At 39.5% G+C, this 63,531-nt stretch overlaps 5 protein-coding genes and 2 long non-coding RNA genes across 7 annotated transcripts; all 7 read left to right on the forward strand.

Annotated features, from left to right (window-relative positions):
* The first annotated feature begins 11,491 nt into the window (after positions 1–11,491).
* Positions 11,492–13,184, forward strand: LOC146707755 (uncharacterized). Its single transcript, XR_014921089.1, has 4 exons — positions 11,492–11,759; positions 11,871–11,944; positions 12,073–12,120; positions 12,257–13,184. It is a non-coding gene; the product is annotated as an uncharacterized LOC146707755 (long non-coding RNA).
* Positions 13,185–19,944: 6,760 nt separating this feature from the next.
* On the forward strand, positions 19,945–20,832 carry LOC146707756 (uncharacterized). Its single transcript, XR_014921090.1, has 4 exons — positions 19,945–20,129; positions 20,241–20,314; positions 20,468–20,515; positions 20,651–20,832. It is a non-coding gene; the product is annotated as an uncharacterized LOC146707756 (long non-coding RNA).
* A 13,521-nt stretch (positions 20,833–34,353) lies between these two features.
* Positions 34,354–36,258, forward strand: LOC146707757 (uncharacterized). The gene is made up of 7 exons (XM_085460884.1): positions 34,354–34,462; positions 34,681–34,953; positions 35,048–35,104; positions 35,290–35,463; positions 35,548–35,583; positions 35,692–35,730; positions 35,859–36,258. The coding sequence occupies exons 1-7, from the start codon at positions 34,409–34,411 to the stop codon at positions 36,153–36,155; spliced, it is 930 nt and encodes a 309-aa protein (XP_085317010.1). The 5' UTR covers positions 34,354–34,408; the 3' UTR covers positions 36,156–36,258.
* A 750-nt stretch (positions 36,259–37,008) lies between these two features.
* scpp7 (secretory calcium-binding phosphoprotein 7) lies at positions 37,009–39,320 on the forward strand. The gene is made up of 9 exons (XM_085460885.1): positions 37,009–37,077; positions 37,202–37,266; positions 37,556–37,600; positions 37,817–37,864; positions 37,955–37,996; positions 38,237–38,296; positions 38,380–38,520; positions 38,824–38,899; positions 39,033–39,320. The coding sequence occupies exons 2-8, from the start codon at positions 37,213–37,215 to the stop codon at positions 38,854–38,856; spliced, it is 423 nt and encodes a 140-aa protein (XP_085317011.1). The 5' UTR covers positions 37,009–37,077; positions 37,202–37,212; the 3' UTR covers positions 38,857–38,899; positions 39,033–39,320.
* A 579-nt stretch (positions 39,321–39,899) lies between these two features.
* Positions 39,900–41,997, forward strand: scpp5 (secretory calcium-binding phosphoprotein 5). Its single transcript, XM_085460886.1, has 11 exons — positions 39,900–39,967; positions 40,085–40,145; positions 40,233–40,286; positions 40,422–40,487; positions 40,619–40,669; positions 40,789–40,857; positions 40,982–41,011; positions 41,121–41,168; positions 41,265–41,315; positions 41,439–41,522; positions 41,637–41,997. Exons 2-11 carry the CDS (start codon positions 40,092–40,094, stop codon positions 41,652–41,654), a joined length of 525 nt encoding a protein of 174 aa, XP_085317012.1. The 5' UTR covers positions 39,900–39,967; positions 40,085–40,091; the 3' UTR covers positions 41,655–41,997.
* Positions 41,998–49,218: 7,221 nt separating this feature from the next.
* Positions 49,219–50,559, forward strand: enam (enamelin). Its single transcript, XM_085460887.1, has 5 exons — positions 49,219–49,272; positions 49,379–49,402; positions 49,576–49,638; positions 49,754–49,795; positions 50,170–50,559. The coding sequence occupies exons 1-5, from the start codon at positions 49,219–49,221 to the stop codon at positions 50,557–50,559; spliced, it is 573 nt and encodes a 190-aa protein (XP_085317013.1).
* A 2,038-nt stretch (positions 50,560–52,597) lies between these two features.
* Positions 52,598–56,118, forward strand: cnga1a (cyclic nucleotide gated channel subunit alpha 1a). The gene is made up of 8 exons (XM_085460888.1): positions 52,598–52,677; positions 52,770–52,832; positions 52,922–52,975; positions 53,073–53,228; positions 53,320–53,424; positions 53,747–53,853; positions 54,368–54,978; positions 55,080–56,118. Exons 1-8 carry the CDS (start codon positions 52,598–52,600, stop codon positions 56,079–56,081), a joined length of 2,178 nt encoding a protein of 725 aa, XP_085317014.1. The 3' UTR covers positions 56,082–56,118.
* The last annotated feature ends 7,413 nt before the right edge of the window (positions 56,119–63,531 follow it).

The following is a 63,531-nucleotide window of genomic DNA, read 5'->3' on the forward strand; positions in this document are numbered from 1 at the left end:
ACTTCATACCAACTGTGAAGCATGGAGGTGGCAGTATCATAGTTTGGGGGTGCTTATCTGAGGCACCACCTGGCCAGCTCACCATCATAGAATCCATCATGAAGTCTGCTGTGTGTGAGGAGTGGGGCAAACTTTCTTCTGATCGATGTCAGAGACTGGTAAAAGGCCACAAAAGGTGTCTCACTGAAGTTATATCAGCCAAAGGTGGCAACACTAGTTATTAGGGGGGGTAGAATGTCCTAACTTTTTCCTCCATTAAAATACACAATTTTTGTTCCTTTTTTTGTTTTTTGTTTCCAGTAATACATGAAAACATAATTGGACAGTGATATGTGAACATTTCTTAATTAAGAGCTGATAATTTAATGCGGTGCCCTTATTTTCTCACATGACTGTTGTAAAAGTACCAGACACACACGAGGATTGTGCTCACTATTATTGCGTTTTCTTGACAGTTGTGAACTCAAGGAAAACAGTCTGTTCCAGTCGAGCTCTCTCTCTCCCGGCTCGAATCTGGCTTCACTATATAGAGAAATAGAAAGAGGCTGTGTCCCAATTCAGTGTCTGCACGCTTGAAGTACACGCACTACGCGTACTATAAGTACGAGAAGTGCGGAAGTGAGAGGCTTGTGAAATGGGACTGTCTAGCCTTTGTCGCACTTTTCAGGTTGCCTAGCAACCATGATACTAACCGCGAGAAACATTACATACAGCATTGTTTGACATAAATGAAGGAGAAAAGATGTTTTGTTGGTCATTCAGTTTTTGTGCTGACATCACTTAGTCAGAGATTAGTTGAGTATCTGAGGCTGAGACCACGGAACTGTAAAACATGATTGTTGGGCTTCATTTGACTGAACAGTCATTTCAAGATTAGTTAATAAATAACAATTAGCTAATGTTGGTCATGAGACTAAAATCATCTCACTGCGGTAATGTAAATATAATATGGCCAATATTATATGTATTGTCAGATTATTATGAGATATATATATATTACAGAATATATTACAGCAGTGAGCTTGAACTGTGGGTCAAAGATTTAAGTTGCATTTATTTAAATATCCTATCACCTTAAATCTTCACTCAAAGACAAGTATCTTTGACAGTGTATATATAGATGTATCATATATAAGAGACAAATATTGTTCGTTTAATATATTGGCATTACTAAATTTGGCTCACCGCTTACATACATGTGGGGCAGGGATAGCCCAGTAGGTAGAGTGGTGGCCCCATGATCGGAAGGTCGGGGGTTCGATTCCCCTGAACAGCTACCCTGAGGTACCCCTGAGCAAGGTACCGTCCCTACACACTGCTCCCCGGGCGCCCAATGGCTGCCCACTGTGTCACTGAGTGAATGGGTTAAAATGCAGAGAGGATTTTCCCCACGGGGATCTATAAAGTACACTTTCTTTCTTCCTAAAAGCAAAATGTACGAGCTGTGAAAACTGTTTCTGATAGAATGAAGAGTAGACTGAGATATTAAATATTCCTTTATTGGGTGGGTGAGAAAATCAGACCATGTTATAACTGCTTTAAGTCATACAGAATAGATATCAGAGCCTTAAACAGGCTGACTTCTGCTAAATGGGTCAAACTGGGCAGAAAGTATACAAACACATAACATCCTTATAGAATATGATGTAACACTATAGATCAACTTACCTCAGAATATATAAAGCATATAAACAATTACAGCAATACGACACAACAAACACAGCAGTACTACTAATCCAAAATACTCAAAGCTTCATAGAACTGAAACAAACATTCATTTTTAGCTCCATTCTGCTGCTGATACATACTTTAGGTTTCTGAACATTAAACTTGTTGCTGGCTTTCATAGTGTGTAACCTGAAGGCCCTGAGTACTTTCTCCCACACTGAAAACACTGGAATGATAAAATTATTTGAACATTACCTAATAAGACTGATTCAGGACACACAATTAGTTATTTTAAACTTTCCTAGCAGTCCTTCACAAACAGGGAACAGTCTGTCTATTCTCTCCATCTGTCGTCAGCTGCTGGCTTTTCCTCCTCCTCTTCCTCACACACTGCTGAGTTTGTCTGAGATGATTTGTCTGAGATGATGTGCAGCAGTGTGTCCCTCAGTCTGTCCTCACTCTGGACACTTGCAGTTGTCACACATGGAAATCAAATGTGTGATAAGCTGCAGGATTCAACTGGTCTCTGAATGCTATTGACACCCTTTTCTCAACGAGAAGTCTGGGCTCGGGAGAGCCTGAGTGCCCTAGAGGGACTTTCCCTGCCGGATACACGATGGACGGGTGGCAGAACTGGAGGGTCATGTGCCTGGCAGGACTGTCGATCGAGGACGCTGAAGATATCTATCTATTCGGAACCGTGATAACAGGGTTCTTGCTGATTGGAGTTGGCTTAGCCCTGGCTTATCGGAGAAATAAAAGAGCGGAACCGGCTGTTCAAACCCCCCCAAGGCTGCCCGCTGGAATCGAAGCGATGGGACGAGGCGCGACCTCTCACAACGAACGTAATATGGTCAACACCATGGAGACGCTTGCATCGGCTGTGAAGGCTCAAAGCAACAACATTGAGCGTGTGGGGGGATACATCAAAGAGAGGCCTGCTCAAAATGGGACCCTTGAGCGACAGTTGGAAGACATCGCGGAACGGATCACTGCAGCTGTGAGGTCTCAGAATCAAAAGAATGACAACACCATGGAACAGAAGTTTGATACCATCATGGGGAGGCTCGCGGCTCTCCAACGGGAGATCGAGAGGCCAGTGTCGGAGTGTTAGGGCAGCCTGAAAATTCTCCTGGGCTGCTCGCATGGAAATTTACAAAATCAACATCGAGATTGAGGACCCCCATAACGGCACCAGCTGCAGGCCCAAGGCTGGAGCCGAACAATCACTCCCTGATAACGACTGTGTTACGGCTATTCTTCCCGTCCCATGCAAGGACACCTGGATTGCCTGGAGGACTGTTTACTTAACCTGATAGGCCGAAGGACACTGTCTCAGCTAAACTATGGACACGCACACACATACACTTACACTGATAAGCACTCACTCATCCCCCCTCCCTTTCCAACGCCTTCGATGCTTGTTGCCCCCTGGGAACACGAGGCGGGTCGCGGCCCGTGCTGTCAAATAGATGACGGCGCCGTCGTAGGATGGCTGCTGTGTTGCCTGGGGTTACTCCTCATCCCCTACCCATCCCTGTGGCTTGTCATGTCTTCCATAATGTTGTGCTATGGACATTTATGTGCTTTTTGTGCAGAGGAGGTTTTTTTGTTTCCTGTTCTCGTGCTGTCCTACCATGGAAGCACAGCATGAGTGGAGGTCTCTTTTTTTCCTCTTGTACCTTCCCGTTGTTGTGTACATTTCAGTGTTTTTCTGTAACGCTACCGATCTCCGACTTGTAACCCCGTGTGATGTCTGTGTTATGTGTGTAAGGTCAGGGGGGGTTTCCATCTCGCTGCGGGGCAACCTGCATGTGACAAATAAAAGCTGTTTCATTCATTCATTATGGAGAAAAAAAAAACAGAGGAGAAAACAAACAAAAAAGAGCAACATAATAAATACAGCACCATCACAATAAACTAGCCAGCAGTAGATACTAAATATTAAACGCTATTGTGCAGCACGCAAGATAGACAACGTACAATGTGCTTTGAGGCAGCAGCCAAGAAAGGTGTAGTCCGCGTCTGTGAACACCCATGTGTACACCTGTGTGGATCAGCATGCTTGTATTCCAAAGGTTTCTCCATGTAACGATCTGCTAGGAAGTGTGGGGAGCCTGCTTCATGCCCCGTCCCCCAGGGCATGAAGCAGGCATGGAGGAGATCCAGGCCCCAGACATCTAGAGGCCCCAGAGTATGAGGACCCGAGGAGGCCCACCAAAGGGGGGGAACCGTGCCACCCTCCTGGGAAGAGCTGAGTAGAGCCCCAAACAAGGGGTCACCCAGCAGCTACGGAGCAGAGGCCAGAGGGGATTGCAGTGGCGTGCCCGCGGGCTCTGCCGGCAGCCAGCTGTGCCAGAGAGGACCGAGCTTCAGGCCCAGAGGCCTGAGGGCATCCCACCCCCCGGAAGGGGCCCAGCCGGGCCACAGGCGCCAGGCCCGGTCAATCGGTCACCAGGAGTGAGCCGGTACATACATGAGCGCCCAGCCCCAGTCGACAAGAACCACCAACACACCAATGTCTGAGGGCATCAGCCACCGGCAGGGAGTGTGGTGAGGAGAGATAGGCCTCTGTACTTTAGAGGGTCTGAGATGTACCCAGAGAGGTTGAATCTAAGACCCAACCTGACATATAGACACAGACAAACAGGCGCACGCGGACACAAACATGCATTCCTACCCCCATATACACAACCAAATACTCGGCACTCACCCAACGTGTATACAGACACAAATAGACACTGCACAGACAGTCACACTCCCCAAACATACTCTATATCCCAGGTCCAGGTACCCCTGCCGCCAGAGGGGCAAGCCGCATCTAGACCCAGGAGATGTAACCCTTCTCTCTGGGGTGGGGGCAAGTGGACCACCTCCTTATCTGCAGTAGCAGGGAGGCCCCGCATCCCAGACCCCAATCTGACGGCCAGCACCTCCTCCCAGCCCCCCAGCCCTGACGGCTAACAGAACCGGGGTGAGTGAAGACCCCAAACCTCCCTCCGCCTGCTCATATGTAGTGTTGCTGTGTGCTGTTCTAAAGTGCATTTAAAACACAGGAGAGCATGGTTCCTGCTTCCTATCAGAGAGCAGCACGGCTCCTCCCGAAAGCCCTCAGTGTCTTCATGATTTTAAAATTGAGGGTAGGGCACCAGCGCCAGAGGTGGGTTGGAATACACCGACCATCCTCTGGATGCTGTAAAACGTGCCCACCCCCAAGGCCCTATATGTATGTGTTATGTGAGAGTGTGAGTAATGTGGATGTCTAGGTTGCAGAATAAAATTGAGGCACAGGCGGCCAGAAGGGGACAGAGGGGAGTGCCTCCCCTGCACCCTGGTGACATACCTGCACCCCAAGCCCTGCGTGTGTGGGTGGGTGTGGTAGAGCGGGAATAGGGAGGCAGCTGAGGATGGGGAGGGAAGAAAGGGAGGGGCAAGCGGCCCCTCCCTGGGGCCAGCTTCCCCGCTGACCCCAGTAGGCACCCCCACACTCTGGAACCCACCAGGGCAAGGGGGCCCAGGCCCATCCAGACCGGGGCCCACAGCAGCAGCACCGCCCAGCCCCACAGAGTCCGGGGCAGCCCACCCGACTCCACCCCAGAGAAAACTGCACCCACCCCATCATCCAATCATCTCCCAAACTACACAAGACAATAGACACCCAGGTTGAGTTCATTCTCTACCTCTCCTATATCTCTCCCCCACCTGCAGAGTGAGCTCCTGTAGAGAGGAGACCACCTACAAAGATAAAACAGCCTCTCCACCAGTTAGAGCATGCCTATTCAACTACAAAGTTAGTTAGGCCAGATTTTCAAACCGAGGAATTTATCTGGGCCAGATATTTTTTTTGAAGCCAGTAAGCAGCAGATCATGATCAATTTCAAATCCACACAACTGTACTGAAAAACAAGTATTTTTTTTATTCCTTTTCCCCTATAAATCTGGTGGTGACCTCTCACAAATGCACACCAAAAGGTCCATTTAAAAAAAGGGAGCTATAACTAAACTATTTTTTGCACATTTGAAATAATAATAACAAAAAACATTTTGATAATTCCCTTTCAAATTAAAAAAAATATTTCACTGACCACTCACTTTTCCTGCCATGGATGGAGCCCCATCCGTCACAAGTATACAGACACGCTTCATATCCAGACCATTTTCCTCAAAAAGAGCTTAAATCTTCTCAAACATAATTTCGCCAGCTGTGAGTCCCTCTAACGGTAGTAAACCGAGCAATTTCCCATCCAAAAAACGGACATATACGCATAACTGTGCATTATCAGTTCTGTCTGTGATCTCCTGCTATAGACATTACATCAGTTTTCTTCAGGTCATCTAACAGCATTTCAAACTCGTCTGACGCCAGAACTTCAATTCTACAAATATTTGAACTGTCCTACAGGGGTACGTTTTTAATAGCAGATGTCACACTCACTTTTCACCGCATCCACCACGGCCAGCATGCAGTATTTCATTGTTTCAGAATCTGTGAAAGGCCTTTTCTTCTTCGCCAAGAAGCAAACACGAAGGGAAGATGCTGCAGCTCTCTCTTGGGCTGTACAGGACCCTCACCATGGTAGTACAACTCCGGTTGTAAGATTATTAAACTCGGTAAAATGAATAAGTATTTGTCAGTCCAGGCAGGGTTAAACCGACAGTTTTCATTGTCAATTTTGCGCTTTTGGAGTGAGAAAGACATGCTGTTGTCACATCATATATTACGATGATTGTTTAATATGTTTACATCACGGTGCATTGTGGGTTAAATATTGCTAGGCTACTAGGAGTGTTGCATTCACAGTCTACACTACGCTGTAGGAATTTTTAATTTTTTAAAAATTAATTAATGAATTCATTTTTTGCGTTTTCTCTGTGTTTCTGCCAGGACCACAGGCAGGGCCACTCGCAGGTTGCTTCTGGGCCGCATTTGGCCCGCGGGCCGCCATTTGAACAGGCTTGAGTTAGAGAGTCCCCTAGTTGGGCCGATGCACCAGAGGAGCCCCCCTGCACCCACCCGCCCACAGCTCCGGCGACACAACAACCAGGACCCAAGCTCCCAAGGCCCAGCCAGCACCCCAGACCGGGGGCGGAGCATCCCCAGACCCCCAAGCCTCCACGCTCGTCCCGGACCCACCCAGGGGCAGTCAGGCAACCAGGCCAGTAACCAACGTCCGGCAGCACAGACCCTCCCCCATCTCCGCTGTACGCAGCCACAAGGAAAACACCATCTAAGAGCCACCAGAGCCCCTAACCAGGTCATGGCCACATCCCCCGGGTTAGGCCCTCCAGGGAAAACGTCCCTATGGACTCCCCAGACGCCCTAAGGCCGTCCCTACCGCCATATCAACCACAATAGCGAAGGCAGGACCATATTGGTTAGAATTAAGATTATTTTTATTTTTCGCCTTCTACTGTCTTTAAAAGTGGGATTAAAACATCTTTCTTTCAGCTTAACGAGTGAACCGTCAGCTCGTTCAAACACACGTTAAAGTCCGTTTGGCTCGACACCACCGAACAGAGGCAGCAATATAACATAGCTAACATTAACAGTGCAGTGAATCCTGCTTGTGCCGTGATATTCAGGACTGCAAACCGAGCAGCATCACTGACTTTCAGCTTGTTGTGTTTGTGGATATATGACTGACTTTAATTATGCATAAAATCATCACATTCTCTGTAAGATTAAGGTCAACTATATATATATTGTTTGAAGTAGAGGCTTTAAAACCAAGTTAACGCTGAAAGTACAAACATCACTAATGTCACATAACTTTGCCGACATGTGGCCAACAGTAATGTTTTAATGTTCTTCATTATTAAACATTCGCACATAAATAAGTGACATCATATTCAGTACTTACTTTTGACAGTTCACTCTTCGGCCGCTCCCTTCTGTCCCTTCGAATTGGGACAGCCGTCGTTGCGTGGCGGTGACGTAATCGTACTCAAAATGCGTACTTCAAGCATGCGGTCTCTTAATTGGGACACAGCCAGAGACTCCATCATCAGTCAATCACCACCACCTGTGGCTCACCTGCCTCCCGGTACTGACCCCTTGAGCTCATTCCACCACTCCTCCCCTGTAGCTGCACCAGGGACCACACCTCAGCCACAACTGCATTTCTTGTGTAACAATTGTAAAAGATCATTTTTTTATTTGCTTGGATGAATCTGTCATTTCAGTACATCTTTATTGTCTTCATTGTCTTTTTTTTTTTCAACACTTATTGGTTCCACAATAAGTGGAACCATGCTGAAGGTATTTCTGCTTGGATGCTTCCTATGCCTCACTCTAGTTCAACCTGTAAGTATTATTATAAGTGATTATATACACAGATACTACTTGAATATGCAAATACAAGTAATACAATACTTAGGAATTTTCTACAGATTGTCAATGTGTATGAAAAGTATGGTGGCTCTCACCACGACTGATATGAGGTGAGTACTTTCTTTATCCTCCACATTTAAATCACACATGAACATCACTTTCTGTAAAATGTTTGGATTTTTTTTTCTCTCTACACTCAACTACCAACAACAATATTCCCTTGAAGCAACTTCTCTCTGTCTTCCTACAAGCGCCTGCTAAAACCACTACAACAGCTGCACCCACTACAACTCCCTGAAATCTGAAAGGAAACCAAAAAAAAGCAAAAATCGAGCCAGCATTGCATTTATTGTGCTGTCGCCAAAAATGCAATGCTGGCTTAATTTTTGGTTACCTTTTAGATTTCAAGGAGTTGTAGTGGATGCAGCTGTTGTAGCTGTTGATTCTGCGAAGAAGATTGGGCCATCCCCCAGCGATGTTAAAGACTCATTGCCTGCTATCACAAATGCTTGATTGAATTTCTTGGAGTCAAAAGTGGCACAACCAGTTATTAGGTTTAGGGTGTAATTACCTTTTCACACAGGACCACGTAGATTTGGATACATTTCTTCATTCTACTGTTTCCATGTCACGAAATACACCTTTTGAGATCTTTTTTTTGTTTTAGCTCAGAATGTAGTAGCATAATTTTCAAACAATAAGTCAACTATACCATTACTTAAGGATAGCACATGACTTTAACAAAATAATAACATAAGAAATCAACAATATAAAATAACACAAAATGCTGGGTCACAGTTGTAATATACAACACCTGATTATTTTCTAGTTTCTTTACATTTTCTAAAAAGCCAGAAGATAGATATATAGATAGTAGGGGTGCAACGATACACAAAATTCACGGTTCGGTTCGATACTTTGGTGTCACGGTTCGATATTTTTTCGATACAAAAAAAATGTTCATGCCTTTTTAATTTGTCATTTATTAAAATTATAAATATCAGGACTCACAAAATTTCAAAATCCCTGGTAGCCCTTCGGGCACGGACTCTTCAGTTTTTTGTAGCCCAAAATAAGTTTAAGTAGCCTGAATAAAAAAGAGAGCAATTTTTTGATTGATGTTTTGTTTCCCGTTTTGTTTCCTTTACAATATTATACATTAAGGTATAATATTGTAACGGAAACAAAACATTAATCAAAAAATTGTTGAAAAACAAATTTTAACATTGTATAAAAATTACAATCATCAACTCAAATACTTGGTTCTAATTGAACAGAAATTTCTATGAACTTGTAAGAACTGTGTAGGACATGAATCAGTCTGTGTCAGATCCTGAATTTTAAATTTCCACTGAAGTCACGGGTAAGAGACAAGTGGAACCAAGATCTAGGCCATTTGCTTTTTGAAGTTTGCAAAGACTGCTAAATTGTGCCAGTGGTAGTTCACTCTTTGCAACATAGTACGCTGTTCTAAACAGATTTTTCAGGTTTATTTTTAGTATGTTATTTGCAATTGGTGTTTGTTCTGGGAAAGATATTGCAGACTGAGCAATAATGCATTTCTTGCATTTCTCATGGGTTCTAATGGGGGCCTTTCTTAAAATGACTGGTCCCAGTAACAAAGGCGCTTGTCGACTCAGAAATCGAGAGAAAACCAACAACACACCCGGCAGAACATTATGTTATTTACACGAGTGCGCATAAGTGGTCCGCATGTGCGCATTTGCTGTCAAAATAAAAGACGCGCACCAGATAAGAAGTTGCAACACGCGTTTGCGTCCATATAAAAAGCACTGTTTTTGTCTGCTAGAGTGGGATTTTCACGGCACATTCTGCACCACATCTCTGTGCGTTCATCATTTGTTTGAAGCCAGCTCACCTCCTGCAACCACTTTTCCGAGAATACGCGCTTCTTTTGTGGTTCGGACTCCTTCTGACATTTCTTTGGAGGTGGAGGAAAACCAAAGCAATTGCTTAAAGGAGCTTCTTCGACATCTTTAAGAGTTCTAAACAAATGTCTGTCCTCCTCCAGAAAATGTTATGTACACGCATTACAACTTCTTATCTTGTGCGCGTTTTTTATTTTTGATAGCTGCACTTTCTTTTTGCCTTATAGTCTGATTTGTCATAACTTTTCCGTTTTGTGGTAAGCTTTTCTTTGGCTGTCACTTCTTCACCCTGACCTGTCTTATGTGGCTCAGCAGAACTAAAATATATATCCTGCTGCTTTTACACACGCACTCACATAAGCTCAGCGATTCTCTGCGTGATCAACCTCTCACATGTTTAAGCTGCGGGAGATTTCACTTGTCATGTTTGCACAGTAAGCTAACGATTAATAAGACGATGTCAGAGGAATTGGTGCGCAAATTATCATCACTCACAGATCAGTGCTGTCGCTCTCTATACACAGTTCGCACGATTGCAAAGTGAAAGCAAAAAACAAGCGCAAATTCAAACGCGATTTCAATATGTCACATATTGGCAGTGGCTCACCGATGCCAATGACATAATTACCCAGCTACATTTCCGAAAGAATGCAAAAGCATTGACACATATTTTTCCTTTCTACGATAGCCCGACAGGCAGGGCAGAGATAGATTTTGGTAGCCCGACTCGAAAAATCGATATTGCGAGCCCTGTATCTGATTGAGGAATCACTCATCTTTGGAAAAGAGAGTTTATTACAGAGAAATGGCTCTTTCCAAAATAAAAGCTATACTATACGCTTCTTCTGGGCTATATTCTCAGCAGCATATTAAACATATCAGGTTCCCATAAGGAGAATCATGTGCTAACGGCTGTCTAAATGACTCGGATAACGTTTGTAGCATGCATGCTTGTTGTTTTTGTCTGCTTCCACTTGTCTTTGCACTAGGATGATGTCGGCGTAAATGTGCAGTCATATTCGTTGTGTTCCCACTAGTGCTGTCAGCGTTAATCTCGTTGAAATGACGTTAACGAGCTACCGCCGATCGCCCCGTGCATGGGCTAGACAGCCAACACGTTAACGAGCTAACTGCACTAACACACTAGTTCCCACCCATGTAATTGAGCATTGCGTGGCACATCCAACATACTGTTTTACTTTAGTCCATGACGCGCTTACCTTCAGGGTCATACGTCACATGACAACCAAAATAGTTCCAAACGCCAGATCTGAATGAGGGTGGGGGAGGTTCAGTTTCCCATGTTGCAAGGAGAGCTTAACTTCTGTCTGGCTAGCTTGCCCTGCGCTCAGTGAGTCTGCGTTCGACTACTCCGCCTAGGCTGCACTGTCGAGCGCAGATCCACTGAGTGCTCAACACAGACAGCATCGTCAGAAGGAAAATTTATTGTTCGATACATACATACACCGAACCGAAAGCACTGTATCGAACGGTTCAATATTGATACGAGTATCCCTAATAGATAGATAGGACCTGGTGACCATTACCCCTACATTTTAAAGGGTAGACAATTATACTTAAAGGAACATATACAAACAACAGTTAGTTTTGTATGTGACTCATACCTGGTCAATCTCACATCACTGTGTTGCAGCAAAAGGATTAATCAGGTGTGTCCCTGATTGTTGCCCAATTGTGTTTACCCTTGTTAAGATGAGAATGTTTTCTAAGAGTTAAAGTTTCCCAACAGTTACGCAAATGAGATTAAATCATCTCTTGCAACTGTGTATAAAAAGCTCTGCTGTCAGTACAGCATTACCACAATCATCCACATCTCTGAGACAGTCTGCTGAAGTTGTGAAGACCTGACGGTAACATTTCTCATCAATCTCTTATTGCTTCTCTGTTTTCAGTATAATGTTGGTTGAATGGTGATTTTGCAGATGGTTTTGACCACATCTCATCTGAAATATTGTTAACAGGTGAAATCACTGAAACCATGATCAAGGTTGTGTTTCTGCTTGGATGCCTGCTGAGCCTTGCACTGGCAAATCCTGTAAGTGTAATATGACTGTAGAATGATATATCTTGCACTGTGTGTGTGTAACTGTGTAACCAGAGACTGTGTCAGTGCTCCTATCTTGTCATATCCAAACAATACATTTGCATGTTTTTTTTAAACAGAATGACTCAGCACACGAGCGCGATGCACGTTCTTCATCTAGGGAGGGGGTGAGTCTCATGTTTGTCTTTCTAGGTTTGAACATTAGACACACTTGACTCTCTGATATTTACACATCTCTAAGAAGTTATTCACCAGAGAATGCATTATCACATGTAATAATATATATTACTGATTCTCTTGCAGATTACTGGGCCTTCCCTAAATCGTCTTACCCTGCTACTACCTTTTCTACAGAATCCAGCACTTCTGCAGAATTCAACGCTCCTTGCTTTGCTTCTTGCTGCTATACGATAAGCTGCTCCTTAACCAACAGCTATTACTGCCACAAACCAACAATGAATAAAAACCTATGTTGAATTGCACTGGGGTTCTTTTGTCATTTATTTACAGGATTATTGAAAATCAGTGCTTATTTTTGAGTGACTCTGTCTTAAACTAAGATTAAAAATGTTGTTGTGCCAACAGTGCAGTGTAGCTAGCTGAACGCTACTTCTTCACTATGTACAACTCTGGATACTGTAGCTCTTCTGAAAAAGAAAGGCTTCAACCAGTACCTGATTCCCTGGTATACCTCTCAAATTGGCACCTTAAAGCACATAATGTTGCTTGTTTTGCTTTAGTTTTTCTCTTTTCTAAACTGAATCTTGACTTTTTCTTTAGTCTTTCTGCTCACTGTTGTGTTTGGTAGCTGCAAAATAAAGTTCATCAGTGAAAATCAGGCAGACACAAAATTTGTTTTGGGTTTTTCACAAACACCTTTTTATTGTACAGTTTGGCCCATAATGTCACTGTCCTGGGTCGGATCAACCCAGCATTTTGAGTTCCTTATGCTTTGGTTTATTTTTGAATTATGAATCTGTGTTTCAGTTATTCTGGTATGTTTTTGCATTATGACTAAGGTTCGGGTTGTATTTTGTTATTATTGCCGGTTTAATTCAGCGTCTAGTCTGTCTTACTTTGTCGAGTCCGTGTCCTTGTAAAGTGTGTCTTGTTTCCTGTTTTACTTTGAAGGTTCATGTTCCTGTCTTTGTCAGTGTTTCTAGCTTTATTCCCCCTGTCTTGTTAGGTCTTATCCCTCCCAGCTGTTCCCCTTGTGTCTTTAATTCCTTGATGACTCCTTCAGTGTGTTTAAGCCCAGTGTGTCTTTGTGTCAGTGTGCCATCGTTAACGTCTGTTCATCCTCATACCACCCTGTGTGTTCTGTTTGCCTGCCTGCTAGTTTGTTTGCATTCCAGTCTAGTTAGTTCTTTGTTCAGTCTGCATTCCCACAATAAAGCTGAGGGTTTTGAGTACACCTGTGCCTCTGTGAGTCCTGCTTTTTGGTCCACCTTTCCTGCCTGCCTTCACACAGCCATGACACACAAGTTTTTGGACAAAGCTTTTGTCATTTTTCCTACTGAAAGTAGCTGTACATAATGTTACATCTGTGAGATGATTATGGGCAATTTTTTTCTTCAATGTTTAAAATTTTACACGTGAAGAAATTCACAAAGTCATCTTGTGCCGGGTTTCCTGTACAGTACAGAATGCGTTCAGCTTGAAAAATTTACAAAAATCTTCGATCGCTAGCAGTGTGACTCTGAAGTGCTGTACTGCATGTTTGTAAGTTTTCTCCCCAACAAACACAACAATGTTGACGAAATGTTTTGCACCGTCAAAGGCACCTGCGGTAGCACCCAAAAGACAGAGGAGGCTGCTAACAATCGCACAAAAAGTTGGACTTCTGGACATGCTAACGGAAAGTAGAAATTACCATATTTTCCAGATTATAAGGCGCATTAAGCGAAACAAAACAGTCCGAAAAGTCAAACTTTACACAACTCATTCTTCTTGCTTCCTCTACTTCTTTACCATTGATGCATTAATGTTGAATTCTCTTGCAGCTGCTCTGTTCCCATGTTCTAGACCTGAAAACAGTGTTTTAGCCTTGATTTCATTCTGGAATACTAGACTTGTTTTTCTACAAAGATTTGAACTTTGAGTGTTTAAACAAGAGAGAAAAGCGTAAAGATGTTCATGCTTGTCTGAGAAAAGTGTATAGTGTGTAGTGAAGGGTTTTACAGCCTTAAAACATCTATAACAATTGTAAAAAAAAAAAAAAAAAGAGAGAATACAGTTGGCTACTTCAGCGATTTCAGCTATCGTAGGTTATTTTTTAGAACGTAACTCCCACGATAAATGAGGGGCCACTGTATCAGCTTTAAGGTGCACTGTTAGATTTGTATTGTTCATTATCATTTTTGCTTAGAAATATTTACTCATATGCTTAGAAGTATATAATCATTTGTTGAAAGAATGTGTCATCCTAGGAGGTCTGTAACAACTCTGTGTAGCATGAAGAGGGGGGGGGGTGTTCACTCCTCTACGGAGTGTTCTGGCATAGATCACACACCTCCTAGGAGAGGTCGTATCTTCTCTTGCTGATATATGGTATAGCAAACACACGTATATCTGTTTGAGTGTAAGAGCCTTTTGTTTAGATGGACCACTAGACTCCTGGCACACACACACAACGCACGGTACTCTTTGTGTGTATGAAACGTCATATGTTAATGAACCTATGCATATTCATGTAACCACAATAAAAGGAGTGCTATGGGGAACCTGGCTGAGAGTCTGACGGAGGTCAAGTGGGTGGAACGACACTTGGCTCCAGGTCGGTCTTCTTCGTGTTATTGGGTAATGATCAGACAAAAGTGTGTGATTTGGGAGAAACTGCATGAACAAGGAGATGTCGTTTATATTGACTAGAATAATCTTTTCTTGTTTTTTTTTTTTGTTTTTTTTTTACTTTTTTTAAAACAGAGTCACTCAGAAATAAGTATGTACATAAATAAAAAACTCCCAGTGCAATTTAACATAGGTTTTTATTCATTGTTTGTTCGTTTTCAATTCCTCCTTTGTGGCAGTAATAGCTGTTGGTTAAGGAGCAGCTTATCGTATAGCAGCAAGAAGCAAAGCAAGGAGCGTTGAATTCTGCAGAAGTGCTGGATTCTGTAGAAAAGGTAGTAGCAGGGTAAGACGATTTAGGGAAGGCCCAGTAGTCTGCAAGAGAATCAGTAATATATATTATTACATGTGATAATGCATTCTCTGGTGAATAACTTCTTAGAGATATGTAAATATCAGAGAGTCAAGTGTGTCTAATGTTCAAACCTAGAAAGACAAACATGAGACTCACCCCCTCCCTAGATGAAGAACGTGCATCGCGCTCGTGTGCTGAGTCATTCTGTTTAAAAAAAACATGCAAATGTATTGTTTGGATATGACAAGATAGGAGCACTGACACAGTCTCTGGTTACACAGTTACACACACACAGTGCAAGATATATCATTCTACAGTCATATTACACTTACAGGATTTGCCAGAGCAAGGGAGTGCAGAATTATTAGGCAAGTTGTATTTTTGAGGAATAATTTTATTATTGAACAACAACCATGTTCTCAATGAACCCAAAAAACTCATTAATATCAAAGCTGAATGTTTTTGGAAGTAGTTTTTAGTTTGTTTTTAGTTTTAGCTATTTTAGGGGGATATCTGTGTGTGCAAGTGACTATTACTGTGCATAATTATTAGGCAACTTAACAAAAAACAAATATATACCCATTTCAATTATTTATTTTTACCAGTGAAACCAATATAACATCTCCACATTCACAAATATACATTTCTGACATACAAAAACAAAACAAAAACAAATCAGCGACCAATATAGCCACCTTTCTTTGCAAGGACACTCAAAAGCCTGCCATCCATGGATTCTGTCAGTGTTTTGATCTGTTCACCATCAACATTGCGTGCAGCAGCAACCACAGCCTCCCAGACACTGTTCAGAGAGGTGTACTGTTTTCCCTCCTTGTAAATCTCACATTTGATGATGGACCACAGGTTCTCAATGGGGTTCAGATCAGGTGAACAAGGTGGCCATGTCATTAGTTTTTCTTCTTTTATATCCTTTCTTGCCAGCCACGCTGTGGAGTACTTGGACGCGTGTGATGGAGCATTGTCCTGCATGAAAATCATGTTTTTCTTGAAGGATGCAGACTTCTTCCTGTACCACTGCTTGAAGAAGGTGTCTTCCAGAAACTGGCAGTAGGACTGGGAGTTGAGCTTGACTCCATCCTCAACCCAAAAAGGCCCCACAAGCTCATCTTTGATGATACCAGCCCAAACCAGGACTCCACCTCCACCTTGCTGGCGTCTGAGTTGGACTGGAGCTCTCTGCCCTTTACCAATCCAGCCACGGGCCCATCCATCTGGCCCATCAAGACTCACTCTCATTTCATCAGTCCATAAAACCTTAGAAAAATCAGTCTTGAGATATTTCTTGGCCCAGTCTTGACGTTTCAGCTTGTGTGTCTTGTTCAGTGGTGGTCGTCTTTCAGCCTTTCTTACCTTGGCCATGTCTCTGAGTATTGCACACCTTGTGCTTTTGGGCACTCCAGTGATGTTGCAGCTCTGAAATATGGCCAAACTGATGGCAAGTGGCATCTTGGCAGCTGCACGCTTGACTTTTCTCAGTTCATGGGCAGTTATTTTGCGCCTTGGTTTTTCCACACGCTTCTTGCGACCCTGTAAACTATTTTGAATGAAACGCTTGATTGTTCGATGATCACGCTTCAGAGGCTTTGCAATTTTGAGGCTGCTGCATCCCTCTGCAAGATATCTCACTATTTTTGACTTTTCTAAGCCTGTCAAGTCCTTCTTTTGACCCATTTTGCCAAAGGAAAGGACGTTGCCTAATAATTATGCACACCAGATATAGAGTGTTGATGTCATTAGACCACACCCCTTCTCATTACAGAGATGCACATCACCTAATATGCTTAATTGGTAGTAGGCTTTCGAGCCTATACAGCTTGGAGTACGACAACATGCATGAAGAGGATAATGTGGACAAAATACTCATTTGCCTAATAATTCTGCACTCCCTGTATTGTTTGGATATGACAAGATAGGAGCACTGACACAGTCTCTGGTTACACAGTTACACACACACAGTGCAAGATATATTCATATATTACAGATAACATCACTAGCACAGTCTTTAGTCATATTACACTTACAGGATTTGCCAGTGCAAGGCTCAGCAGGCATCCAAGCAGAAACACAACCTTGATCATGTTTTCAGTGATTTCACCTGTTAACAATATTTCAGATGAGATGTGGTCAAAACCATCTGCAAAATCACCATTCAACCAACATTATACTGAAAACAGAGAAGCAATAAGAGATTGATGAGAAATGTTACCGTCAGGCCTTCACAACTTCAGCAGACTGTCTCAGAGATGTGGATGATTGTGGTAATGTTGTACTGACAGCAGAGCTTTTTATACACAGTTGCAAGAGATGATTTAATCTCATTTGCGTAACTGTTGGGAAACTCTAACTCTTAGAAAACATTCTCATCTTAACAAGGGTAAACACAATTGGGCAACAATCAGGGACACACCTGATTAATCTTTTTGCTGCAACACAGTGATGTGAGATTGACCAGGTATGAGTCACATACAAAACTAACTGTTGTTTGTGTATGTTACTTTAAGTATAAATATTTACCCTTTAAAATGTAGGGGTAATGATCACCAGGTCCTATCTATCTATATATCTATCTTCTGGCTTTTTAGAAAATGTAAAGAAACTAGAAAATAATCAGGTGTTGTATATTACAACTGTGACCCAGCATTTTGTGTTATTTTATATTGTTGATTTCTTATGTTATTATTTTGTTAAAGTCATGTGCTATCCTTAAGTAATGGTATAGTTGACTTATTGTTTGAAAATTATGCTACTACATTCTGAGCTAAAACAAAAAAAAAGATCTCAAAAGGTGTATTTCGTGACATGGAAACAGTAGAATGAAGAAATGTATCCAAATCTACGTGGTCCTGTGTGAAAAGGTAATTACACCCTAAACCTAATAACTGGTTGTGCCACTTTTGACTCCAAGAAATTCAATCAAGCATTTGTGATAGCAGGCAATGAGTCTAACATCGCTGGGGGATGGGGGTTGGTGGTGATGTGTAGAGAGAAAAAAAAATCCAAACATTTTACAGAAAGTGATGTTCATGTGTGATTTAAATGTGGAGGATAAAGAAAGTACTCACCTCATATCAGCCGTGGTGAGAGCCACCATACTTTTCATACACATTGACAAACTGTAGAAAATTTCTAAGTATTGTATTACTTGTATTTGCATATTCAAGTAGTATCTGCATATATAATCACTTATAATAATACTTACAGGTTGAACTAGAGTGAGGCATGGGAAGCATCCAAGCAGAAATACCTTCAGCATGGTTCCACTTATTGTGGAACCAATAAGTGTTGAAAAAAAAAAGATAATGAAGACAATAAAGATGTACTGAAATGACAGATTCATCCAAGCAAAAAAAAAAAAAGATCTTTTAAAATCGTTACACAAGAAATACAGTTGTGGCTGAGGTGTGGTCCCTGTGCAGCTGCAGGGGAGGAGTGGTGCAGTGAACTCAAGGAGTCAGTACCGGGAGGAGGGTGAGCCACAGGTGGTGGTGATTGACTGATGATGGAGTCTCTTTCTATTTCTCTATATAGTGAAGCCAGAGTTGAGCGGGGAGAAAGAGCTCGACTGGAACAGACTGTTTTCCTTGAGTTCACAACTGTCAAGAAAACGCAATAATAGTGAGCACAATCATCGTGTATGTCTGGTACTTTTACAACAGTCATGTGAGAAAATAAGGGCACCGCATTAAATTATCAGCTCTTTATTAAGAAATGTTCACATATCACTGTCCAATCATGTTTTCATGTATTACTGGAAAAGTAAGTGACTTAATTGCAATTAAATAAAAACCAAATAATAATAATAATAATTTACACATCAAAAAAACAAAAAAAACAAAAAACAAAAATTGTGTATTTTAATGGAGGAAAAAGTTAGGACATTCTACCCCCCCTAATAACTAGTGTTGCCACCTTTGGCTGATATAACTTCAGTGAGACACCTTTTGTGGCCTTTTACCAGTCTCTGACATCGATCAGAAGAAAGTTTGCCCCACTCCTCACACACAGCAGACTTCATGATGGATTCTATGATGGTGAGCTGGCCAGGTGGTGCCTCAGATAAGCACCCCCAAACTATGATACTGCCACCTCCATGCTTCACAGTTGGTATGAAGTTCTTTTCTTGCAAGGCTGTATTTGGTTTATGCCAAACATGTCTACTGTTCTGGTTCCAAATAATTCCACTTTAGATTCATCTGTCCAAAGAACATTATTCCAGAAGTCATGGCGTTTGTCTACGTTTGTCCTGGCAAACTTCAGTCTGGTCTTAATGTTTCTCTTAGAGAGCAAAGGTTTCCTCCTTGCACACCTCCCATGAAAGTCAAACTTGTGTAGTGTCTTTCTGATAGTAGAGTCATGCGCTTTCACATCGACAGCAGCCAGAGCCTCCTGTAGTTCCAGTGATGACATTTTAGGCTTTTTGATGACTTCTTTGAGCACCTTGCGGTCTGCTCTGGGGGTGAATTTGCTTGGAGGGCCAGACCTGGGCATGGTGACAGTTGTTTTGAATGTCCTCCACTTGTAAATACTTTTCCAGATGGTGGAACGGCTGATGTCAAATTCTTTTGAGATCTTTTTAAATCCCTTACCAGACTCATAAGTGGCCACAGTCTTCTTTCTTAGGGCGTCAGACAGTTATTAGATCTCATTAGATAGATATATAGATAGATACAACCTGGTGACCATTACCCCTACATTTTAAAGGGTAGACAATTATACTTAAAGGAACATATACAAACAACAGTTAGTTTTGTATGTGACTCATACCTGGTCAATCTCACATCACTGTGTTGCAGCAAAAGGATTAATCAGGTGTGTCCCTGATTGTTGCCCAATTGTGTTTACCCTTGTTAAGATGAGAATGTTTTCTAAGAGTTAGAGTTTCCCAACAGTTACGCAAATGAGATTAAATCATCTCTTGCAACTGTGTATAAAAAGCTCTGCTGTCAGTACAACATTACCACAATCATCCACATCTCTGAGACAGTCTGCTGAAGTTGTGAAGACCTGACGGTAACATTTCTCATCAATCTCTTATTGCTTCTGTGTTTTCAGTATAATGTTGGTTGAATGGTGATATTGCAGATGGTTTTGACCACATCTCATCTGAAATATTGTTAACAGGTGAAATCACTGAAACCATGATCAAGGTTGTGTTTCTGCTTGGATGCCTGCTGAGCCTTGCTCTGGCAAATCCTGTAAGTGTAATATGCCTGAAGACTGTGCTAGTGATGTTATCTGTAATATATGAATATATCTTGCACTGTGTGTGTAACTGTGTAACCAGAGACTGTGTCAGTGCTCCTATCCTATCATATCCAAACAATACATTTGCATGTTTTTTTAAACAGGACGACTCAGCACACGAGCGCGATGCACGTTCTTCATCTAGGGAGGGGGTGAGTCTCATGTTTGTCTTTCTAGGTTTGAACATTAGACACACTTGACTCTCTGATATTTACATATCTCTAAGAAGTTATTCACAGAGAATGCATTATCACATGTAATAATATATATTACTGATTTTCTTGCAGATTACTGGGCCTTCCCTAAATCGTCTTACCCTGCTACTACCTTTTCTACAGAATCCAGCACTTCTGCAGAATTCAACGCTCCTTGCTTTGCTTCTTGCTGCTATACGATAAGCTGCTCCTTAACCAACAGCTATTACTGCCACAAAGGATGAATTGAAAACGAACAATCAATGAATAAAAACCTATGTTAAATTGCACTGGGAGTTTTTTATTTATTTACACGATTATTGAAAATCCCCGCTTATTTCTGAGTGACTCGGTCTTAAAAAGACTTTTAAAAAAAAAGAACAGATTATTCTAGTCAATATAAACAACATCTCCTTGTTCATGCAGTTTCTCACAAATCAACCAAATAATTCAGTATGCATCATCACAGAATATGTAGCATATTTATAGATACCTATGTTTGTTAACCCATATGGAAAAGATATATAGAAATTTTATAAAGTTTGTCTGTCTTGTGTGAAACTGGTATGAAAAGCATATATGTATGAAAACAGATATAAGATCCCTTGAAACATTATATAATGAAACGTGTATGTTTTGGATACTTACTAAAACAATGTATGAAAGTAATGCGAAAGTGGCCACTTTCATGAGTAAATCATGTAAGCCTTATATGATTTACTCATGAAAGTGGCCACTTGTATCTTGTTTAATCTGAGGAAGCCCCTAAAAAAAGTCAGTGATCCCTGTGGACCTGTCTCGGATTTTCTCATCACTATTCATTTTAAAGCTCAGTTTTTAAAACGTTACGATGTAACTACAGCCCAGCCCATGCAGCAGTGTTTTTAATGACTAGCCTTTTATTGCAGCTGTTCTCCTCACTGAAGTTTGGCCCATTTACAGCATCCTGCCATGCAATTACATTAGTCCCTAACCATCAGGAACCCTCACGTTGATTTTTATTGAGTAGAAAAAAGTTAGCGTTCATGCTCCAGCTTCACTGTGTTTATGCTAGGCTAACCATAGCTGTGTAGCTAGCCACCCACAGCACATCATTATATACTGTTGAGACCAAGTAGTAAAAACACATGTTATTTTATGACCAGTAGTCAATCTAGTTGAATTAGGTTAACAGCTGTAGAATATATATTATCCTTTAGTTTAGATGGTATGCTGTGTATGTAGTCTAGTTCTCATTATATTCTTGAGTTAACATAACATATTCACATATTAGTTTATGCCCTGCGACAGACTGGCGACCTGTCCAGGGTGTACCCCGCCTCTCGCCCTATGACAGCTGGGATAGGCTCCAGCGCCCCCCGCGACCCTGAAAAGGACAAGCAGAAGCGAATGGATGGATGGATATTAGTTTATTAGTTAAATGTGCATTACTCTGTATCCTTGATCTGCTGAGAATGTCTCACACTGTGGGTTCTTGACATGTTTTATTGCTGAATCATGAAGAGAGAGGAAGCTCATTTCTGCCGCTTGTATCCGCGATCTCGTGAAGGGTGGCTGGCCTCTCCCTTAGAGATAGGGTGAGAAGTTCGGCCATCCGGGAGGGGCTCAGAGTAGAGCAGCTGCTGCTCCACATCGAAAGGAGCCAGCTGAGGTGGTTCGGGCATCTGACAAGGATGCCCCCTGGGCGCCTCCTGGGTGAGGTGTTCCAGGCATGTCCCACCTGGAGGAGGCCCCGGGGCAGACCCAGGACACGCTGGAGAGATTATATCTCTCGGCTGGCCTGGGAACGCCTTGGTATTCCCCCGGATAAGCTGGAGGAGGTGGCTGGGGAGAGGGAGGTCTGGGCCTCTTTGCTTAGGCTGCTGCCCCCGCGACCCGGCCCCGGACAAAGCGGATGAAGATGGATGGATGAAGAGAGAGGAGACTCTGTGTCTAGGTTAGAAGAGATAAGTCACATTCTATACCCCCACCTTTGCAGAAAGACAGGGAGGCAAGGTCAGGAGCCAGTCTCGCTAAGAAGTAGAAAAACATGTGAAGAGGTAGCTTTATGACTAAGGGGGGTTGCCAGAAGCTATAAAGGTCTGTGAATGTCGCCACCCCTTTGAGAGACATGTGCCTGACCCTCTGGCAGCTTCTCTCCCGTCCGGACGTTCTAATGCTCTGTATTGTTGATTGTATGGAAATAAATGATTGTTGATTGAGCATTTATACACCGAGTATTGTCCTTCCTTCAGCCCAAAGATTAAAAGAATTGGGAGATTTCAACAATACCAGCTGGCCCAACTTCAGTAAGCCTAAAAACGCCACTGCTGTTTAGTTTTCTGTCTTCATTTATGTCGGAAGTGATAGTAGAGCTGTAGGTCAAAATTTTTGCTGTGGGATTTCAGCCAACGACATGTGCGGATCGAGGCACAGCGACACCGCAATCCCGCCCATACGGTAAAAAAATACATTTTTCCTGGCCAAAATATATTTCAAATATATGGTAAATATATGTTGCATTTGTGATGCTCAAAAAAATATATTTTTGAAATTGAAAATATATTTTTTTCAAACCAAAATACATTTCAAAAGATATTTCAGGTTGAAGAAAATACATTTCCAGCCTTAAAGTAGAATGTATATCAAAGTATCCTTTATTTAAAATGTATTTAGTGCAATAATGATGATGATGATGATAATAATAATAATAATAATAATAATAATAATAATAATAATAATAATAATAACAAAAGTAACAACATGTTTTATGTACATCTGCAAAAAACAGTTGGATTCAAACAAAACAGTCAAAGTTTTAGCAAGAATTAGGCTGTTTATTCATTTGCTTACAGTATTTCACATTACACAATATCTTACTATAATGTAGCGTTCAATTGACTTTGAAATTATCTGTCAGTGATACAGTAAACAAGATACAACAACTGATAGGTTTGTAGCTTGAACCTATTCGCTGGAACGTTGAGGACAATATAATTACACAGCAAGCAAGACACGAAGTAGGCAACGTTCTTCATGTTTCTCGTGCACGGGAGAGAACCGGACAAACGCCGTTCCTTCGCTTGACCCCAGTTGCTCTCATCCGTTCTCCCGTAACACTGCTCTTTTATTGAGGTTACATGAATATGCATAGGTTAATTAACATATGACGTCTACATACACACAAAGAGTACCTTGCCTTTGTGTGTGTGTGTGTATGTGTGTGTGTGTGTATGTGATTTGTGTGAGGTCAAGATGTGACCCTGTGAAGACTCCCCAAAGCTGGTGCCAGAAGTCTAGCGGGTCCATCTGAACAAAAGGCTCTTATACTTAAAGAGATATACGTGTGTTTGCTATATCAACAAAGAGAAGACAGGACCTCTCTTATGCTCCTAGGATGTGGGTGTGCATTCCACTCTAGAATGCACACCAAGCCTTTGCAGCCTGCTAAAGATCACAGTCCTATCACTACACAATTGATTATACACCTCTAAGCATATATGGTTAAATATTTCTAAGCATAAATGACAATCAACAATACAAAACCTAACATCCCCCCCCTTTTTGACCTTTATGCTAGAAAAGCTCCCAGTTATGATCACTTCAGGTCTGACAGTTTCAATGCAAACATTTTTATACACAGCATATTGTGGCATGCAGAGGAAACTTTACAAAGAAGCTCACAGAGAGAGATTGTTATTCAACCCCAAGCTGGTAGGGGGAGCTCTTTATTACAACACACACTGATGCTACACTGTGCTTCGAGGGTCATCAACAGCATAACAGAACTCACCCATGGTTTCATTCATTCTATAAAACAACAACTGTAAGTGCCTTTGAACCACAGTACAAACACAACATTCAGGATAACAGTTAAAAGTAGTGTAAACATAAACAACAAAACAAGAACATCCAAACAGCAGCACACGTCCCAAGGCATGATGGGAGAGAACTAGCCGCTCCCCCAACACGCCACAATATGTCAAATCACCCTAAATTACTGTGAAAGTACACAGTTTAACAAATGTATTAGCAGTTATCCCATTCCTCATTGATCTCATCCAATGGCAACCTGCATCCTACGAGCAAACAAATGAATTGTTAATTTAATAGTTGGAATAAGAAAGTAACATTTTCAAAAACATCTCAGCTTGGTGGTGCTTCCTCCGGGTGTGCAAATCACATGTCTCTCTGCAGCGTGGTTTGAGTTCTGCACGGCGTCATAAATGTCTCTTCCAGTTGTTTCCATCATTGTCCATAGGACCAGAGTCCAAATGTATGTAGAATAAACATTCAAACATACCAGTTGGTTTTGTTGTTTGTCGACATGGGTCTCAGCTTATCGTGAAAGCTGCAGACCTCTCAGCACTCAAGTTTATGGCCTCTACCAACCCCCATTACCTCACTTCAGGCCTTCGTCCTGCGAGGGGGATACTTATGACTCCTCCACTGTCCACGCTCTGCAGAAAAACCCCTCTGTAAAAAGGGTGCTGGGTTCAGTTATCTTACTGCTGTTATGATCCAGCAGCCTTCAGAGTGTCATCGTATGCACAGTATAGTGACACAGCATTAGGTGATGTTCATAGGAAACTGCTGTCATCACCACCATAGCTTCTGGTTCCTGTGCTTTTCACAGAATCATGATGCCATCCTTAGACTCCCTCTGTGTTGTCGATGGAGCTTGGCACGTTCCCCTCATCCTTCAGGTGCCCGTCTGTTGTCCACAATCTCCTCTGTTGGCCTCTGTTGGCCCCCTTGGCACAGCTCTCATTCCAACGCAGTTTCATGGTCCTTGCTGTGGCTCCAAAGTCTGATCTCATGATGGGCCCCAACCAGCTTGACCTTTGACCTCAACCACTGCCTGGGCTGTCAACTATGCCTGGAATGGTTCTCGCTTCTTCACTGGGCCTCTGAAGATTTCTCAGGAGATTACTGCTGCACCTGTATTTCCTTGCTAGGAGGAAAAACTTCTATTTGGAGAGCATGTCAACAATCATCAAACCACATTCTTTAGTTCAGTAAACTTCACTTATAGGCCATCAAAGCCTCATCTGAACATGGATGCACCACTTGCATAGGTTTAATACCTGTAAATAAACTGTTAATCACACAAATCACTGCAACAATAATAAAAAACATTATTTAATGTTAAAAAACATTATTTAATGTTAATCCTGGACACTCCCTCTTGACGCATGGACACTCCCATGAGTCAACTCATCAAACCTGGATTCCTGTCTTAAAGAAAAAGGTTAGCTAAATCATGTCCCAGGCAACATCAGGGCATCTCCGCTGGAGTAGCTCCGTAACCCTGCAATAAAAGATGTTAGCGTGTTTTGCATATTAAGTTTGCTTAACACCTGGCTCTGCCAGGAGCCTGCATACACACCATCATGGCCTGGAAAAGAAGATCTGGAAATGAAATCAAACTGCACACTTGTAAACAATTGTATCATAAGAGCAATAAGCATTCAACATCAGCAAGAAAAGTGTCATGTGCAGGTTTTCTCAAATCAGTAAACTACAACTATTACCATAATTCGCCTCAGACATGGATAATCCCATGTACTCAGTCAACATTAATGTAATCGGTGACTGCTCTTAAGCAAAGTCACTCCACTCATATCTTACTATGGGCTTAAAAGTGGCCAGCTAATGAGCCCATATTCAACTATTCCATAAACACTGCATCTCTTATTTGTTTTTCTCATGTCATTTGTCCGCTTCTGCCGAATCTTCTACATGCATTCTCAGAAAAACAAACATTAGCAACACACATTGACCGTGGTTAGACGCAGGTCGACAGGCTCCAGAGGTGCCATAAAAAGACCATAAAGTTAGCCATCCATAGCTGTGGAAAGAAGTAACACCAGTTTTCAACACAGGAAATTTGTTGTTATTCACATTATCAAAGTAACCTTCACATTTCCCCATCAACACAGTGTAACAGCATCACCACTCATGACCTGTAAACACAGTTTTCTTCACACATAAACCCAGAAATCCTGTAGTAGAAAAACATTAACCAGTTGTCCCGTTATAAATCGCATGAAGAACTGTAATGCTGTAGAAAAGAAATGTAAATGTTAGCGCTGCGCAGGTGTGTACACACTTTCTCACAGTTTCCTCTGTGAGCAACACAAGGTAGTGAATAACACCCCTGGTAGATGCACAGACACAGAAAGTGGCACCTAAAAGGTTAAATCATCACGCAACCTCGAATGTTGCTGTCATCTTTCTGCTCCTGTAAAAGGAAACACACATAGATTCATCTGCACCTTTGTCAGGTGAGGGTTAACTTCGCACAGTCGTGGACAGGAACTTACTTTCTAATTGTCCCAGTTAAGTGACTTTCTCCAGAGCCCATTTTAATGTGGAGAAACTCACTTGTAACAATTTCCTCGACGACGTGTCATACAGCGCTTTCTGTTCTAATCGTGCAGATCTGCTCAAACGACAGAGATTATCGAACAAAACTTTCAGTGCACTGTGAAAGTATCAAAATAAAAAGGCCTTGTTAAGTCATGACACAAGCTCCTCATCTCAGGCGGGTAAATCATACCATTAGCATGGTTCATCATACCATCATACTAATTGGCAGGCTCAACTTCACAACAAAAGAAAAATCATCAGCTAGATTAACTCCAAACCAACCATCAGCTGCACAACACACAACATAACCCTAATGTCCTATTAGCTATGAGTTTAATCCCCAGGTCTGTGCTTTTCACTCATTTAAACCACACACCCATTTTATTCAGTTTTCCTTTTTCCCTTCATCATAAAACATGTGACATGTTGTCATGCACTTCACAAAAGAAGTTTGTTCTCACACTAACATGTGAGCTCGAGTGTTCTGAGACGTTATATTTGGTATATCCAGACCATCCGTCGGCTCTTACTTCGGAAACATGGCTTAAAAAATTTCTCTTCAACGACGTAATCCGATAAAAAAACCGATCTCTTTACCCGTCAGCTTCCCGTGGCTGTCATGCGACCGGTTATTGCAGTTAATAATACAACAGCTTCTTGACATTTTTTGGGTTTCTTTTTATCGCTGCGTAACTGAGTTCAATTGAAAGCCTGCGTGCGCTAGTACCTCTTGCCACAAGTTCCCAGAATCCTTTGTGGTTTTACCCCTGAATGACGTCACATTTTCAATCTTTATCCTGGTGGACCGGTCTCTAGTCAAAATGCCCGGGCCGATTTTTTGTCCCAGTCCAGCCTTGGCCATTTTGGTTCAGGGTGCCTCTAACTCTGCACAAGTCACTGACCCTGGATCCAGCACCAAAGATTTCAAATTTTGATGCATCAGTCCATAATACCTTTTTCAAGTCTTTAGTAGTCCAATGGTGGTGTTTCATGGCCCAGGCAAGCTTCTTTGTCTTATTCAGATGTCTTAGCAATGGCTTTCTTGCTTCAACTGGTCCTGTCAAATAGGGCTGCCAAAAACGATTATTTTGATAGTTGACTAGTCACCAATTATTTTTACGATTAGTCGACTAATCAGATCATGCATCCATTGGATGTAAAACGTACAGCTTATTGCACCAGCACGCATCTGCTCTTATATAACTATCATTAGCTTACAGCTTTAAGTGTTTAAGGTATGTGCTAACTAAAAATAAAGACAAAATGGTAGTTAATTAAATTTTAATGAAATTTGCAGATTGTTTCGGTGAAGTTTAATAAACTCAGCCGTCTGCTCCTTGCTATCTAAAATATAACGGGACACCGGAGTATATTCTCGAGCATCTCACACTTCTAATCAGTTGGCTGCTTGACGTTTATTCAGCTGTGTAAAAACTATAACTTTAATCTCAGCCAAACCGATTTACTCAGGAACAAATAAAATACTAAAAAAAAAAGCCAAACAATAACATTTTTAAGTTATCTAAGTGACTTATATATCATGTTTAACCTGAGTAGGGAAAGGCAGCGGTGGGTTTGAAAACGATTTGCCGGGAGTCCGGTGTTCTCACCGGCTCTAGTGAGCCTTGCCCCCGGCTAGCTATTGAGCTAGTGGGTAACAGACGTCTCCGAAAACGTCGGAACGCTTTTGAAAATATGTGGTGTCTTGATAAACTGAGCAGATATTTGAGGTTTACACAGCTACATTCTCGCCTGAAAATATGTTAAACGTTTATTTTGTGACCTAGAAAGAATAATAAGAGTAATATTAAAACTAACTAGCTGCCGCCATTGTTAAAAACTGAGCAGGGCCGCGCTATGAATTCTGGGACACAGTCTTCTTCTTCTTCGGGGTTTAACAGCAGCTGGCATCCTTGTACATGCATTGCTGCCATCTTCTGTTTCAGTCCGTTATTACACTCTTAAATACTACTACTTTTCCCTGCGTCTTTTGGGATCTTACAAAGCTTCAAACGACACGTCGACTATTAAATCAGTCGTCGACGATTTTGATAGTCGACGTAATCGTGACTAATCGTGGCAGCCCCACTGTCAAACCTGCAGCTTGAAGTCTTCTCTTCACAGTTGAAACAGAGACTTACTTACTACAACTACTACTGCAAGCTGTGCTTGAAGTTGTTGTCCTGTGAGCTGCCTATCACGCATGCTGTTAACTCTCAGAAACTTGTCCTCTGATTCAGTTGTGGCTTCGTGTCTGCCAGACCTCTTCCCCAGTTTACATCAGTTTCTGAGTGCCTTTTGATTGTAAAGGAAACTACTCACTGACACCTTGACTTCTGTTGTAATTTCCATGTAGGAAAGAGCTACATTTTTAAGTTTTATTAAAATTGTTAATTAACTTTTTCTCGCCATTTTTGTACAAACACACTACTTTCTGCAGTACAATACGATTCAACTGATACTCATAAGGGAATGGTGCATTAGTGTGTTCCAACACTACTTTTATGCAGACAGAGGGGGTTGTGAGTAATCCAGAAAAGTTGGAACACCTGTAGGAATTAGTAGCAACAGCTTTCAAGGCTTGATCAACCTCCATTGCCTCAGAACAGCTTTAAATTGTTAACCCATTTTGTGTTCCCTGAAAAAGGCCTTTTTGTATAATTCTGAAATGTACATTATTGTTAAGTTTTGGGTAACTTCAACTTTTTTTAACCTCTAACAGTTCACCACTTACCTTTATACCATTTCAAGCTATCCATTGACTTGAATGACTTGAATTGCAATAAATAGCTGGAAAAATTGTGGTGTTCTAAAATGTTTGACCGGTAGCAGCAGTAAGTTGGCCTGGATATTGCAATTACTAAATTTATATTTTTAATACAATAGTGTCTTTTTATTGTAAGCAAGCACATAAAAGAAGTATAAAAATAAAAAAACTAAATACCTAATGCCTCACTATTATTTTTACTGTGGATTATGAAAACCATTATAGGCTATGTTTTCACTTAAACATTGAGATCTAAAGTGCAGTTGAATAAATATAGTCTCATGATGATTCTACCAAAAGGAGTGAGTGAAACAAAGAGATGGCTGAGTGAGCTACACTGACTATTATCAGTAGAGAGAAAGCATCACTTTACTGTGAAGTTGTTAATTATTTCAATAGAAACCACCTCTGCTTTCAGTCTGTTGACTCTAGAAGGTCAAACACTTGGTTGGTGGATGAGCTTTTTCATGAATTTCTCAAGGATCTGGATGTTGTGAGGCTTTCTAGTTTGACACACCTCTTTAATATTGCATTGAAGTAAGTCCTCTGGATTGGCAGACTGGGGTGAAGTTTCCCCTCTTCAAGAAAGGGAACTTTAGGGTGTGCTTCAAGGGAAGGATCACACTCCTCAGTCTCCCAAAGAAGGTCTATGGCAGTTTATTGGAGGAGAAAGTCCATCCTTTAGTTATGTGACACACAGCATATTGGTAATATTTTCTTCCATCAGAAACATTTAAAAAACAAGAAGATCAACTTACTATTTGCAGTGTTCGTAACAAGTAGGTCTTTGAAATGAAAACCACTTTATTTGAAAAGATAACTAAATCTAAGTCTTTCAGCATTATAAATGGTATGTGGCTAAATGGCCTGACTAATGCTTTTTGCAAGAAGAAAAAATATAGAAAGAAAAAAGAAAACATATAGCAGGAGGATAGTGCTAGCACCTTGTTTTGTTTTGGAGTAATGACAGTTTATTGTAACACATGAAGCAACACATCCTAAGTGATCTTTCAAGTTAGTTTTCCAACTCCAGGAAACACTCATATATTTTAACATCACTGTCAAAAATAAAGTCTCTCACAGACATTTGCAAGGTTTAAAATTTAATTGTTAGGTCTAATGTCAGACCTTGCTGCTGAAGAGGTTCGTCACTGTAAACAAAAGCAAGACACTCTGTACGGTTCTCACTTGCAAGCAAGGGAAGTCCGGCAAGATGTTCAGCCGACTTCAAACTGACTCCCCTTGCAGGCTCTTTTATTGACTACCGTGGGTTACACAAACACGGTCAAACTGGTTTAAACTGGTTACACAATGTAAAACCCATGTAGTGTGCCATAAAAGCTAAGGCACTGTGTGTGTGTGCATGCATGTGCGAGCAAGTGTGTGTGTCTGTGTCTCTGTATATGTGACTTCCTGCCACACAATATATGCTTACAACCGTTTAACCACATTTCCTAGTTATCCACAGGTCATCTCCCCACACCCGTATATGGGTTAACTTTAATGGTTCACCATATACAAGCATAGGCGAACCCCTAAATGGAGCGGAGGGAACATCCTTTACCAGATAAGGAAACCAGAACCTTTAGATGGAATGTGCCTGCAATTAAACATTATAGCATCCAACACTATTATCAAAATCAACCTAACATTAATGACAGTACAGGAAATAAAACGAGGTTCACCACATGTCAACAAGATGATTATAGTATTTGGAAAAGATTGAGCAAGTATTGTTTTGCAGGTGGAAATACAGCTCTAGGCAACAGTTTTGCAAGTATATAATGCCTAACCACTTATCAGTCATCCCTGCATTCAGCAACTGCTTATTTGTGTTATATACACATTTGCTTCCATATATATCCATATAACTAGAACATGTTTTAACATGGTGATGCTCTGAATTTTACTTAGATTGGAAATATGAATATAAATTTTAATCTTACAGTATGTGTGTGTCTGTATGTGTATGGGATTAAAAACTCAAAGCTTCTCAGCATGATAAACAGGATGCGGGCCTTTAATGTTGCGAAAACACAATCTAGTCTGCTAATGAAATTGTGTTCACACCTAGTTTGGTTTTGCCTCAGGAGGCGGCCATGAGAACTGACCACATCTGAGGTGAAGTAACATTTAGCGTGGGAGATCAGTGTGGGCACAGAGTCTATTTAAAAGCCAAGGACTGTCTTGGAGATAGACTGCAGGAGCTTGATTTTATTCATTATTGTGCTGTTTACTGTCATACTCTAGTGTGGGAGCTCTAACTATCAAGGGAACTGAATTACACTCTGAACTGCAAGATGAAAGTCTTTCTTCTCATGATTTTATACTTGGTCAATTGCTCTGTTGCTGTAAGTACAAAAATGTCTAAACAGTTTTATTTGATATTTATTGTCAATTTTTATCCCTTATCAAAACCCTTTCTGTTAATATTTAAAACAAATACATTATTTATGTTTTTGTAGAGGCGCCATCATTCATGCAGCAGTGGGTCTGACAGTAGTGAGGTAAGACATAAATAATGCCATAATTGTTTGTAAAGAACACAGTAATATACATTTTTTTCAATGCTTTTGCAGAGTGGCCAACACCGCTGGATTAGACCTTCATTCAATATCTGTACTCTGTTTCCGATTCTATGTGTGCAACCACCTATTCAGCCATCAACATCAACCACAACACAGACTTCCAGGACCACAATCATGTCTACCACTACAGCCCCGAGGGGAGACAGTAGTTGAATAGCATGGATCTGGAAAAAAAAAAGTAGCTTATACTACTTTGGTTTGAACTTTCCAGCATAAGCAGCACAAAGCTGCATAATAATAGGGAAATTGATGCTGTGAGAATGATGTCTGTTTTTTACATTTTGTTACCTTGAAGCCAGAAATGAACCAAATTTTATTGGCATTCAAAAATATTGCATACCGTGTTTGCATATTTTCACATTTCAGTATTGCAGCATCCTTCAACCTCCCTTTACAATGTTATATATGTTTTGTTGATCCTACTTATTTGAATGTTTTGTTTAATTTAAAAAAAACAAAACTTATATAACCAGTGAGGTTGTATGTTGCACTGTGATTTGAAACATTTAAAATTTAGAGAGGCATTCAGTCAGCAAGGTAATGATGAGTTTTGTTAGAGACTAGGCTTCCAGACATTAGTGGGAGGGATGCTGACGACATGCATGCGTAATATCCAGTCAGTGGGTACACACAACACCAACCCTAGATCAACACAGCTTAAGTGAGGGATGATTGCTGAGCTGTTAATGCATGGCTCTGTGCTTCATGAGTTAAACACATAGTACTGCTTTATTTCTTCTTCACACACCCTCTTCAGCAATATTTTCACTGATTGCACAGCACTGCTTGCTCCGCTGATTTGACAAAAAAAAGTAATTAAGATTGTCATTAGCATACACCCTTTTAACAAAGCTAGTATGGTCTCTTACTTTCTCTTTGATGTGATGTGTGCATGAATGTGCATTATAAATGTAATCTCCTGTTTTGTGGATGTCTGCCTAATTTGCAAACTTGGTTAATTTTGTAAACCAGCTGGCAACCAACTTTTAAAGTATGCACTGAATTATATGTATTTTTCATAATTGTTGTATTTGATGCTTTGATGATTTTTTTTTCAGAATAAATTATAATTTGAAAAGAGAACCTTGTTGTGGGATACTGCACTTTTTAATCTATCTATCTATTGATCTATCTATCGATCTATCTACATAGTTAGACAGATACTGCTATTACTAATAACAATTTATTATTATTATTTGGATCCTGTACCCAAATTGCCACTTGTCAGTAATTTTTATGTATGCCGTTTTAGCGTATGATGTTGCAAACAAAATGTTGTGTCAGTTTAAAATGATGGAAAGATATTACTTTATCAAATGTGAAAAAAATGTGTGGTCATAAGTATTATCTGTGTTTCCTTTATTTTGTTATTTGTTATTGAGTGTTTGATTAAAGAAGGTTGATTCAAGGTGATCTACAAAGGAAATTTCTTTTAAACAGAACAACTAAAAGTCAAGCTGGATAGAATTTATACATATTATAATTACTTGCTCTTCAATTTTCTCTCACATTTCAAATACATTTAGTGCTAAGTTAAGCATTTGAGCTCATCTGCAAATTAATTTTAATATTTGAATCAACATATATGTCATTAATGTGTAGTTTGTCATTTTTTTATGTCTTACATTAACTTATCAAGTGTTCATTTTTATGTCTGTTGCAGCTTCAGTTATTTTTCATGTCTGCTTTTTAAGATTCTTTTTTTGCACATCACACATTCTTGGTTTGACCATACTGCAATTACAACAGTGAGACACTGACACATCAGCCACATCAGCCACACCCGTAGGTGCCCGTAGTAGCAGGAAAACCACAAGGCCTCAACTCTCATGCATTTGTTTAATTATTTCAAGAGACATTACACCATCATAATTGAAGAAAAACATGCCGTTTAGGACACTTATTAGATTTTCTTTGGTTTCCACCTCCCTGCTTCATTCAGCAGACGATTAGGTTGAATTTATCTTTCTTCAGTCTGCCATGTGATTGGTTGATCCAGTTTGTGAGCAGTGCATAAGTTGAAGGACCCCTCCATACAGTTTCAATGAATTTACTCCTGAGTGCTCCACGGAGATAGTCCTTAAAGCACCCACTGATCCAGTGGAACTGATTAAAAACCATATCGATTTTGTTCTCTTTTTGGAAATGATTATCATAACGCTGCTGTTATGCTTTACCATAGAAGTCTCTGCAGTACCAGTAAGTAGACTAATAGAATATGGTTTAAAATACAATACTTGATATAATTATATAATTTTATGTTTATTCATTTAATACTGGTTGTCATTTAATTAACATTTGACATTCTATGAACTCTGTGACTCAGTGATAATTTTACCATCTTCTTTCTTTCTTTCTTTCTTTCTTTCTTTCTTTCTTTCTTTCTTTCTTTCTTTCTTTCTTTCTTTCTTTTTCAGGTCAATTCAAATGTCCGTCGTCCCCTGCTGTTACAAGGAAGGGAAACAGCAACTCAAGGTGCTCAGCACGTTGTAGCCGCAAACCAGATACCCGAATCTCCTACGCCAGCCTCTATTTCTCCCAGTGTTCAGCCACAGGCAGGAGGTCTACAGCAGCCTGATCCACAGCCCATTCCTTCACTGCAACAGTACCCCTGGTATCCACAAGGGGGCATGCCCATGCAGCCACTCTTCTATGGACCCCACCAGCTGACACTGCCACAGCAGCCTCTAGTAGGAGGAGGCGGGGGAGCTAAGAAAACAGAATATTAACTCTTATTTTAAATTATTTTCTCCCTTTAAAAATGTGTATTGCTGCTTTTTTCAGATTTTCCCACCTTATGGATACTTACCGCTGTTCTCCTCACACTATGGGAATCAGCTGGTAAGCTAAGAGACACGCTTGCTGGAGACAGGAAACCCTTTCATAAGACACAGTATTATGAAAATAAAGACATTGGTATTTTGGCTTTTGGAGTAAGGAGTTAATATTGGAGTTGTAACTTGTGGTGTCGGTGCAGAAATTGTTGATATGTGTTGTTTTGTTTTATTTTATTTTCTCTCCATCAGTTCAGCCCATATGGTTACCCAATGATTCTGGAATCGGCTCTCCCACAAACTCCAGCAAATCAGCTTCCCAACAGTCCAGTGTTACCTGCAGAAAATGCTGCAGGAGTTGCAGTTGCTCCTTCAATAGATGCAACTCAGGGAATACAGCAGCCACAGCAGCAGCTGCAACAACAGGTGTCTCTGCATATACATAATGCAGAATAAGTCAAAAAAAAAGAAAAAAGAGTTACAATTATCTAACCGAATTCTCATCCACAGAATCCCCAGATTGTATACATGCTACAGCAACCAATGGTAAATATATAACACCCTCTGCAGACTTAGATGATTAATGCTATTTGCAATTTCACAATTTTCTTTCTGAGAACATTTCACTTGACATATGTTGTAATTCCTTACCAGAGCTCACCTCTTGGCAGTCTTAGCTCTGAGGAGCTTCAGGTAACACAGCCAAGATTTTTTTCTTCTTCCAGCTTGTTCAAACAGTCTGTTTAGTGAACTCAGTGATCCCACTAACACTGCCCCTCCCTTGCCTCTTTACAGTATCTTATCTCTGTTTACTGTTTCAGATGGCTGCTACAATGGGCCAATTGGGGGTGTACATGCCTAATGTGCTTACAAACCAGCCTGCGGGAGCTGTCCAGCCCGAGAGCCAGGCCGCAGGACTCACACACCCAGAACAACAAGGCGTTCAGCCAGCTGTGGGGACCTCAGCTGCTGGAGCTCAACCGATAAAGGCACTGCCGTGCTCTGGATCACATCCAAATGCTAGCGGGTTCTCTGCAGGTTTAGCTGGGTCGGATGCTGCCACTGCCCAAAGAACTGCTGAACCCCAGCTTCAGCCCATGCAGGAAACCCTTGTCTGAGACTGTTGTCACCAGTGGAGATAACCCACAACATACAGAGAAAACAAAATGCATTATTGATGGGTACTAACAACTATTCAGTGGAGCTTCTCAAGGATATTACTAACCGTTGCTATTTAATTTCATTTATTATTATTTTACTTAAAAAAATAAATAAATAAAAATAAATGTCAAATAAAAAAGGAAAACAAATAAGGCTGGGCCTGAACTGTTTTGTCTTTCCATGTTACTGTCTTTCATAACCTTCAATTAAATACATTTTAAAACCATAATGTAAGAGAGTGTGCACAGTATTTATCTAATCATCATCCTGAAGCATATTTATCCCAGATTATAGATTGTCATCACACCTCTGACGTATCCACGCAGGCTCAGATACAATGTGCAGTGAATGTCCCTAAAACTGTTGTAAATTTAAAGTTCTACCCAATTCATTGAAAAAGACATTCAGTTTTACAAGTATACATGATCATTTGTAGGTTTTAACAGGCCTCGAAATACTGCTGTTGGTAAAGCATTTATCCTCTAAACATCATCAGGTATAAAGCATCATATTTTCTATTAGGAAAAACACACAGGAGTAAGTAAGGAAGCACTCTTTTGAATTCCAACTCCTACTCCCGAATAACCCTGTTGCCCTTTTTGAGTTTGAGCTGTTGCAAGGAGGCACCTGATAAGACACATTGCAGAGGAATGTGAAATATGTGCTTTTCAAGCCAAAAAAATTATTAAGAGATTTCCCAGACATGCAGCTGCCAGGTTTGTGATCATACAAAGAAAAACGATTGGCTTACCATCAATACCTGTCAAAAGTTTGCTCGCCCTTTGTTTCTCTCAGCAAATAAATAGGCGATCTCACTCTCCTCTAATCACACCTCTCTTCAACAATCCTCCAGTGCTCACGTGCAGCCAGGAAAGAAAGGTAATGTAGATCCTGCTAATATCACATGAAACTGCAAAAGACGTTTTAAATTTGAATGCTTTTTTAAAAGACGTGCACTAAAAACTACCAAATGTAATAACTCAAAATTCTCTTTCTGTCACAGCAAGTTTCAAAATGAAATTTATCGTGCTTGCTGCCTGCATCCTTGGGATGGCCATCTCTGCTCCTGTAAGAAAAATACTTACATTTCTGCCAAAATATCTATTTTCCCTTTCTTTTTCTTTCACATGTAACAATTAACATACAACATTCATCTTCAGTATTTTAGAGAAATATCACCTACAGAGCTTTAATACTCACCTTTGTTTTTTTTAGCAGATGGAGTTTTTCGGTCATTGTTATCCGTTTATGGTGTCTGTTTTTGTCTTTAGCATTAATCAGTAAAACAACATTCAATAACTGTCTGAACATGTTACACTGACCTGCATTACACTGAATTTTATTCTCTTCTTTACAGCTGCAGATATTTGAGGAGTTTGACATCCATTACGCTCCACCTCAGGTACAATAAGAAGCAGCTTGGATCAGCTGGTGGATATCATGACACCCACACACATTAACCACAGTAAAAGCCAGATTTTCAAACTCTGCACGGTGGTCTGTTATGATTTGTTCACCACTGATGTCTTCATAGCTGAACTGCTTTTCTCCAACACGGCTGACTTTTCTCATAAGATTGTGTCCCTGTTAAGTGTATATGATTAAAACTGTATTTCAGGCGGCCCAGGTTATCCCTGCTGGAGTCCCACTTGACAATCTGGAAGTTGTAAGAGTTCAATCATTGTTTTGCACCTTTTCAGAACTTTTCTGTGCATCTGGTGATTATTTCTTTACTATGTTGTTTTAATGCTTCCAGTTGCTCCCTGTTGATGCCCAAAGACACCCTCTTGGAGGACCTGTGAGTAGCACAGTTCATAAATATATATATATAGATATTTACCTATTGAGAGTGTAGTTTGCAGACTTTGATCCAAAGAATGGAAATGGAATAGAAACCTAAATGCTATCTGATAAAAAGAGTTAATTCTATAGACTTTGACGTTTTTAGAGCCTACATGTAATCAAAGAAGAGCCACAAATCAGAAGTATTACAGATTCCAGTGCAATTATGAGTTTCTAAGTCTGTTTTCATTGAAAGGTCCACGGCTTTATCAAGCACGAGATTCCAAATCCGAATGGCATAGGTACCAAGGAGGTGGTAGGTGTCTGCAGAACATATTTTCTCTGGCAAAGGTTTTTCAGATATTTTATTGAATTCACAATTTATTTTATTTTCTGTAGTTCTACCCCTTTGGCTTCAACCTGCCTAATCCAGCTGCAGCTGACCCAGCTGCTCCAGCTGCCCCAGCTGCCCCTGTTGCTCTTGCTGATCCTGCCATTCCTGTGGAACCTCTGAATCCTGTCGTCGTTGCACCTCCCCCAGTAAGAAAGACTATCGCATTTAAATGTATTTAACAAACAATAAGCCTCTGTCATGATTTGATGCTGGCAATATGCAGTTTAGTGCAGTAATAGCTTCAATAGACTTTGACAGGCAATAAAGTGGAGTTGGATTGAACTGAAATTTGTTATGAGGGCAGCCGGTTCATTCCAATAAAAATATCACGTCAGACAAACCTCCCAACTATTTCTGCTGAGTTGTGGAAAAAACCGTGACTCATAAATGCACATGTAGGAGACTATCATCAGTCCTGATTCGCTCACCCAAGTCCTCTGTCATTTTAGCGTGGCAAAGATGATGAAGATGAAGATGACTAAAACTACTTAGTCAGCAGGAAAAAAACACTCTTGGCACACTCAGGTATCAATTCACATATTCATATATAAAGGTTTTAGCAGTAGTAGTTCATATAAATAAATATGCAAGGCTCACATGTTATTTTTCTAGGGGATTGAGTCTCTCAAACTTTCATTTGCTTTTGTCCCCACTGTAGGTGACCAGAGGTGTAAGACTATCTGCTTACTGTGGTGAAAAATCGCCAGCCAGCAATGCTATTTTCTGTGGTGATATGCATTTTTTGAAATGGTGCTTTGTTTGGAAAAAGAAGAATAAAGTCAAAAAGCATGACATGCCTCTTATGAAAAAAAAATTGATGGTTTGCAGTTAAATATGACCAAAAGAAAATATCAAAATAAATGTAGCAGTATATTGTTTCCTCTCTACATGCAACATGAAATGTTTCATTTCTGTGCTTCATAATAAATGAAACAGCTCATTCATCTATTGTTTCTGGTTCTTTGCTTAAGATATATTTCAAATAATAAATATCTGATACTCAGTCCATGAATTATATGCAGCATTTTGCAGATTATTACTGACTTGCTTTTTTGACTATCCACAAATAGCTACAGCAGGCAATTATATTTATTATAAATAATAAAGGCTGTTCTCTGATTTCACTATTATGTGCTGCTTCAGTACAAATTTATTTTTAGAGTAAAACAAGCAAACAAACAAACAAAAAAGGATATAGTATTATATTTATCTATGCTGTATTAACATAAATTTTTAGTTTCAGATATTTGTGCCACCTTATGCAATTGTAGTGAGACTAATGGCAGAATGAGGAGTAAGCAAAGTGAAGGTGTGCTCTGCTCTAGACGGTATAATCAAACAGACGACTCTGCTATTACACAGAAAGTGGATATGACCACTGGTCATTTAGTAAAGCTGAAGACTAGACACCTAAACTCTACCTAGTCATTGGGCAACACCACTCCTATCTCCTGTGACTGGCTCTTTGGTGAGAAAGCAGTGTATAAATATCCAAGTAACTCTGCAGAAGTCACAGTCCAACCTGCTGGCATCATCTCCAACATCAGCATTCATCATTTTCTCCTTTTCTGGTGATTTTTAAAATTTCAGACGGTGAGTTGAGCAAAATTTTAACATTAGCTCCTACATGCCTTTCCAGAAGGAAGCAACCATCCAGTGTGACTGTGGTGGAAGTTTCACAACTTGGAATGATTTATTTTATGTCTGTAGGATAAACATGAAGCTGGCTCTCTTGTGCCTCTGTTTGGCTAGCACAGCCTGTGCTGCACCAGTGAGTGTTAAGTAAAAGCCAATCATTTATTTCATGGAGCTGAAACCTGTCCAATACTTAAAGTTTAACTTCTGTTTATGCCTTTAGTTTCAGTACTTGCCTCATTACACTGGATCCAGGCAACAGATGCCAACTTTACAGGTAATTATGCATACTGCATACTGTTTATCTTCTCTATATCTTCTGTGTATATTCTATATACAGGTTCAAAATACTGCAAACACCTACACAAAATATTGCTGTATACTGAAGTCTTCAAAATTTGCATGCATTCAGATGAACAATCCCTTTACGGCTGGTTTTCCACACACTGGACTACCTGGTGGTTACAGTGTGGAACTGGTATGTCAGACTCTTATTATTACTCAGGTTTATACACGTTTTCAGATCAGCACCATTATTTATTACATTTGGCTCTAACAGTGGCTATGAATCATGATTACAGTACAACATTTATGTTTTTTTTCTCCAAGATTTATCCCCACAGATTTCCAGGAGGTGCAGGTGTTTCAAACCCAGCACAGGTATGCATACATCAGTTTGAGAGAAGTTTTTCCACCTACAAAAAAATAAAATAAAATAGAAATCACCTAACTTCTTTTCGTTGATCCTGATTTTACTTTTGCCTTCTTTCTCTCTGCAGCCCTTTTCATCTTTTGGTCTCATCAAGTACTCCATTCCTCAGCTACCTGGCAGACAGAGTGTTGAAGTAGTAAGTCATTTCTCTTTCCTGTTGCAGATTATGGAAACTTTTGGCCCAGGAAACCTTTCTGCTCATAGAAGTGTTTTAACTGCTTTCTTGAACTTTTTTGTGTCTTGTGTTTTTACAATTCCAGTTCTATGCATATGACTTTGCTCAGCAAAGGGTAAGAATTTTGAACTCTTAGATATTAATTTAAAATTTGAAAATATGAATTTATGTTTGTATATTTCTATATATCATGGGACTAAATACAATATATAATTTTATTACAGATAATCCCAAACATCCCCCCAATGACAAAAGGCCCCATAGTGCCAGAAGTAAGATTTTAGTTATTCTATTTACCCCAATGTATTTTTGTTGTTTATGTTTAAAAACATGTTTGTTTATTTACCATTATATTTGTTTCCCCACAGGTTCTCCCATTTGACTATCCACCACAAAACATTCCCCAGCAAAATATGAACGTGAGAAAATACAGTAGCAAATAATATAATCTCGTTATGTTTTGAAGAAGCTAATTGTATTGACTGTGTATCTCCATGTTTTGGTAAAGTAGGTGTTTTTTTTTTTCTTTTCTTTTTTTCCAGATTCCGCAATTTGACGCTAATGCTCTTCCATCCCAGGACCCCCCAAAATTGCACCTGCAGGATCAGCCCATACAGACAAGCCAGGTAACCAATCAACAGATTGGTCCTTATAAAGCATCTTTAAAAACAAGGGAACACTATTTGAAATGTGTATGATTTTAACAATGCTGATATGAAACTGCTCATTTGTCTTTACAGATGCCAGCAAAGGTGTAAACATGTGAACATTCAGAAATCAGCATTGGAAGAAATTGTCAGTGATGTTGTTTCCGAAAGTGCTAACATGAGTTAAAACCCCACCCACAAATGTTATAAATAACACTTCTTTATTAAGAAATCACAACATTATTAAACTAAAGAGTAATAGGATAATCTGCATAAAATAAGACATAGTCCTGAAGCACTCTTTTATTCCCCTTGTCATTTCCCCACATTAACAATAACCTGTTCTAGAACTGCAGATGCAATGTGATGCTGAATTTTCATCATACTTTAATTACTTCATTCTAACTTTTCCTTAAATGTCATTTTCTTTGAATAAATAAAGTCTACTTTTTGAAGCAAATTTTGATACTTTTACTCATTATTTAAACACTTGTAGATCTGCTTTGTTTTGTTTTTTATTAAAATATACATGTAGTAAAAATAATGTTATTTTTCCTTTAGGATTTAACTTGTGATTTAACATTACACTATTACAAAGCTAGGTGGATTATCAAGTATCAGTTTGACTTTAACTGTGGTGCCATTCAAAAGTACATTTCATACCTTGCTCTATAAAGACCTTGCCCTAGTTAGTGCCTCAGGTCTTCTGTCAGGTGAGAAAATAAATATCTCACTTGTCACATACAACAGCCTCCACACAGCAAAACTTGGTTCCTTTCCCAAAGACTTCTATAAACCTTGGAATTTTTTTTTTTTACTTACAGTCATATCTCTTCAGTACACTTAAATAAATACCAAAGGTTTGGGTATCAGCAGCAACTCTATTTCTATAACTGTGTTGCTAGAAACTTCTAACATACACAATAAACTTGAAATTGATTATTTGAACTGAACTCTTACATTGAAATTTGTGTTGAAAACTAATCTCAGAATGTATGAATAATGAAGAAAAATGCAACAAGTCATAAGAAAAGCATGATTATAAATGATTAAAGACATAAAAATATGTCTATTTTAGAGTTTAGATGTATTCCTGAATGGAATAAACCAAATTCATCTATAAATACTATTGCTTGATTTCAGTTTGCTGAGTTTGGTATGTTTGGTATGTTTAAGACTTAATATTACTTGGCATCACATGAGCTATTTTACCAGAAAATACTCTAGCATTATCAGCCTAAAAATAATATTTTCTAATGAATTAAGTTATGTTTATAAAAAAATATAAATATGCAATCTTATATATGTATAATTTATATAAAAATAAATAAAAAAAATTAAAATTTGTTCAAAATTAACCGACAAAAATGTAGAACCTTACCTGATTTCAGCATCGGTGGTATAATTTTTAGATCTTCAGTCACATTACATTTTCTTGTACTTGTGGACATAAGTGTAGGCAAAAATGTGTAGAACCGCATGAATGCTGAGAAAACAGCATGTGCCTCCCAGTCTTGCTTCTCACCTCTGGCAATGGCTTTGAGCTTGGAAACTGTGGTCACTTTGACTGAAAACTTGAATCTTCACACGGGTCCCTTTGAAACAGAAAATAATGTTTGCTCTTTGCTTACCTTTAAGTTCCATAATTAAACTGCAGAGCACGGCGTTCAAAGAGCAATTTAAGTATAACACCTACACCAGAGTAATTCTGCACATGCCTGTGAAGATTATCGAATAGGAGATCAGCCATGGTTAAAAGTCAGAATTTTGATCTTTTATAACACAATTTAGTATTTAGTATTTATTTATTTATTGTCATTGTCAAGAACAATGAAATTGCGTTTGGGGCTTCCATACAACCCCAAAAAAAAGAAGAAAATAATAAATACCCCTTAAAACCCAAGTGTACATATTTAACCCAGTGTGACTCCAATGCAATAAGACAATCCTTAGCAATAATGTTCGTAGAGAGTTCAGGAGCCTCACAGCCTGTGGATACAGGCTGTTGGCCAGTCTGGATGTTCTGGCCTGTATAGACCTGTACCTTCTCCCTGAGGGCAGCAGATGGAAAAGGTGGCGCGCAGGGTGATGTTGGTCCCGCAGGATACTGTGCACCCTCCTCAGACAGCGAGTGGGGAAGATATTACTGATCTCTGGCAGACTTGTCTGATCTCTGGCAGACTTGGAATTCCCAGAGGTTTTGATCACAGCTTGTATAAAAATCCTTGTTTAGTTCTGCAACATAGCACATACATTATAAACACCATCTAAGTGATGTAAGACACTACTATAGTTTATCACACAGAAGACATGGATTTTCACTGTTGGTGGCAAAATCTCCCCACTGTGAAACGTAATTGTCATAAGAAAATAAAAAACATTACAGGAGAGAGAACGATCTCCCTGATCTTGGCTCACCTGGGGACAAAAGCTTGTCCCAACATGACTGAACACTTACCTCTTCAGAGGCACATCAGAAATGCAGACATTGGCCTCTCACGCTATTACCGTCTCTTCTTCAAAAGATTCTTTCCTGGAACTGTAATTCAAGCCAAAAAGTCCCCTTTTTAGTGTTTTACAGTTATATATGATGTGGATTCACATTACTGATAGTTTAATGTTCATGTTGGGTTTTACCACTGCAGATGTTTGAGGTTTAGCTCATTTTAAAATTCTTTATATACTGGTGCATAGTTTAATCTACAACAATACACCATATTCTATAGGATCATCGTGTTTGTTGTTGTTGTTGTCCTGCAACTGGACCTCTGAAAATACAGGTTTTTTTTAATGCTGTTCTTTATGCTGGCTTTGCAATTAGAATCTGAATGCATGATGGTACCAAGCACATTTTGCTTTAACAAGAACAGCTACATAGAATCTCTAGTATTGTATTGCATTGTATGTATTGCCAGCTTTGGTACCTGTAATACACAAAAAACAAAACAAAACAAACATACAGCACCTGAAACACTCAAAAAATATACAGATACATGAATCACCAATCTTCCTATAGTGTGAGTGTGTGTGTGTGTGTATGTGTGTGCGCGCGTGTGTGTGTGCGTGTGTGTGTGTGTGTGTGAGAGAGAGAGAGAGAGAGAGTGTATGAGTGAGGGAATGTGAGAATGCCTGTGTCTTTGTTGTTTGATAATGAGACTGGGAAGCTGCAGTGATGCCCCCCCAGATGGCCCCCCAAGTACTGAAACTAAAGGCATAAACAGATGACCAACTAATTAGGGAATACACATTTTTCCCTGGACACTAGTAGTTGCCAGGGGGTCACCAACTGGTCTCTAGGCCAATGTGACCGGAATCTAATGGCCCCATTATGATCACCATGTTTCTTGTGTCACAGGTGTTGCATACCCATTTTAACATCACAAAATGTATTGCACGACACAATCTTTGTGGCCGGACGTGCACTTTTGATTTTTGTAACCTGGCACATTGTGCTGGAGCTGCCACAGATAGGTTAAAAACTCAAGTGTACAATCGTGTACAGAAACTCAGAAGACACACAGATATACAGACGTAAATGTTGGAACACTTTGAAAACTTGTTTTGTCGATTTTGTGGAAAAAACTTTGCAACAGGCACAGTCTTGGCTTCCTTTTTAAGTTCTCCTCCTTTATCAGCACTTATGTTTAAGATATTGTCTGAGTGGTGACAACCAGAGGCGGAGCCAGACATTTGAAACACCCGGGGCTTAGCCCAAAGAGTAGTATGCATGTGGGATTTTTTTATTTTTTTATTTTTATTTTTTGGGGGGGGGGGGGGGGGGGTGTAGAAATGACTGAAAGATTAATAGGCTCTGTTCAAAAAAGAATGACTTCATATAGGGAAAAGTATATATCACATGTGCAGGACACCTTAAACTAGTTTTTTAATTAAGCAGCAAGGCAGAACAAGGTCAGGGCTGTATCAAGACACGAGGACTAAACCCCAATTCAACCAGACCCAGAACTGATCCAGAATTAAAACAGGACTACAACAGTTCAAAATCAGGACTACTGAGGACTTAACCAAGACAGAACCAGAATCAGAACTAGATGATAGCACTAAAAATCATCATAGACCTGCACTACACTTATTTTTTAATTCTACCAAAGTCCACTATTTAGATTGAGAAAAGTTTATATAATTATTTAGCCTTGTTGTGCAAACAAGCCTGCATAACTTAATAAATACAGAATTTGAAAAATAACAAACCTAAAAAGAAACACTAGGTACGAGATACATGAGGACCTGTGATACGGTGATACTTTTGGCAAACGACCATTTGACTAACATGTGTGTCTCACCTGCTCTTGTTCATCTGTTCTGTCCTCGTTCTCCTCTCTCTCCCTCTTTGTGCTGACAATCATCAAATATACAGTTGAAACCAGATATTTACTCTTCAGATAAAAACACTTTTTTAATTGTAACATCAAATCAGACTAAATGTTTATTTTTTTTAGATTGATAAATATAAAAAACATATTTGTTAACTTTAAGAGTAAAGAGAGAAACTATCTGTATTTCTTAATTGCAAATGGCACCAAATTGTATTCAAACTTGAGCCACACTTATGGAGCTCCACAGTTCTTTTCCTGGTGTTTTGGTTGACATCTCTTGATTTTCCCATGTCAAAGAAACAGGCTCTGTGTTTTGCCTTATATGCATCCACAGCTGTGCCACCAATTTACTCACATGGCAAACTGCAAGGAACTACTAACCTATCAGAAGCTTCTTCAGCTCAGAATGGAATCGTCTGGAGTTTTCTTATTAATTAACAATAAATTTAGTGTACATGTACTCCTAAATTTGATGAAAGTGATAAAAAACAGAAAGCTCTGTCTCTCTTTATTCTGAAATTTAACTAATTCAAAATATATTTCAATATTTATCTAAAACAAAAATTTACTCTAAATTGATGTTGTACAGTAAAAATGTTTTATGTTTTCTCCCTAAAGTGTAAATATCTGGTTACAAATGTGAATATCCTGCTGTGTACTGAAATCCCTCTTGTTTTGCATAGAAATATACTGAACAACATACAAAGCATAATATATAAAATAACATTTACCTGAGTTTTTTCTTTGAAAGAACCCTCGAATGTCCATTCTTATGTTTCAGTACATAACTGAAACCGATTTAGTCAGGGAGGGTAAGAACTGAAAATATGAAATAAACACACGTAAGCTAAGACTCTAAAAAAAATTAGCATTTGTTCGGCTTTTCATTTTGCCATTTGTTGATTCACTTGAAGAGCAAGTAACGTAATATTGGTCAAGTGATCAGTTTCATATCAATCTTTCGTGATGCACCGTCATATTTACATTATTTGTACGGTACGAATGATTTGCTTTGGTACCTGGTCAAACTTAAGCTCTCCTTAGTATGGCTGGCTCCGTCTCTCCAACAGCGCACTCACGGGTAGCAGCTGCCCCGCCCCCTCGCTCAGTCGCTTAGTGCCTGAACTTGGATCATACCAATATCAGGGGGGGATTCACGCACAGTCGTAAATTCCCACAGTGTGCACTATGTGCTTCGAATATTGTGTGTACTTTTTGTTTTATACAGTTGTCAGCCAGGCATCTAACTATGAAAAAATTACACTCCAAAATACCCCGGGCTTCTGACAAAACAACCCGGGCTTAAGCCCCGTAAGCCACCCCCACGCTCCGCCCCTGGTGACAACTATCGTTCAGGAGAATACTGCAGCAGCTTTAAGGGCTTAACTATAAATTCAAGTGACTGTGAGATGAGGTTGCAGTGGCAAAGCAAAGCAACCATTGCTGCTTGTATACCTTAAGACTTGAAACTAGGGTTGAATCACTTGTCAGGGAAATGCTCACTGAAGGGAGCTGAAGGGTTGCATTTCTATAGACTTTTATGAAGCTGGAAGAGGATCTGCTTCATGCTAGTCCTTGAAAAATGTTTAGAACACTTTACTCCAGTGAATTGAACGAGGTTCTTTATGACGGTTTACCTTAAGTGAGCCACACCCAGTTATGAGGTTCACTGCTATGTAGAGGCTTTGTAGAGCTTTGATGCAAGTCACGCTTTTAGATTTTTACTAAAAGTAAGTAAAAACCTAAAAATAAAAAAAAAGCTTTATTTCGTTCTGTTGCTTTTGATGTTGTTCTAAGAAACAAAAAAGCATTAAAGCATTTGTTTGTCAAAGCAACAATGTAGCCTTCTGAAACAAAGCATAGTTTGAGAGTTAAAAGTTCTATATTCCTGTTGAAACAGATGATCACATTGTAACCACATTTTTATAACTGCAGTTTTTCTTCAAAGGAGAAAACAGTAATAATCTAACTACATGGCACAATATCAACTGTTAACTTTTAAATGCCTAATGGAGAGATTGTTATCTTTTGACAAAGTTGATTAACTCAGCGGATTTGAGGTCAGAATAGTATAGAGTTCAGCAAATTACAGACCAACTCCTTCATTATCTGATCTGGAACCTGAAAAAATAAACATAAGTGAGCTATAATGTTCAAAATCACTGTGATGAACAGCCACGCCAGTTAAAGAAACACATTTAGTTAAAACTCAGACACTATAGAAGTGGTGCTTCCCACTGGCACTTACACCCACTGTAAGTTTCAGTAGATGAAAATAATCTTTGGAATACTTGTGTGAAATGTGGTGTTCAATTGAGAAACAATATGTAGTTGTTTAACTTAAGTCACACAATTGTTGTAATACATACAGTGTAAAATACCCCATTGCAGAGGGTATTTTACATGGGGTCAGAATTCTTTCTTAGACTAAAACAGATTATGAGAAAAATGTATGTAAAGGCTAACCAGCCTTTACATACATTTCTACACATTATCTCCTGTATGCATAATGAAACATAATGTCTGTAGTCAGTCAAAAAAACTTTTTTTTAAAATACCCCACCCTTTAAAATGCTAAGCTAAAAGAAAGAGCTGAAAAAGTGCAATACTTGAATAGATGTTCTTATAACCTCTGTTCAAGCGAGGAGGATCAACACTGTATTTCATGTTTCTGTAGCTATCACCAGTACTTACATTATTTTTAGTAATAAGATATTGCAGATATTTAAGTTAATTTAAGTTTCCTTTTCACTGTTTTCAAGTCAAACTAAGTAGGGACTCTCTGTCATATCATTACATGCTTATGTCTGCTTCATGGCGTCTCTCTCTGTTTTTTTTTGTTGTTTTTTTTTCAAAGTTTGGTTTTAGGGCAGTAAAGGTGGGCATATGTGCTAAGCATATTTGTATAGCATGTAATTAACAACAACAGGGGCCTCAACCCTAGATACCTCTTTTTTTTTTACCTTTGACATGTAAGGATAATTCTTCAAACACATAGGTGTGCCTGTTCTACTGGATGGGATTGGCTGCTACGTGATATAGCAGTATATAAATTGCATCCATGAGGGACAAGAAGTAGACTTCTTTCTACTGAGGTACTTTTTCACAGTTTCTCTCCAGGACAACAAGGTAAGGTGACTTTACAAACAGAAACTATTTCTCTTTTTTTGGGGCAACCTTGTTGTTTTCACAAATATTTTTAATCTAATTTTTTTTAAACTATTTCTCTCTTGATTTTCTTAAAGTGCCCCCCCTATTCGCCAAAGAAAATTAAGAAAAATTTAGATAAAAGTCTGGGTTGTATGTTATATTATACAGGTTTTTCTACTGAACCTGTCAAAATGAAGCAGCTTGTTCTCTTCATGTGCCTCTTGGTCTCTACTCTCGCTGCCCCTGTAAGTCTAATATTGTGTATTATTAAATCTGCCATCTGATACCATTTTAAAACACAGTTATCCACATCTAACTGTTGTTTGCTCACTTCTATTTCTGAAATTGCAGTTTCCAGCAAGCGAAAGCAGTGAGGTAAGATGGCCTTTTCAACTTTTCTGTTTTGAGTGTTGGATCCGTCTGCTATGACATGTAATGCTATGTTTTTGTCATGCCATCAGTTGGGCACTATGATCGTTGTCTGACAGACAGGGTATAATTGGCTTAATTGCACCGCATGTCTGAAGATGCCTGGTATTTATTTGCAGATTGCAGCACATGCTAATGAGGCCCTGAGGTGGATGGAGATGTACAGGCTGTACCAGCAGCAGGTAATGGGGGTTCATTGATGTTTGAAGTAAAAAAGAACTTCAGATAGACCTTCCATGAATGCTCATTTATGATTATAAATCTGTTTTAATTCCTATTATTGTTGTTTCTTTCCAGGGAATAGTCCAAAATCCCTTCATTCCCTCTGCTAATTCTCCCGTAAGTTTACTCTTGTTAGCCTCTTACAGGAGCTTAGTGGTGGATTTTTGTGAAAACTAAAAATAAGCATATTTGGCATGATTGCATGATTTAGGCTAAATTGACAACGGCGGTAGACACTATGTGCAAACACTGTTAAAACAGAGCTAGAACAAGAAAAGGACACATTCAGGACAGACGACACTCTGACGGGTGTAACAAGGCAAAGAAACATAGACTGTTACACATTTTGCTGGAGCATTAGTTCAAACAATAACTTTAAATATGACAGCGTCACAAGCATAAACCCTGAACATGAAGCAGCTAACTTCAAAAATTCATCATTTTTTGTCAACATATATATGACATGATTTTTTCCCATTTCTTTGGCACAGGATGGTAACCCTGCCACCAAAGCTGCAGGACGTGCCCTGCTGAACTCTGATGAGGTAGAGGAGGCCGAGGAGGTGGAAGCAGCTGAGGCCGACCCAGCCATGGTTGAAGCAGAGCCTTCAGCAAACCCTGCAGCGGTAGAGCCAGCTGTAGTTGACGTCCCCATAGATGTTGCTCCAGTTGATGATGCTGCTGCTGTGGATGTACCTCCTGTTGATGTAGTTCCTGTTGACAGTGCCCCAGCAGCCCCTGAGGTGGCCGTTGATCCAGCTGCCCCTGCCACCGCCGATATACTTGCTGCTGCTGATGTCCCAGCTGAGGTTGACGCCCGTGCCACTGATGTCGGTGAGGCTAACATGACAGGAGGGCCAGCAGATCCCACTGCACTGTAATCTGCCTCTCATCACCAGCAACAATACTCCTCTGTTAGCAAATAGAACAAAAGCTGAAAACAGATACAGGTGATGTAGTTAAAAGAGACAAAAAAAATTATTTGGGAAAAAATTGAACACTTTGTAAAGAGAATAACCAAAATGTGTTTTCAGACCTAATCTAAAAAGGGTTTTTTTGTTTGTGGTTTCTCTCTTTTTCTGTAGTTCTGTAATTGAAAGTTTATTCTTAGTCATCAACACATTGTATAAATGGTTGAGGATTATCTTATGTTTTATTGTTTTGCTGTACTGTCCACAGTATTAAACCATTAAAGTGCCAAAAAATAACATATCAGTATTTTGTGTACACGATCTTTATCTTGTTGTGTGCCACTGTTACCTCAACAGTGTTTCCTTCTAGTCAATGTTCTCCTGAGTTTCATCAGTGACATAAACACATCAAAATCACACACTGTCATCTCCATTTATACTTATTTCAACACTAAACCAAAACAAATTAAAGGACATTAAACTCCTGCAAAGATGCTTCAGCTCAAATGCAAACTGTGAAATTTGCTGTCATAAAACTGCAAACACCACATCAGCCAACAGGGAGAGCCACTGAACCACAGGATTTCTACATATACTCCTGTACACGTTTTTCACCGATAGAGGTTCTGCTTTGATTTCACACGAGACATTATTGTTCTTTTATGCCTGATCTGGAATCTGTTTTACTGGACATGATCTAATAGGATTAAAGGAGGATATGGAGGAGAGTGCTGACTGAGCAGGAGTAGTGTGTGTGTGTGTGTTAGAGTGCGTGTAAGCGTGTGTGTGTGCAAGCAGACTAAATCCTCTGTTCAGCAAATGATCAGGAAAATTATAGCTTGTTGCTGAATTTTAAAAACAATGTCAACACATAATGGTTTTCAGTGTTGTGGATCCTGAGTAGGAGGTTAACTGAGGCTTGTCGAAACTTCACTTAAATGTATCTCATCTCCCGCTGGAGTGGACAAGCAGGGAGGATGATTGAGTTTGCCACCACTCTCCTCAGACAAGTCTAATCCCCAAATCCTCATCAGGGTCACTGAGACTCTATGACACAGTTAGATGGACTCAGTACCTACAGGTGTTAGTTGCCTAGTTACATGTTGTTATACATTATTAAATAGCATTCAGTGATTGATGATACAATAAATCTGTGGATACCGTGAGTGTCTAAGTTCCAGGGAAGTACACAACTAAAGGGAAATGGACTTTAAATTACATTAAGGATCGGAAAAGGTAAGTTTAGTCACACGATACTGTAAGTTCTTTTTGTAGCATCATCTATGTGTATGGCTAAATAATTCATTTAGACCTGTAAAACAATGTGCTTACCAGCTGAGACTGACACTACAAATGCAATAGTAACATTGGATATAAGTGACACATGATGCAGATGAAGACAGTAAAATCTTTTTTTTTAATGGATTGATTTATTCATATATATATATATATATATATATATATATATATATATATATATATATATATATATATGTGTGTGTGTGTGTGTGTGTGTGTGTGTGTGTGTGTGTGTGTGTATTTATTTATGTATTTAGACCTCGAGGCAACTGTTGTTGTTGTTGTGATTTGGTGCTATATAAATAAAACTGAATTAAACTTTATATATTTATAAATATATATTTTTTTACATATGTAAGAATTGTATTTATTTAGTTATTTATTTATTCAGGCATTAATCATTTATATGTTTATTTGTTGTCTCAGTAAACAAGTTTTGACAGCACAACACATTTCTGCTTCCATGGGTTGCTCTTGTTTGTAAAAAGAAAACATCAAATCAAATCAAAAAGTTCCTATGGTAAATCAAAAAGCAGATATATTTTTCAGTTTTTTTTCTTCTAAAGCTAGGTGATCAAACAACTGCCAAAATACGTCCTGTTTCAGTTTAAAATATGTGTAAACCAATTTAGAACCCAACACTACTTAAATGAAGTTGTCATCCTGAAAAATATTTTATTGCTGCAGAGTATACTACAGTTCTGCTGCAATGGCCACTACCACCCAGGCCTTGCTCACCTCGCCACCTTATGTTCCACCTCACTTTACCAGTGACAGTGACGATGACATGTGAGCAAAACTTAAATATAAATACACAAAGAATAATAATGACAAAAAAGCAAAGATTTGTCAGTTAATAAAGTGTGCTGTGTTTGTTTCAGAAGTTCACCTCAATCAACGCCTCTTCATATAGGCAACACGAACAATAACAACAACAATGAAGAGTAAGTACAATTTGGAGTCATGAAAAAAGTAAAGGCTTAGATTCCTGTAATCACGTTAAACATGTTGCATTAATCGTTTTTTTTTTCAGAGAGAAAAAGAAAAAAAGGAAAAAGGAGAAGAAGGAAAAGAAGGAAAAGAAAGAGTATTGATTTTTATCTCCTCACCTTTTAGGAAATGTTACTATGTTATTAAGGATAACCGGTGCTCAGTATTCTCTAATTTATTATTGCACATTACAGAAAAAAGGAGAAGGAGAAGAAGGAGGAGGAAGAAAAAGAAAAAGAAAATGAGAAAGAAAAAGAAAAAGAAAAAGAAAAGGAGAAAGAAAAAGAAAAAGAAAAGGAGAAAGAAAAAGAAAAAGAAAAAGAGAAAGACAAGAGCAAGGACAAAGATAAGTAAGTACATAATTTACAGAAACTTCAAAATAAATTTATGTGTTGTATGATTTTGAGTATTTATTTTACACTTTCATTCTTTCCTCCACAGGCCAGCAGAAATATTTGTCATTAATCCTGCTGGAAATTTGTATTACAACTGGCTGTTTATCATTACGCTACCAGTGATGTATAATTGGACCATGATCATAGCCAGGTGACCTTGATAAATCAGTCATTCTTCCATCACTAAAGGTCAAATATTTACATGATTTCATTTGGTTGTTTGTTTTTAATATCCTACTTCATTAAAACTACTTTTAGCTACAGTTTGGTTTCATGCACAGAAATAGTTTTTTTTTTTTTTTTTAAGTGAGAAGTTGTGTTTTTTAACATTGTATTGTCTTTTTTTCTGTTAGTACAGATTACTGGGTTAATGGGGTGCGACAGTAGCACAACAGGACATAGTCCTGAGATATTCAACATTGTTAATTTACAAACCACCCTCACTGCTGGTGGTTGTCTTCTCTTGCAAACAGGGCTTGCTTTGAGGAGTTGCAGCATGACTACATAATTTACTGGGTTATTCTGGACTACACCTCAGACCTTATCTACCTGGCTGATATGTTCTTCAGGGCCAGAACAGGTGAAAGACTAACCTTACCATTCTGCAGAAATATTTTCAAAATGTGATATAGTTTTCCTCAAAGCACTAATTAGACTTACACAGATGAAATGAGTGGCCAGTGATGTCATCGTTTCTCCTGGTCATGTTATATGTAAGTGATGGTGTGGTTCTGTCTCTCTACTGCAGCACAGCAATCAACTATCATCCAGCAAGACTCAAAATGGAAATTTGTACTGCTGAATTCATGTTAGAAAACATCCCTTTCTAACATGAATTCCCTTTCTGGATATAATTTTTGTACTCTGATCAACAGAAAAAAAAAGACTTGTTGAAACTGCTTTACTATAAGATATCTAGAGCATTATTTACACCACCAACTACAAATCTTAAAGCTGCTAATAATTACAGTTTGAACGGTGATCCTGTGTGCAATTAAAAGGTGATTGTTGCAGTAGAAGGGAACATTCAATTCCATATAGTATTTAAAAACACAATGTCCCTGTAAATGGTAAACACTGTCTTTCAACTGCAGGTTACCTTGAACAAGGCCTACTAGTGAAAGATAAGAAGCTGCTTTTGGATCGATACATCAGCAGCTTTCAGTTTCGTCTCGATGTTCTCTCCATGCTGCCCACTGACATCTTCTACTTCGTCCTTGGCATCGACTACCCAGAGATCCGCATAAACAAGCTTCTGAGGATTGGGCGCATGATGGAGTTCTTTACCAAAACAGAGACTAAAACCAATTACCCCAACATCTTCCGTATTGCAAACCTTATCATGTACATCCTTATTATCATCCACTGGAATGCCTGCTGGTATTTCTCTTTTTCCAAATCTATTGGATTTGGTGCTGATGACTGGGTTTACCCTGCTCTGGATGATCCTGAGGAGCCTGAGTTTGGACAGCCCATGAGGAAGTATGCTTTCAGCCTGTACTGGTCCACACTGACTCTGACAACTATTGGAGAAACCCCACCACCAGCTTTGGACTCAGAATTTCTCTTCCATGTTGTGGACTTTTTAGTTGGAGTCCTAATCTTTGCCACCATTGTGGGAAACATTGCCACCATGATCTCCAACATGAATGCAGCCCAAGCCCAGTTCCAGTCCCGCATTGACAACATTAAGCAGTACATGCAGGTAAATAAACATTGATCAAAAAAGTCTAGATCAAAAGACGTAGTAAAATAATCTAGTCTTTAAATATTATTTTAATCCTCTTGTTTTCTTTTCATTTGCAGGTTCGAAAGGTTAGTAAGGACCTAGAGTTGCGAGTCATCAAGTGGTTTGACTATCTGTGGAATAATGGCAAGGCACAGGATGAAAGAGAAGTGCTGAGATATCTCCCAGACAAGCTAAAAGCAGAAATAGCCATCCAAGTCCACATGGAGACGCTAAAGAAAGTTCGGATTTTTGCAGACTGTGAGGCAGGCCTGCTGATTGAGCTGGTGCTCAAACTCCGGCCACAGGTGTTCAGCCCTGGAGATTACATCTGTAAGAAAGGTGACATTGGTCGTGAGATGTATATTATCAAAGATGGAAAACTGGCAGTCGTTGCCGATGATGGTGTGACACAATTTGTTGTACTTGGAAGCGGCAGCTATTTTGGTGAGATTAGTATTCTTAATATTAAAGGTAGCAAAGCGGGTAACAGGCGGACCGCCAACATTCGCAGCATTGGATACTCAGAGCTCTTCTGCCTTTCCAAGGATGACCTGATGGAATCATTGTCAGAGTATCCAGATGCCAAAGGCATGCTTGAGGATAAGGGTCGGCAGATCCTGATGAAAGATGGTCTTATAGACTTGGATCCAGCTAATATCAAACCTGAGCAAAAAGAGCTGGAGGAGAAGGTAAACAAATTGTATGGTACCATGGAGCTGATGCAAGTCAAGCTGAAGAAGATCTTACGAAATAACGAAAATGCAGACAAAACTCTAAAACATCGTATTATAGATCTTGAGCGCTTAACTGGAGAGGAGGTAGAAGAAGATGAGGAAGAAGGAGAAGATAAAAAGGAAGAGAAAGAGGGGGGTGGGGAGAAAAGGGAAGAGGAAAAGGTAGAAGAAGAGAAAAAGGAAGAAGGGGAAAAAGTAGAAGAAGGGGAAAAGGAAGAAGAGGAAAAGATTGAGATGACAAAAGAAGATGAAGAAAAGCAGGAAGAGGAAAAAACAGATGAAGGAGGAGATGAAGAAAGAAAAGATGAAGACACCAAAGAAGAGAAGGAAGAAGAGAAAAAATAAACAATAATTTATGTAATGCACCAAGCTCTTTTTTTTATGTAGCTACAATAGAATGCTTATCATAATGAAGTGGACTTTGTACTTTAATGATTCAGTAATAATATAAAAGACAACATATGAAACACTATAGATGGACTGAAATACCTACTCTAAGTTGTCCTTAAAAGGTGTTGCTATTCTATATGTGTAATAAAATTAACATATTATACAAAATCTTTTCCCATTTTTATATTCTCATTCAATTAAACATTGGGCAGACAAACACACTATGAGCAGCAATACTCGGGTAGGCTGTAGCACTAAAAGACACTTGTTTGGTGCTAAGGGGCTCAAAGTGTCAAATTTTGACCCTACCATCTAAATGTTGGATAAGAAATTGAGACATATTAGATCAGGAATCATTTTTACAATCTTCTATTGTCAAAATTTGTTGAGCTGTGTAAATTGTAACATCAGTTTCCTGTTCTTAGCAGACATGAGTTGCGCCTTTTTGCGGTCTTCTGCTGTTTTAGCCAGATGGGCTAAAACAGCAGATGCTCCTCTGCATACCTTCACTGTAATGAGTGGTTATTTTAGTCACTGTTATCTTCCTATCAACCTGAAGCAGCAGGGGCAACATATTTTTACCCAGAGAACTGCGGCTCATAGGTGTTTTCTTTTTTTCTTCCCCATCCTAAAGCTCTTTTTGAGCTTCATCTTTGGTCATCTTGACCATATCAACATGCCTAAATGTTTTGTGTTTTTGGCACATTGATGGGTGATGAGATATTTGCTTTAACAAGTTGTTCAGCAGCTCTTCCCAAGAGAACAACTGATGATTATCTGTTTGCCTGGGGATGGTAACTGATAAGAATTTAACGATTCCGATTGCATCACTGATTCAATTCCTTATTGATTCTCATTGGGTTCTCATTGACTCTGCCTTGAGAGTCACCATCATCACAAGCCAATATGTCAAAGGTATTACATTGATCCAAATTATTTGTGTGCTGTGTGGTCAAATGTTTGTGAATGTTGGAAGTATTTCCCCTCTTTGCTGTGATTGATGTTGGGGTCATTACTCAAAAAAACATATTACACATTTTTCTGTAATAAAGTACACTTAATTACATACTTAATTACTTCCAGGCAAAAATAATTTGTTACATTTAGTAAATGATTGTCTTGACATGAAACACATTGTCTTATATTTACCATTTAACAATATAAAACCCATAGGCTACATTCTCATACACCAACACAAATCCCTATCCTGTGGACACACATATGATCTTTCCTTTAGTATTTAGGGATAATAAAAAAAAAGACAACAGCACAAACGAAAGATCAATACCACCAAAAAGAAACTTTAAAGTGATCACCAATGTCATATTACTTTAGAAACATGAACAGGTAGAAACAGTCCAACAACCAGACCCTGAACTTTACAAGCTGAAGTTCAGGGTCTGCTTGCTTGCTTGCTGGGCTGGGCTCAGCTTTAACATCACTTTGGCTAGCGTTGGCATGCTTTCTATGCAGATGCTTGCAAAGCTAACGTTTTTTTTTTGGGGGGGGGGGGGGGGGGGTTGCAGCATAATGCAGCTATTTCTGTCATGGATGCAGTTTCCACTTAACCACCATGCTCTCGTCCAGTTGTGCAATAAAAATAAAAGCAATTGTCATATCCAGGGTGCAGACTACGCCACTATTTTCCTCCTCCAGCATATAACCTGGAATCAGCTGGTTGTAGCACAAGTGCAAGTGGAAGCAATAAGCAAAATCCATAGGCAAGCTGTCTAACAATTCCAAGTAGTGACGACATGAATCATAAGTAGGTCAACCAAAAAGGGAAAACTGACTTTAAGAGGCATTAAAAAAATCTATGAACTGTTTCATTAAAAAAACAAACAAACAAACAAAAAAAAAAACAATCTGAAAAATGCAATATAGCCTTTAATCCAAATATTAGGAAAGCTTTTCATATTTGGCTTTGGACAAACCCACAAGTTGGACACACTAGTTCAGCTCATTAGTTCCCATGCATGGGTTGATGAGTTCAAACTGAGAGGCTGTCATACATAAGTGTGTATAAATAGAGGCCCAGGCACTGGCCCTTTTTGATGGAGTCACAAACTTAAAAATTCTGGAACCTCAAGTCAAATCTCTTTCATATAAATGATTTGAGGCTAATTTAAAACTATCATTCAGTGACCTGAAATGGTGTATGACTTTGCTAATAGCACTAGGAATGATAATTGAAAATGTTATTTGCAGAGAGAGGAATCATAGTTTAATAATGGCCAACATGGCTCAGTTTTTTTAGTTCTTTATTTAATTATTCTTGTGGGGAGGGAAACAGAACAAACAACCCAATATCATGGCAAAGAGTGTATCAGACACGCCACTTCAATGTGTACATGTCACACTTTGCCTTTCCAAAGCTTGAAATGAATATACATGCAGAAGTTGCACTTCCAGCAGGAGGAGGTAATATATTTAAATCCAAGAAGTTAGTAGTGACCAAGGAAGGTATGAAGTACATTCCAGGGTCCTCTTACAAATGATTAAGATAGGTATGTATTTACATGTAAATGTATTAGCAATGTCTCTTCGACATAAAAAATCTCCCTCTTTTGGTACTGTAGCTTACTGGAACTTCTGCATGCAGGTCCATTTCACACTTTGGAGAGGCAAAGCGATACATACACACATTGGACTGGCACGTTACATTACATATTTGGCCGTTATACTGGGTTAAGACAAGAGACAGGTAGAAGAAAGTCATATATATATAATATTAATTTACCAATGATTGAATGCAGAGTGATGTAGATACACATAGCGAGTAAAACAATAGCAAACAGTGATTACTGTGTCAGCCAGTCATATAAGTAAACAATAAGCGGCTCATTATAAAAGACCCTTAGGTATTTTATGAATAGGTACATGGAAATTCTTGTATGGATTCACTGCTGCTAGGAATTGGACCGGTGGTTAATTTAAGTATGTGGGATAGCCTTAACCAAGTAGTGTTGGTTCTTAAATCTAACCAAACAGCACATGAAGCAAGAGAACATAAAGTCTAAAAGAATGGAGTCAAATTGAAGTCAAGGAGGGTGAGAGTCGCCTCCTTTTTGGTTTCACATACTGTTGTTTCAACAGTGTTCTTTATAATTCTTATTATAAATGCCAGTTATTATTTAACAATTAAAGAAAATTTTCATGTTAGTCATACACTATGTAAATAATTGAGCTTATTTTCCATTTCATTGTGTTCAAATATTAATACTGCAGTGAAGATTACTGCAAAAAGTGGAGCCTATGGTGTCACTAAATTGATATTCCTAGTAGTCTGTTTTTCTCCTCAAGTGAAACAGGAAGAGCTGGAAATAAAAATCTAAAATGTAACAAAAACATTCAGTCATATGAAGGTACTTTGTATGAAATCACATAGCTGTCTTCAAGAGTGAAGGGACATTTGTGAACCCTGATTTTTTTTCAAAAATAACATAGAGAAATCTCTTGTTTCACATCAAAAGGACCTAATTCTTTTTCACTCATCAGCACTTTATTACTATTGCACTTCACCTGAAAATAAATGAACCGTTTTAGATCAAAGTAAGACATCTGAGAGAACGAAAATAAATGCCACACACTCGGGTCCCCAAATAGAGTGTGAAAGCAGCCAGGCATGTGACTATTGATCATCCTTTGTGCTGTTCTCCCAGTGCTGCTGAACGTATGGCACTAGCAAAGAGTTTGTGAGCTCTCATATGTAAATCAGTGATAAAGCCAAACCAAGAAGAAAAGCAACTCATTTGAGATAACTCACAAGGATGAATGAGTAACACAGAGGACTGTAATTTGTTGGCGCTTGGAAAATTAACAAGGTGCATTCTGAGAGCAGAACATCTTGGTCCTGATTAATGAAGAGATGACAGCAGGTTCATTGCACTGTACTTCAGATGGTAGCAATTTAGTGTTTAATTAAAAGTCCATTTTCTAAATATCGTCTCTCAATAAGACAGAATAAACAAGCCTATCTCTATTGTTATACAGATTCACTTTTGGATTCTATAATGTGTCAAAAGCACCAAAACCCAATTAATGTGTTTCAACTTTATTCTTTTTTTATTGATTATTCTTTTCTTCCAACTGTATAAGATAAAGGTCTAATCATCTGTTAGTTTACTCAGATTGCACAGAGTGTATATTTGTTAATAATTTGAATAATTTTGGATAAGGATAAGTGTAAGATAATGGGGAATTTCAGTTTTTACTTTATAATTTGTTTAGGATAAGATTTACAGTTAAATTGTATTTTCTTTCCTTATTTCATTTTTACGTACTGTTCCTTTAATACATGGTAACTGTGCATGGGGGGAGCGTTCGCGACTGGCAGTGTGGAGTAACGGGGCTTTAACTAGCTGTGGAGTCAAACAGTTTTCTTACCGTGTTTGCAGTGTACAGGAACATTCAAACGGATTTTTTCAAGACTGTGGAAATAAATGTTTGCCTGATTGTTTTTCAACTACAAGCGGATTATTTTCAACTGCACAAAGACACGCGTATGGCCCAACTACCAGCTAGTGCTTCTGCGGTATTACCACCAATTAAATGACAGTCAGAAGAAGAGATGGCACAGTGTGTTTATTTTATCCCTGTGTTTAAAAATGAGGGAAGATGAGCATAATTGGATAGAAAACTACTGATGAAGACAGTGGTAACATTATTTATTAATATTTATCGTCCTGATCTAAATGAAATTTTGAAAGGTTTAGGTTGAACGCAAAAGCAGATAACAGGAAAGTCTTTGTTTTTATCTGGAAGAGCTAATGAACATTATTGGCTAGGCTGAGAAATACTAAGTGCTGGATGGCAAGGTGAGAGGCTGGGGGTTTTGGGTTACTGTTGAGCAGATGGGTTTTCTTGCACATAGGAACAACGGATAATTTAACTGGTAACCAGGCAAATATTTTTTTGCTTATCTACAGAACACAGCAAAAATGTTAAGTTAAGGGACAGGTTTTTTTGTGTTGTTCTGTAAGGATCTGGTCAGGTGATTACTCCAGCAACACTTGAAAGACTAGGAAACAACTTTATTAGCAGAACAGCGTGTTTTGGCTTGTGGCCTTCATCTTGACCATTACAAAATACCAAACATCGTTCTGTAAGGACAATAATAATAATAATAATAATGGATTGCATTTATATAGCACTTTTCGAGACCCTCAAAGCGCTTTACAATTCCACTATTCATTCACTCACATATTCATACACTGGTGGAGGCAAGCTACAGTTGTAGCCACAGCTGCCCTGGGGCAGACTGACAGAATCAGAATCAGAAAGACTTTATTTATCCCCAAGGGGCAATTAACATACAACAGAGCAGCATAACGTTGAAGATAAGAACAATAAGAACAGGCAATAAAAGTGAGATAATAAATACACAGAATATACAGTATACACAGTTTTAAAATTACACAGTTCAAAACTAAAGTGACTGAAAGGTGAATAAATAACTGTGAGTGACTAAGAGTGAATAAAGTGTCGGTAGTATAAAAAGAGTGTGGGGTAGTTTATGTTTCTGGTGTGGGAAATGGTCTTATCTGCTGGAGTTAAAAAGCAAAGAGTGGCTTTGGGGACAAAGATAGCTCTCCTCCTCTCAGTCCTGCAGGAAGTGCAGCGGAGGCATCGCCCGGAGGGGAGCCATTGAAATGCAGAGTGAAAAATGTGAGAGGGGTCGATGATGATTTTGGCTGCCTGTCTAAGGGCAGCCAAGGGCTGAAAACCTGTGCAAGAGTTCTGAGGGAGTGGAACCAGCAGGTAATGAAGAAGGTCATGATGCTTTCCAGGAAGGCATAGTAAAAAGTCATCATGATGGGTGTGCTGACTCCAAAGGAGTTGAGTTTCCGTATAGCCGTTGGTGGCACCTCCTGAGAATCTCCTCTGTGTTGGCAGAGAATTTCAGGAGGTTGTCAAAGATGGTTCACAGGTATTTGTACTCCTCGGCCATCGGCCCCTCTGGCCAACACCAGTAGGCGGTAGGTGAAGTGTCTTGCCCAAGGACACAACGACCAAGACAGACAGAGCTGGGGATCTTAAACTAAACAAATATTTAGTTTAAGCCAAACATGGTCTCTAATGGTGTGAGTGTCTAGAGCAGGGGTCGGCAACCCTAGGCACAAGGGTTAACTGATGGCACGACCATAGCTGGACTGGCCATCGGGCATTTGCTTGGTGGCCCGATGATTTTTTTAAAATATTTTTTGTAGCGATGTAAACAATGAAAGGTGGTGGATTGGCCGGATGCTGGCCGGTGTGTAAAAATAACTCAGTTGTTTGGTAGTGGCTATCGCGGAGCTTCCACAGATTCAGTAACATTAGCAAGTGGTGGAGGCCAGCAGGTGGATGAGAGAAAGGGGAGGCAGGAGGAAGAGAGACCCGAGCGTCAGGTGAACTGAACTTCAAGTAAGAAGTTATGACCTGCAGTCTATCTGGGTCAGATATAAACCAAGTTGAGGTGGGGTTTATTTTCGTTGTGCTGACTTTTTACATTCAGTTACGTCAGTTACAATAACTCCTACTGCGTACTAGCTAGCATGACAGAGTTTCTATACAGCTGGGTCGGTGCTGTGATGTTACTGATAGTGAACTTTATTTTATTCATAAGGTTAGTTAGTAGAGTTGCCAACCATCCCGTAAAAAGACGGAATCGTCCCGCATTCAGAGAAATTATTACACGTTTCGTGTTGAGCTGAGAGGGGACGCAGTTTGTCCCGGACTTCATCTAGAATGAAAAAAGACACAAAGGTGGAGTTATTCTGTTGTTACGCTGCACAGCTGCCTCTTCTTCTCTGATTCTCTCCCCTCTCTCTCCTGTTGCTACTTTAATCATGAAACTGATCAATGATCAGCTGATCGGCTTTTCTCTTGTTTGTTTATCGCCCACTTTGCGCCAGAAAGAGGAAACCAGCGGATGTCGCGCTAAACAACAGCAGCAGAATTTATTTCATATTACTTTCTAGTATCAGCTGATGTTTGCTGGAGCCACAGCTGTAAAAGCTGCTGGTCATGATATGGTTTGGTTATCTGGTGAGAGGGAAACATGAAGATGAAACCAGGAGATGTCCTTACTGGATCATCAGAGCTGTGATGGAGAAACAGGTTTACCTTTTAGTTAACATGAATGAGTTAAAGGGAAGTTATGAACTGTTTCTGAGAGACAAATAACACCAGGATCCTTTTCTATGTAGCTGACAGCTGGTAACTGGGCGGATCTAGCAAAGTTTTGCCAGGGGGCCAAGGGGGGCATTAACAGGGAAAGGGGGGCACAAAGAAATACTTTCTTATTTTCATTTAAAATGTCTGGCTGTTATTAAATAATTATCTGAAGCTTACAACCAAAGTTTTTATCTGATGTAAAATGTATAGAAATCATACATATACCAACAAGACTGTGTACATCACT

This window comes from Copadichromis virginalis, linkage group LG6 (genome assembly GCF_057382275.1).
Source record: "Copadichromis virginalis isolate Kocher_CV1m ecotype Utaka linkage group LG6, C_Virginalis_male_GT1.1, whole genome shotgun sequence".
NCBI classification, from domain to species: Eukaryota; Metazoa; Chordata; class Actinopteri; order Cichliformes; family Cichlidae; genus Copadichromis; species Copadichromis virginalis.

What these genes read in the sequence shown, in the direction of transcription:
- LOC146707757 (XM_085460884.1), top strand. Translation starts at nt 34,409, where the DNA reads ATGATTATCATAACGCTGCTGTTATGCTTTACCATAGAAGTCTCTGCA. An exon ending in CACACTATGGGAATCAGCTG is followed by an intron (nt 35,105 to 35,289) that starts GTAAGCTAAGAG and finishes TCTCTCCATCAG; the next exon opens with TTCAGCCCATATGGTTACCC. An exon ending in TTAGCTCTGAGGAGCTTCAG is followed by an intron (nt 35,731 to 35,858) that starts GTAACACAGCCA and finishes TTACTGTTTCAG; the next exon opens with ATGGCTGCTACAATGGGCCA.
- scpp7 (XM_085460885.1), top strand. Translation starts at nt 37,213, where the DNA reads ATGAAATTTATCGTGCTTGCTGCCTGCATCCTTGGGATGGCCATCTCT. An exon ending in TCCATTACGCTCCACCTCAG is followed by an intron (nt 37,601 to 37,816) that starts GTACAATAAGAA and finishes ACTGTATTTCAG; the next exon opens with GCGGCCCAGGTTATCCCTGC. An exon ending in TCGTCGTTGCACCTCCCCCA is followed by an intron (nt 38,521 to 38,823) that starts GTAAGAAAGACT and finishes CTGTCATTTTAG; the next exon opens with CGTGGCAAAGATGATGAAGA.
- scpp5 (XM_085460886.1), top strand. Translation starts at nt 40,092, where the DNA reads ATGAAGCTGGCTCTCTTGTGCCTCTGTTTGGCTAGCACAGCCTGTGCT. An exon ending in GCACAGCCTGTGCTGCACCA is followed by an intron (nt 40,146 to 40,232) that starts GTGAGTGTTAAG and finishes TTATGCCTTTAG; the next exon opens with TTTCAGTACTTGCCTCATTA. An exon ending in GTGTTTCAAACCCAGCACAG is followed by an intron (nt 40,670 to 40,788) that starts GTATGCATACAT and finishes TTCTCTCTGCAG; the next exon opens with CCCTTTTCATCTTTTGGTCT.
- enam (XM_085460887.1), top strand. Translation starts at nt 49,219, where the DNA reads ATGAAGCAGCTTGTTCTCTTCATGTGCCTCTTGGTCTCTACTCTCGCT. An exon ending in TCTCTACTCTCGCTGCCCCT is followed by an intron (nt 49,273 to 49,378) that starts GTAAGTCTAATA and finishes CTGAAATTGCAG; the next exon opens with TTTCCAGCAAGCGAAAGCAG. An exon ending in TTCCCTCTGCTAATTCTCCC is followed by an intron (nt 49,796 to 50,169) that starts GTAAGTTTACTC and finishes TCTTTGGCACAG; the next exon opens with GATGGTAACCCTGCCACCAA.
- cnga1a (XM_085460888.1), top strand. Translation starts at nt 52,598, where the DNA reads ATGGCCACTACCACCCAGGCCTTGCTCACCTCGCCACCTTATGTTCCA. An exon ending in AATAACAACAACAATGAAGA is followed by an intron (nt 52,833 to 52,921) that starts GTAAGTACAATT and finishes TTTTTTTTTCAG; the next exon opens with AGAGAAAAAGAAAAAAAGGA. An exon ending in GAAAAGAAGGAAAAGAAAGA is followed by an intron (nt 52,976 to 53,072) that starts GTATTGATTTTT and finishes TGCACATTACAG; the next exon opens with AAAAAAGGAGAAGGAGAAGA.